Below are 72089 nucleotides of genomic sequence, written 5' to 3'. Positions count from 1 at the left end.
GTGTGGGATTTATTTAAAGTATAAGAACTTACACAGAAAATACTTAACGAAGTTAAATTAGATACTAAGGGCTGGTTTAAATAGTGAGATGAGATGAGATATTTTTAGATTAGTTGAATAAGATATTATTAGAATATTATTTTTAATATTATTATTGTTTTGAAATTTGAAAAAGTTGAATTGTTTATTATATTTTGTATGAGAATTTAGGAAAATTATAATGATGAGATGAGATGAGATGAGGTGAGATGGTTTTTGTATCCAAACGTGCCCTAAGTATTTTACAACTAATTCCCGTAGTATATAATAAGATTTTAAATTCTGTTTTAAATACATTAAATTTGATTTGAGTCTATCTTACTAAACGAGTTTTCGCTGTTTACGTTAATGAATTTGGTATAATTATTTTATGAAGTTGTAAATTGAAAGCGTAGATTGGTTATTATAGATTTTAAATAATATTAGTATCTATTAATTTGGTATATAACAATATAATTATTAAACTTATTTCTATTATATGTATCCAATTAAATGGAGAATTTTAGCACTTTTTCGAATTTTAGTAACATTTAATACTCCATATAGGTGATGGTTGTGGAAAAATTTAGAGGTTAAAAAGTTTATGTAAGTGGGGTTCTTATACTAGACTTTGCATAAAAAGAAATGAATTGAGGTTGATTTCAAAAAAACATGGAAAAACATATATGTTTTGTTATGAAAAAAATTTGAAAAAAGCTCGTATATTTGTTCTGCATTACTCATGAAATCGGTACAAAAGAGAGAATTATTTTTTTCATATCTGGTGTAGATATGAGCAAATTTTTGGCATTCTGTTTCTGAACTGTGCAAAAAAAGCGAATATGAAATTTGAAAATTTGTGTATGACATGTGAAGATTTTTTTTTTTTAAAAATAGTTGGCAACCACTCGTGGCGTGGTCCCGACCAAAGTTTATTAATAAAACCCTTACTTCTGGTGGAGGAATACCGTATTAACATCCCAAACAAATAAAAACCGAAACCAACAAAAAACACCCGAAAACCAAACAAGACCGATCCTAACCAGCCTAATATAGCGACACAATCAGCCTGCCTATTTTTGAAAGGATGGAATGCCCCACCTATCAAACCGAAGAATTCCCTTAAGATAAAAGGGTAAAGAATGACTCTATTCGTAAATCACGTTCTTCCCCATCTCTCCCTCTCTAGCAAGAAAATCCACCGCACTATTTCCTTCCCGATATTGATGAATCAAGTTCACCCATTCTAACTCTACCAGTAGGTACTCCCAAAAATCCCAGAGATACCATAAGGAGCATGCACCTTTCCCAAGCCACTCCACGACAATGCACGAGTCACTTTCAATTATCACATTCGAATATCGAAGCCGTATGACATGTGAAAATGCTCTGGATTTGTTTTGATTATGTGAAGATGATATGATTCTATTTAGTATTCTGTTTTGATATGATATGGCATTTGAAAACCTTTGGCATGACATTCTGATTACGTATCTGATTCTGTTTATGATTCTGATCCGATGATTCTGATTCTGGGATTGTGATAGTACCAACATTTATGTTTTGCAAAAAATCTTCAAGGTGTGAAGAAAACAAAGTGCATTTTGTTGTAATTACCTCGGACGAAATTTGCAGGAGTTTGCCCAATAGATCATCAGAACTGTTAATGCACATGTAGCCCCCAAAATCATGTCTCTCTGGGTCTTGATGAGGAGGATCAGTACCCTATTAACAGATGTACTTGAGAAATTAAAAACACAAATGCATAATCGTGTTTGGATTCTAACTTTGGAGTACTAGAAGTTAAAGTGCATGGGATTAGATGGGAAAAGAAAAGTGAGAAAAAGGTATATAAATTAATAATATGAACGGCACGTCGGAGTTACATATATACCAGTAAAGCAATGTGTAAAGGTTCTATTTGTAATAAACTATAAATGGTGAAGGTGGAAGACAGTGGTAGTGTCAAAATTGAGAATGAAGAGACCAGTAGACCAGATGTTTGATAAAAGGCAACTGAGAATTCAGATTGCCAAAAGGGTGCTTCAAGGGATCCCTTAACCTTTAAAGATGAACAAATCCTCAATTATTTTTAAGAGGATTACATGGTGTGCTTTGGACGTACATAAAAGGGTTGCAGCCACAACAAACTAATTTAATGGCAATGCAACACGTGGAAAGTAAATAACAAAATGCAAACTACAACTGAAAAGAAATAACTATGATAAACGACAAGTAGTTTATATTTAAGTAAGTCCCACGACTGGTAGCTTCCATTCCAAACGGTGCGTTTCTTCCCTTCTTCTTAACAGTGTGCTTGAGTCCCTTCAACGCTATGTTTTGAGTTTCTTGCCTTGATCACTTCAGTTCCTTCCTTCCATCCCGACAGAATACTATAAACCCTTTGTTCCTCCCTTTGAGCCCTCTTTCGCCGTCTTCCTTCACTTCTCTAGAGAGCCTCCTAACAATCCCCTCCCCTTAAAGCACCTTGCCCACAAGGTGTGGGAAAAGGTTGCGTAGCCTCCATAGGGTTTCCAAGTGTTGTTCACTGAGTCTGCCCCCACCCATTTGATGAGGACTTCAGTGATGGCCCGATGACCCTGTTTCTTAAGTCTTTTTCCGACAATAGCCTATGGTTCGGGTAAGATCTCCCCCTCCTCACTCACTGGTGGTAGCCGTGGCAAGGGGTTGATGTTTTCACCTAGTTTACGTTTCAAGCATGAGTCGTGAAAAACTGGGTGGATATTGGAGCTGGGGGCAGATCATGCCTGTACACAACACTCCCTATTCTGTGGTTGATGCGAAAGGGCACATAAAATCTTTGTGAAAGTTTGAGGTTTTTTTGTGCTGCAACAGATTTTTGGTGATAAGGCTGCAATCTGAGGTAAACCCAGTCCCTTCTACGAACTGTCTCTCTTATCTTCTTTTATTAGCATAAATTTTCATTCTTGCTTGTGATGCCTCATGATTTTGTTTAAATAGTACTTTCAATTGTTCTCTGGTTTGCAATAGACTGCCCACTGAGTCATTAGAGGAGGTACTTGGGATATAGGTGGGGAGTTTAGGTGGGTTGTACCCATAGAGGGCTTCGAAAGGAGAAATCTTTATGGAGTTGTGATAGGAAGTGTTGTACCAAAACTCTACCATAGATAGCCACTTGGCCCAAGAGTTAGGTTTAGCCCCTGCATAGCATCTGAGATACCTCTCTAGTGTCTTGCTAAGGGCCTCAATTTGCTCATCTGTTTCTGGATGATAAGTTGAACTGTAGTGTAAAGTCGAGCCTTGGAGCTCAAATAAGGACTTCCAAAAGGAGCTGAGGAAAATAGGATCACGATCTAAAACTATGGTCTTGGGAAGGCCATGAAGTTTGAAGATCTCTTGGAAAGTTTTGAGGGCCACCCCAGCAGCTGTGTAAGGGTGAGACAAAGCTATAAAAAGGCCATACTTGGTCATTCTGTCGACCACTACCAAAATAACAGTAGCCCCATTGGACTTAGGCAACCCTTCTACAAAGTCTAGTGAGATGGCCTTCCAGGCCTGACCAGGAGTAGGAAGTGGCTAAAGAAGGCCTGGATACAACACAATTTCTGTTTTGTTGGTTTGGTAGATGTCACATTCCCTCACTGCCTTTTTGATGTCTTTTTTTCTTGCCCTTCTACCAAAAATCCCTCTTGGCCCTTTGAGAGGTTCTAAGAAAACTTGAGTGCCCAGCTTGAGGATCATCATGCAAAAATTTTAAGACCTTGGTCTTGAAGGCAGATTGAGCATCTGCCACAATGCACCCCTTTTTTAAGAGTAAGCCCTGCTGTAGAGAAAAACCCTTAGGTACTTTTTGGTTAGAATTGAATTTAGTCAACAACCCTTGTAACTCCATTGAATTAGCATAAATGGCCTTCGACTCATCAATCCAAGTAGGAGTAGGAAAGTAATAAAAGCCAAAAAACCCTCAGTGCAGTTGTCAGATTCATGCTTCCTAGACAAAGCATCAACCACTTTGTTTTCTTTCCGCTTTTTGTATTCTATGCTGAAATAATAGCCCATAAGCTTAGTGATCCACTTTTGTTGGGCAACAGTGCCCACTTTCTGCTCCAATAGGAATTTAAGGGCTTGTTGGTCTGTTTTGACCTTAAATACCTGGCCCAACAATTAAGGCCTCCATTACTGAACAACTGTGACAAGGGCCAAAAGCTCATTCTCATAAATTGACAGATTCAATGCCCTGCCCTTCAAAGCCTTACTTAAAAAGGCTATAGGTTGTCCCTGCTGCATGAGGACAACACCCATACCCCCTCGACTTGCATCATACTCCAAAGTGAAGGGTTGAGAGAATTCAGGAAGCTTCAACACTAAGGGTGATGTCACTACAGTTTTGAGCTCCATTAAAGCCTTAGCAGCCTTATCATCCTAAGAGAAAGAATTCTTTTTTAAGAGATTGGTGAGGGAAGCTGCAATTAGACCATAGCCTCTTATGAATTTACGATAGTACCTCGTTAACCCGTGAAAACCCCTTAAGGATTTTATGTTTTTAGGGATTGGCCACTCCAACATAGCTGCTATCTTTTTAGGATTAGCTTTAACTCCAGTACCATTACTATATGGCCCAAGTATTCCACCTGCCTAAGGTGATCAATGTGTTCTTCTATACAGCTGCTGTAAACCAGTATGTCATCGGAAAAGACCAACACAAATCTCTTAAAAAATGGTCTAAAAACTGTTTTCATCAGTCCTTGGAAGGTTGAGGGAGCATTGGTAAGCCTAAAGGGTATTACCCAAAATTCATAGTTGCTTTCATGTGTATGAAAGCCTGTGTTATGAATATCTTCAGGAATCACTCGTATTTGATGATAGCCTGATCTTAGGTCTAGCTTAGAAAAAATGAGGGAACCATGTAGTTCATCAATTACTGGGATTGGAAATCTGTCCTTAACGGTCTCTTGGTTGAGGGCCCTGTAGTCTACACACATGCGTGCCAACTACCATCTTGTTTTCTAACTAACAGAACTGGTGAGGATAAGGGACTGCATCTGGGTCTAATAACCCCAGTTGTAAGAAGTTCATAAACAAATTTCTCTATTTCAGCCTTCTGATAGTGGGGGCTATCTGTAGGGTCTAGTGGAAATTGGATTAGTTCCTTCCTTTAGTACTATTTTATGGTCATGAGACCTAATAGGGGCAGTCCAACAGGTTCTTGGAACACCTTGTGGAACTGTTCCAGCAGTTGGGTAATTGCTGGACAACAAGATTGCTTAGGCCCCTCCCCCTTTGTAGTCATTAATTGCAAGAGAAGCCCCTTCCCTTTATGGAGGGCAGTGACTAAGGATTTGTCACCCTCATTAGTAAGGGTAGACACTCTGAGTTGGACTCCCTTCAATTCAACCTTTTTCCCTTCCCACATGAACTATATGTTCAAGCTTGAAAAATTTCAAGTCATAGGACCCAACTCCCTCGACCTTTGAATACCCAAAACAACATCACAACCAACTAAGGGCAAAACATAGAATGAAGGCCTAAAACAGATGCCTTGCATAGAAGTTAACACATGGCTACAACTACCTTGACTTTGTAAAATTTCACCATTAGCCACTTTAATAGTGAGATGCCCATATTTATCAATAGAGAGGCTATTTTTGGTAAGAATAGAAGGATCCAGGAAGTTATGTGTACTTCCTGAATCTACAAAAGCACCATCATAGTGGAACCAATTTTGCCCTTCAGCCTCATAGTCTTTGGACATGGGGTACCCGTGAGAGCATTTAAAGAAATTTCAGGGTTATTCTCAGGGTTTTGGTTTGAGCCATTTTCTTGTAAATCATGGGAATCATAAAAAACATCATCTCCCTTTTCCATTGTCATCCATACAATGAGTTAAATAAAGTTTAGGAGACTTACAAACATGAGAGGGGTTCCACTTCTCCTCGCAGTGGTAGCACAACCATTTTTTTCTTTTCTCATCCATTTGCATTGAGTAGACTTTCTTAATTGGTATTGCTGGTTTGGTTGCCCTATTGCAGTTGTCACTTGAGTATCCCCCTTGGCCCCCACTAAATGTTGATGTGTTGCCCCTGTCCCCCCATGGTTTTCGTGTTCTTTTGGAACTAATCAAATATTCTTCTTGGATTCTTGCGAGGCCAAATGCTGCATTTAAGTTGATGGGATTTAGCATCCGAAGAGGGAGCATGATTTCATCCTTGAGGCCACTGAGGAAACGGCTTAACTTGTGAGAGTCTAGTAGCCCTTGCAGTTCATTGGACAGAGATTCAAACTACCCTTTATACGGTGCAACAAAAGAAGTTTGCTTCAATCTTGTGATGGCCTCCATCGGGTCATTATAGGTCGTGGGACCAAACCTCATTTGGAGGACCTGAGTGAAGGTTTGCCAGCATGTGAACTATCGTCCTATGTCAGTTGCATCCTGGTACCAAGTGAGAGCTTTTCCATTCATATGGTAAGAGGCCATAAGAAGCCTATAAGCCAGGGGTGTTTGGTGATACTCAAACTAATGGGAGGCCTTGAAGATCCGACCCGTTGGATCCTCCCCATCGAAGTGTGGAAACTCCAGTTTGAAGGTGGAAGATAGTGGTAGTGTAAAAACGGAGAATGAAGAGAATAGTAGACCAGATATTTGATAAAAGGCAATTGAGAACTCAGATTGCCAATAGGGTGATTCGAGGGATCCCTTAACCTCCAAAGATGAACAAATCCTCAATAATTTTTCAGAGGATTTCATAGTGTGCTTTGGACGTACATAAAAGGGTTGTAGCCATAACAAACTAATCTAATGGCAATGTAACACGTGGAAAGTAAATAACAAAATGCAAACTACAACTGAAAAGAAATAACTATGATAAACGACAAGTAGTTTATATTTAACTAAGTCCCACGGCTGGTAGCTTCCATTCCAAATGGTGCGTTTCTTCCCTTCTTCTTAGCAGTGTGCTTAAGTCCCTTCAATGCTGCATTTTGAGTTTCTTGCCTTAATCACTTCAGTTCCTCCCTTCCATCTCGACATAATACTACGAACCCTTGGTTCCTCCCTCTGAGCCCTCTTTCGTTGTCTTCCTTCACTTCTCCAGAGAGCCCCTAACACATTGTCAACCATTTTGGGTTCAATTACATGTGTTACCTTTACCGAAGTAATAATTGTAGACGTGGATGGGGAAGGAATAGGATGGGGAAAATTTCTCAGGATTAGGGTCAACATGGATATCACTAAACCTATCCCTCAAGGAACAATAGTTAATTCTAAAGGCAAACATATTTGAGTGGAATTCAAATATGAAAGGCTGCCTCTATTTTGTTTTACTTGTGGGGTTATCAAACATGGTGGCAGAATTTGTGGAGTGGGGAATTCTAAAATCTACAACTCAGGAACTGAACAATCTCAATATGGCCAATGGTTGAGAGCCACTGCTTTCAATTTACTTGACAATGGAAACAAGAAACAAGGGGGGGGGGGGGGAGAGGAACCAAGTCTCAAACAAGTAATCAAGATCATGGTCCTAGCAAAAGAGAAGCTTTTAATATCCAGGGTACCTTTGTAAACTAGGAAGATGATCCATCAGAAGATAATCAAAGCAGCAGCTTGGTAATAATAAGGTATCTGAAGGAGATTTTGATAAAGGAAAATAAATAGTTGAATGAGATGATCATAGTGAAAAAAAGATTGACAAATCTTCAATAGAGGAAATTCAAAACATTGAGGCTCAGGAAAAGAAGCAGTTCAGATATGGTAATACTAACCTTAGTCTCTCTGAAACTCAGAATGTAAATTCGAGGAAGAGGTATTAGATACATTACCAGTGCAAATTTTGGAGGTAATACAAAAGCTGATGGGATGGAAAAGAAGGGCTAGGAGCTTAAATTCACCAATGACAGTTGACATGGAAGGAGAAATCACCCATAGAGTTGAAACAAGAGGAAGGAAAAAAGACAAAGAATTGATAAGAGGGATAAACAGAAAATATCTAAGAAAAAAAATGAATGATCTTGCAAGGAGCAAAAATCAGGAATCTAAGGTGGACCAAACCTAATGAAATGCATAGCATGGAACTGTCGAGGGCTTGGGAACCCTCGAACAGTTTGGGAGCTTCATTTTTTAGGGAAGCAAAAGTGCCCATAAATTCTTTTCCTCGTGGAAACAAAGTGCTCAAGGGAGAGGATTGAAAAAATTAGAAATGGAATTGGTTATGATAGGAGTTTTACAGTTAATGCAAAAAGGAGTAGTGGAGGGTGGCAATGATGTGGAAATTAGACAGTGAGATAGAAGTTGAAACCTATACCAATTTTCACATCTCTGTTAAAGTGGTTGATGGTATAACTGGGAAGACTTGGACTCTAACATGTTATTATGGCAATCTAGTTACAGCAAAAAGAGAGGGTAGCTGGCAATTGCTCAGAATTTTGCAACCTTCAGATCACAGTCCTTGGTTATGTGTGGGAGATTCAATGAGATACTCCACCAAAATGAAAAATGGGGAGGTTCACAAAAACCTTTTAATTAAATGCAAGGCTTCAGACAAGTTCTACAAGATACTGATTTGAGTGATATGGGATATAGTGGCCTAAAATATACTTGGTCTACTAGAAGAGTAGGTCAAGATTTCACCAAGGAAAGATTAGACAGAGTTTGTGCTAACACAGAATGCATGAATATGTTTCAAGATATTTCAGTCAATGTACTGGCAACATGTTCCTCATATCACAATCCTATCCTAGCTATAATGAGTAATCAACAACAACCTGTAAGAAGAAGAGAAAGATTATTCAGATATGAATATAGTTGGGGCCTAAACAATGAATGTAAAGAACTGATTCTAGCTAAATGGAAGGGTCAGGATAGAAATGATATTTCCATAGCTGGTTCTCTAACAAATTGAAAGTCTCGAAAGCACAGTTACTAAGTTGGAACAAGAAGCAAAAGGAAGAAACAAATGGAGTAATTATAAGAATGATGGAACAAGTATCACAGCTACAAGACAGGAACCAAGGTTCAGATCAGCATCTTATAATCAGCTTCAGAGGCAAATCAATTTTACTATAGAACAAGAGGAAGTGAGGTGGAAGCAAAGATGGCTTAAAGAGGGGGACAAAAATACAAGTTATTTTCACAAATGTGCTAATCAGAGGCGCAAGACAAACACAAGTTATTTTCACAAATGTGTAGTCAGTTCTGGACTCGAACTGGGTATGAGAAAAGTAATCCTAGAAGGGGACTCAAAGATAGTTGTTGATGATCTCAAATTGAACAAGAAGAAAAGGGTCTTACTTTGGGATGATTATTTCTGATATTCAAGACAGAATGAGGAACTTTGAAGCATGCACAGTTTGTCATGTTAACCGAGAATATAATTTTGTAGCTAATGGTCTAGGAAAAAATGCATTACATGTGTTTGACTGTATTGTGGAATTGGAGGAAACTCCAATTTTTTCATAAACCATGTAACATGAAATGGTATCAATGAAGGAAGATGTTTATAAAAAAAAAAAAAAAAAAAAACTAAGACGTACGCTAGAAATTCAGGTTTGGGAAAAAGGAGATAAGTTTGATCGTGTTATTAATAGTGCAATAGTGTGGCCTATTTATAGCAATAATAACGGGAATAACGTCGCAAAAGAAGAGTTTTTGTTTTTGTCTTTTTTTTTTCTCGGGTGAACCATTTCTAAATTGAAAACTTCTACAGATACAAAGAGATTACACAAAGTAAACCTACAAATTGATTTGACTTTATGAAATCCATTAGATCTACTTTATAATAAAGTAATTTTACAATCTAACTTACCACATCAAGCCACATCAAACCACATTAGTTTATGAGTTTATTTTTATGTAATTCTTTTGTGACTAAAGTATTTTCCTTATAAATTTCTAGCTTGAAACATTAATTAAACTCGATCACCCCTGTTTGCGCAGCTTGTCGCTATACTTTGTTCTACACTAGAACTAAATCACGTGAATAGTTGACTTGAATAAGAAAGACTGGACATTTAACTACTTGAATAAAGATTACAACCATGCATTATACTCTGATCTCCTCAACACTCCTGTCTCTTGGAAACACCTCATAGACACTCTAATCTACCATTTGTGCTTTGGGAAATGTTTGTTTTACAATAAATGGCCTTATAGAATAAATTTTATTCACTAATGTGGTTTATCGTAATCCATTAGATTGTAAAGTTTTTTTTGTTGTCAAGTAAGTCTTACACATTACATTAAGCACGTCAGCATGTAAATTTATTTGTGCGTAGACCTAATACTTCTCTTAAACTTTTCTTCACTGAAAAGAGCTCTTCCCTCTCCCCAATAATGTTTATAAGTTTTTTATAGTTTTATTTTTCTCTAGTTTGAACTCATGCTTGATTTGCTACTTCCCATGAAGAAAACGCAGAAACACACCACCCCATGCTTCTCCCTAACCATCAATTTGTCTATATATTGAGAAATCGTTAGAAAAAGTACTGTGCATGAGGCTCATCATGCGCAGTACTCACGACCTTGTGTGAGCTTCACGTGCCATTGCATCTCCACACCTTGCTAGTAACACATGTGGCCCTAGTGATGGCATCATCATATTTGAAAGATTACCTCATATAGTTGTGGTAAAATCCGGTCACATAGTGATGACATTAATGCACTAGCTTCTCTGCTTTACATTCTACAAGTGCACTAGCACGTCCACTCTGAGTCCACAAAAGTGAATAAAGGACAAAATCGTGCAAGACATGCATTGGCTTTTTTTTCCCGAAATAAATCATGACTTCGATCAATGTTTTCCGCAGTGGGTTCCGACGACTTCGATCTGCAGAATTTTAAGAGCTCGATATAATTAATTTATTAGTATTTCTTTTAAAAAAATAATTAGATTGATATGGCCTACCATTACCAGCTCTAAATTAGGAGACAAATCTTTCCAGATTAATGCATGACTCAATTAAATAGATACATTGCATTATATGATCTAGATTAATCCATTACTAATCAAGTGCCTATTTCACTACAAATTAATTATATCCCAAGACATTTTATTCTTGATTTGATTAAAGAAACTGTGACTTAATTCCTGGATTAATGGATTTGTTTGGTCACTACAATATGTATGTCAATACATTTATCTGCTGCTATTTTACTTACTAATGTGTTTTATTCTCTTGTAAATAAATGGATCTGATGTGGCACAATCTGGACCCTTGAAGCAATTAAGGTTGAGTTGCTTAAATCACGTGAGAGATCCATGACTGCATCTGAGGAGTAAAATTGCCGAGCCGCTGGATTGCTCCTCGTGTCTGCATCTGTTGTAACATATATATTCTTTGCTATTCCTTGTAACCCTAATTCGATTCTCATTTGTATATTGACGGCAGCTTAGAGAGAGAGCAGAGAAGGGGGCGATTCTTAGGGTTTTGCTCTTAGAGAAGAAATCAGTGCGATTTCTAGTAGAGAGTGAGAGAGATTTGTAACTCTAAAGTACTGAGGCTTCTCTGTGATATATTGTTTATCAATTTGAGGCCATTCCTGCCGTGGATGTAGACCATTAGGGCCGAACCACGTATATCAGTGTGTTCTTTCCTTTTATTTCCGTTATTTCGTTTATTTTCTTTTACAAGTTATATTTCCTTTTATTTCTTTGATATCTGTTTATGTTCTTGATACGGTTTTGTGCTTCATATTGTTCTATACTGTTCGATATTTGTAATCTGGTCATATCTTGTAATACTGTTATTTTTTTTTTTTTGTGGTTGGTATCAAACTGTGATCCTTGTGATTATGCATTTTCTGTTTGGGTGAAAATCTGAAGGTTTTATAGGAAAGAAACATAAAGGTTTTATCACAAAATATTGTATGTTTTCTTAACAAGAAACATAACTTTTTTATAACAATTGGTATCAAAGCCAGGTTCATGGGGACCATGAGGTTTGATATAGAGAAGTTTACTAGGGATAATGACTTTGGCTTATGGAGAATCAAGATGAGGGCACTGCTAGTCCAACATGGACTGCAGGATGCCCTCCTTGGTGAGAAACATAAGGGCTCTTCCTCGAAAGAGGAAGAAAAATGGGCTGTCCATAAGGACATCCTCCAGAAGGCCCATGGTGCTCTAATCATCTCACTTGGGGATAAAGTCTTGAGAGAGGTGGCTAGTGAGGACACTGCTGTGGGTATATGGCTAAAATTAGAGAACTTGTACATGACTAAATCCCTAGCAAACAGACTACACAAGAAAACCAAGCTGTATACTTTCAAGATGATCTCTGGAACTCTTATAGGGCAGCGCCTTGATGAGTTCAACAAAATTATACTAGACCTAGCTAATATAGACATTAAGGTGGAGGATGAGGATTAGGGCATCCTCTTGATGAGTTCTTTGGACTCATCATACCTAAGCCTAAAAGAAACCATGATGTATGGTAGAGATTCCTTAACACTTGATGAAGTACAATTTGTACTTCATACTAGGGAACTACAAAACATAGGAGATACCAAACAGAATCATGGGGAAGGCTTGACTGTTAGGGGTAGAACAGAAAAGAGAAAAAGAGGGGCAAGAATGAAAACAAGAAATTCAAGTCTAAATCAAAGGAAAAACAGTTTAAATGTTTTCACTGTCACAAGGAAGGGCACTTTAAGAAAGATTGCCCCGATAGGAAAACAAACCTATGGAATAAGACTAAAGATGCAGGGGATGCTTCTGTAGTTTTAGAGGGGTATGAGAGTGCTGAAGTACTTACAGTGAGTGAGGTTGATTAAAAAACAGAGTGGATAATGGACTCTGGTTGCTCTTTTCATATGTGTCCAATTAGAGATTGGTTTGAGACATTCTCTGAGTTAGATGGGGGACATGTAATTCTAGGAAACAATAAGTCCTGCAAAGTCATGGGAATGGGGCCAGTTAGACTTAAAATGCATGATGGGATTGAAAAAGTTTTGAGAGAGGTCAGGTTCATTCCTGAATTAAAGAGAAATTTAATTTCTCTTGGTATGCTTGATTTGGCAGGCTACACCTTTAAATCTGAGGCAGGGGTTCTTAGAGTTACCAAATGCTCCTTAGTTATTATGAAATGGGTAATTAAAAATGGATTGTATACACTACTTGGGAAAACAGTAATTGGGGAAGCATCCCCAACTCAGAACATAGTAGAGAATAAAGTTGTGTTATGGCATAGGAGGCTTGGGCATGTAAGTCAAGGGGGTTTTTTAGAACTACAAAAACAAGGGCTGCTGAGTGACCAAAACCTAGGGAACTTACCATTCTGTGAAGATTATATCTATGGAAAGGCAAAAAGGGATAGTTTTAAGTCAGCAACTCACAACATTAAACAAACCCTAGATTATGTCCATTCTGACCTATGGGGACCACCAAGAATGAATTCACATTGTGGAGGGACTTACTTCCTCTCCTTAGTAGATGATTACTCTAGGAAGGTTTTGATTTACATCCTTAAAAACAACAGTGACACCTTTGAAAAATTCAAGGAGTGGAAGACTCTAGTGGAAAACCAAGTAGGTAGAAAACTCAAGACCCTAAGAACTGACAATGGTCTAGAGTTTCTGTCCAATGAGTTTAACATGTACTGTCAAAAAGAAGGAATTATTAGGCATAAGACAGTGAGGGAAACCCCTCAACAGAATGGATTAGCTGAAAGGATGAATAGGACCATTTTAGAAAGGGTAAGGTGTATGTTGTCAGACTTAGGGCTACCAAAAACCTTCTGGGCAAAAGCAGCTACTACTGCTATTCACCTTATAAATAAATACCCTTCATCTGCTATAGGGTTCAAAACTCCTCATGAGTTATGGTCTGGGGAACCTCCCAGCTATGACTACCTAAGAGTTTTTGGGTGTGTTACATATGCACACTCAAAAACTGAAAAGCTGGAACCTAGGGCACTCAAGTGCATTTTTATAGGGTATCCTGAAGGAGTAAAGGGCTACAAACTTTGGGTAGATGGACCTGGAAGGTATAAGTGCATAGTTAGCAGGGATGTGACCTTTAATGAGTCACAAATGGCTCGGGTATAGGAAGATAAGGTAGACCAATAAATTGATAAGTCCCCAAGGGGATCTCAGATTGAGGTGGAGTAAGTTAATGCCCAATCTGAATCTAAAATTGGGGAAAGTAGTAACCCTGATGAAGAAGACTCAAGGGACACTGATCAAGGTGGAGCTTACTCTTATAAACTAGTTAGAGATAGGCAAAATAGAGTTATCAAACCACCTATAAGGTATGGACAAGCAAATCCTACAATGTTTGCTCTAACAGTAACTGATGAGGTAGTTTACCAGGAACCAAAAACTTATAAAGAGGCTGTAACTAGCAAGGATTCCTCTAAATGGATCATTGCCATGCATGAGGAAATGAAATCTCTTAATAAGAATATGACCTGGGTTTTAGTCCCTAAACCTAAAGGGGTTAAACTTGTTGGATCCAAGTGGATCTATAAGAAAAAGGAAAGCATACCAGGGGTAGAAGGGACTAGGTATAAGGCTAGGCTTGTAGCAAAAGGGTTTACACAGAGAGAAGGAATTGATTTTAAGGAGATCTTCTCCCCTGTGGTTAAACATAGCTCAATTAGGCTACTGCTAGCTTATATTGCCTTTGAGAACTTGCATCTAGAACAATTAGATGTTAAAACTGCTTTTCTGCATGGAGAACTTGAAGAAGAAATTTATCTGTAGCCTCCTGAAGGTTTTACTAATAAAAATAATAATAATCAAGTGTGTCTTCTTAAAAAAATCTTTGTATGGTCTTTAAACAATCACCTAGGCAATGGTATAAAAGATTTGACACACGTATGATTAGCAACAATTTTAAAAGAAGCTACTATGAAAGTTGTGTTTATTACAAGGAAGAAAAAGGAACATTTGTTTATCTTCTATTGTATGTTGATGACATGTTGGGAGCCTGTAAAGACACTGAATTAATTGAACAAGTTAAATGCATGCTGAAATCAGAATTTGAAATGAAGGAACTGGGTCCTGCTAAGAAAATTTTAGGAATGGAAATTGAAAGGAATAGAAGTGCTGGAATGCTATACTTGCCTCAAAGAAATTACATTTCTAAAATTCTCAATAGATTTGGTATGGAACATGTGAAACCTGTAAATACACCCTTAGGACAACATCACAAATTGTCTATAGATCAGGCTCCTAAAACAAACTCTGATATTAGTTTTATGCAACAAATCCCTTATGCTAGCATGGTGGGAAGTATAATGTATGCAATGGTTTATTCTAGACCTGATCTGACTTATGCAGTGAGTGTAGCTAGCAGATTCATGGGGAACACAGGAAAACCCCATTGGTAGGCTATTAAATGGGTATTAAGGTACCTTGCTAGCACTATCAACTTAGGTCTCAGTTTTGGGAACAACGTGGAAAAGGGTTGTGAAATAATTGGTTTTGTAGACTTTGACTTGGAGTGTAGACACTAGGAAGTCATTAACTGGATATGTGTTTACTGCTTTTGGGGAGCTATTAGCTGGAAATCACACATACAATCTTTGGTGGCTTTTTCCACCACAGAAGCTGAATATATAGCATTGACAAAAGCCATTAAAGAGGCCATATGGTTAAAAGGTATTGCAGGTGAGTTAAATATTTTCAATGGTAACATCACAGTACACTGTGACAATCAAAGCGCACTGCATTTAGCTAAAAATCAAGTTTTTCATGAATGGTCTAAACATATTGATGTGAGGCTTCACATTGTTGGGGATGTTATAGAGTCTAAAGTAGTAGGTGTGGAAAGGGTCTCAACTGAGGATAACCCCTCATATATGATGACTAAGTCTGTCCCTTGGTCTAAGTTCAGACACTGTCTGAACTTAATTGGTATGGAGTCTAGAGTCAGTTCCCATTAGGGGAACAATGCAGGAATGTGCCAATGATGAGGATTAAATGAAATTTTGGCAAATAAATGTTTTGCCAAGGTGGAGATTTGTAATATGTATTTCAATACATTTATCTGCTGCTGTTTTACTTACTAATGTGTTTTATTCTCTTGTAAATAAATGGATTTGATGTGGCACAATTTGGACCCTTGAAGCAATTAAGGCTGAGTTGCTTAAATCACGTGGGAGATCCGTGATTGCATCTGAGGAGTAAAATTGTTGAGCCGCTGGATTCTCCACGTGTCTGCATCTGTAACCCTAATTCGATTCTCATTTGTATATTGACGGCATCTTAGAGAGAGAGCAGAGAAGGGGTGGGCGATTCTTAGGGTTTCTAGGGTTTTGCTCTTAGAGAAGAAATCAGTGCGATTTCTGGTAGGGAGTGAGAGCGATTTGTAACTCTAAAGTACTGAGGCTTCTCTATGATATATTGTTCATCAATAAAGATCTCTGAGGCCATTCCTGCTGTAGATGTCGACCATTAGGGTCGAACCACGTATATTGGTGTGTTCTTTCCTTTTATTTCCGTTATTTCGTTTATTTCCTTTTACATGTTATATTTCCTTTTATTTCTTTGATATTTGTTTATGTTCTTGATAAGGTTTTGTGCTTCATATTGTTCTATATTGTTCGATATATGTAATCTGGTCATATCTTGTAATACTGTTATTTCTTGTTGTGGTTGGTATCAAACTGTGATCCTTGTGATTATTCATTTTCTATTTGGGTGAAAATCTGAAGGTTTTATAAGAAAGAAACCGAAAGGTTTTATCAAAAAATATTGTATGTTTTCTTAACAAGAAACATAACTTTTTTATAACAATTGGTATCAGAGCCAGGTTCATGGGGACCAACAATAAAAGAAGAAGAATAAGACCTTTATTAAAAACTTCCCAATCAGAACAGTGGGATATTTTGTTCAAGAGTATACTCCAGTTTGAAGATTTTTATGACCCTAGCCTTGCACATACAAAGAAAAAAATAGAAGTAAAAAAATAGATTACATGTAATGCCCTGGTTCTGGAGGTTCCGTGAGTTAGCTCTTATCACTTAAAATCATCTCTCATGTAACAATTATATAGACTCCATAAACTCGATCAAATATAAATTTATTATTCAAACCAGATATATATGTTCCTCCACAGGGACATCAAATATAGACCTCAACATAATAAAGTAAAATCTCCATAAGGCCTAAGAAATATCCACGTCTCAAATTACCCAAATCATCATAAATTAATAAACCTACTGAATAAGACTCTCCAATAATTATTTGTACCTTTTGGCACTTATTCCTCTACAATCATTTAATCTTGCTCATGCTTCCTACTCTTGATTTTTAGTTGAACAATTAAAATTATCTACAAAATATTGTGGAGATAAGGGGTGAGTTATCAACAACTCAGTTAGCAGAGAACATATACTAGAAAGTAAACATGAACATTTACAGAGTTCATAATGTAGAATAAAACATTTTTGGTTTTAGAATGCAGAATCATAACATGTTATAGAAATATCAGAGTGTGAAAGTTCAGAAATATTCTTATTCAAAAGTCATTTGGCATAGCATAACTAAAACATCACATTAGAATAGAATTCTATGTTTAAACCCCATGGTAGTGTTGTGCAAACTATAGCAACCAACCGAGCATAAACAAAATGTGAAATTTCTCCTTATTATTCTCGAAGGCCTGAGTGTGCTCACAGGAAAGATCACATAGAAAACCACTTTGCTTCCAAAGTGGGTGCACTGGAAACAGAATAGTAGGTATCAACCCGAACAACGGCCACAACTTTACACCCGTGGTAAGGTCAGAATGGAATAGAAACTGATTATCATGCCAAATGTTTTCAGAGATTACACCATATCATATCAGAGTATAGAATATATTCAGAACATAACAAAATCATATCATAGTCATATAATTATGCACAAAATTTCATATTCACTCCTTTTTGCACAGTTCAGAAATAGAATGCCAAAAATAGCTCATGTCTACAACAGTCATGACAAAAAATATTTTCTCTTCTTAAACGGAATTTCATGCGAATGCAGATAAAATGATCGAGGTTGTTTCAAAATTTTCTTTCCATAACAAAACATGCATATTTTTCAAGTTATTGTCCAGAACTTGAAGTCTTCAAGTGGGATAGAAATAAGCAGCAGATCCATTAGAAATGTTTATATGGGCAACAATAAATGTTGTAGGACCTATTACATGTGCCTATTTCTCTTTCACTTGGGGCTCTTAATACCAGATAACAAATTAAGAGAATCTTTTTCCCATCGCACCATGCATTTTTTTACATTTTTTTATGCATTTTTTTTAAAGAGTCGAGGTCACATGTCGAATAGTGACCCATTTCCACTTTTATTATAAAAACCCCCTCACTTATGGCGGAGGAATACCCAAAAAATAAGCACCCTAAGATCTTAAGCCTCAAGCATAAAAAGCCCCAACATCCCAAAAACAGTCCCTCAAAACCAAAATCAAAATCAACATCTAAGAAAAGGAATGCCAAGTTTATCCAAACTAATAATACCCCGGATAGGGCCATGCATGAAAGAATCATCACAAAAATCTGAAATGAGCGCTCGCGTCCCTTGCTTAGCCAGAAAGTTTGCTGCCATGTATGCTTCTCTAAAGATGTGTCAAAAAGGAACATTAAGCTCCCTAACAATAGTTGTAATTTCCTCCCAAAAATTCCAAAGAAGCCAATACTTACACACTCCCAAAGGTAACCACCCAACTATGACCATTGAGTCTGACTCTACCAAAACATCTGTCAACCCTAGTTGCCTACACAACCGAAGCCCATCAAGGAGAGCTCTACACTCCACAATGGTATTAGTACCATGCCCATAATAGTGGGCAAAACCCGCCACTACTCCACCTTGAGAATTATGAATAATACCTCCCCCACCTGAAATACCCAAGTTGCTGCAAGAACCTCCATCAACATTCAACTTTACCCGTCCTCTCTCTGGTGGTCGCCATGCAATTAATTTAACTTTCCTTGTAACAACCGGAATAATTGGACAACCTAAATCCTCCAAAATCACCCGGTCAAGGAAACCTTGTCACCGAAATTTTTTTTGTCTTGCTTGACATTTCACTAATTAAAATTTTAATAGATCGAATAATAGCATCCAAATTAAAATTCATACCTTCTATTCTAGTTGCACATCGAGCTCTCCATAAAGCCCAGGGACTAGCAAGAGGGAGAGCCCCCACAGCCAGCCCACTTGCATAGACATGGAAGCTCGCTGCCACCAGAAACTCATCATGCCCTCCTAGTTTTGAATCTGTGGTACTTAGGGGTGCTACCCACCCCGTACGGGGCGGGGGCACACCTTCCCTGTAGCCCGCCCCAGTGGGCGGGGTGCGGGGCGGATTCCCAATCTGCCCCGCCTCTTTTCACTGAAAAAAAACACTATATTTATTTGATTTAAATATTATTTATAAGTGCAAAAGTAATTAAAAATACAGTTTTAGATCCAAATTATAAATTTAAATTTTGTAAATATGACTATAATTTAAAAACTATGTAATTTTTAAATTTGCTAGTGCATATTTTGTGTAAATTGTAGTGTATTAGTTTTTTAAACTACGTAGTTTTTAAATTTGCCAATGCATATTTTGTGAACAAGTCTAACAAATTGTAATATATATTTATATATACACAATTTGTAAAATATAAATATATATTTATGTTTATATATATATATATAATATATAAATGGGAGTGGGGCCGGGTTGGGCCCTCCCAGCCACCCACCCCCAAGAGGGCCCTAGATGAGGGGCGGGGCAGCGGGGGCTGGGGCGGGGCCCCGCTGCCCACCCCTAGTGGTACTCTCATTCGATATGAAGTCGCAAAAAATTGCCATATTTTTTTAGCTCCTACTCCCCCACATAAAATGTGATTTAGTGTCTCTATTTTTTACTGTTCACAATATTCACACTTAGAAACAATCGGTATGCCAAGCTGCTGAATAAGGCCGTCCACCAGTATAGCCTTCTTCTTAGCCCGCCAAACAAAGAAAGACATTCTTTGGAATCCAATTTTTCGACAACCATTTTTTTCCATGTACATATATCACCATGTTGTCGCACCAGCTGCCAAGCGGACTTGGTACTAAATTTATCGTTTACTATGGGCTGCCATATGCATACATCGATACCTGGTTTCAACTTAATAGCCGCATCAAGTATTTTGACTAGAAATTCTTCCGGAATGAGCTCCCTCAAGACGTCGTCAGCTGGACCTGTGTCCGTAAATACTTTCGCCACCTGCAAGTGTAGACGCCCAACAACAGGTAATTGAGCAATTAGAGGACCCTCTCCTAACCAATTGTCCTGCCAGACATTAACATGGCTTGCCTGAATAATCCACCGAGAATTATGTAAAACCTGGGGCATGAGATCCAAAATTCCTTTCCAAAACCGAGACCCTGTCCGACATTACCTCACAGGAAAAATATGAGAATTTCCAATATATTTAGAAGTAAAAAAATTCGACCACATCGACTTATCATTAATAATCTTCCACACAAATTTCATTAGCAAAGAAGCTTGCACCTCGTGCAAATCCCGAATACCCAGCCCACCCTCTTCCATTGGCATACAAATTTTGCTCCAAGATATCCACTTCCTATTTTTATTCTCCAACGACGAACCCCATAAAAAATTCAAGAAAATTCTCTTTATCTCCGATATCACTCCTTTTGGTAAATTCAAGACGGAAAGCATATGTATAGGCATACTATTCAAAACATGCTTGATTAGAACAATTTTACCTCCAAAAGAGAGAAACTTGCTCTTCCACCCCACCAATTGTTTTTGGATTTTCATCAAGAGCAAATCAAACACTCGGATAGTCATACAACCCATAATCAAAGTTACTCCCAAATACGTACAAGGCCAACTACCTTCCACAAAACTCGAAATTGCCTTCAAATCATTTTTACAGGTAGCCAATACAGAGGAAGAAAAAAACATTGAAGATTACTTGGATTAATCAATTGACCAGACATCAATTCATACCTGTGCAATACTTCCATAAGAGCCCGAATAGACGACTTACCCCCATCAGCAAAAATCAGAATATCATCCGCATAAAACAAATATGAAATCAAGGTACCTCCACCTAGGTGGAACGGCTTGATTCGACCCAGACCAAACTCTTTATGAAGCATTCGAGAGAGAATCTCCTCCGATAAAATAAATAAATAAGGAGAAAGAAGATCACCTTGACAAAGCCCACGCGACAGCTTGAAAAAACCTTTGGCATGCCCATTCAATAAAACTGAGTAAAATGGGAGGAAACAACATTAGAAACAAAAGTGCACCACTTCACTGAAAAGCCCAACCTATGTATAATTTCCAGGAGAAAATTCCAGTTGACTCGATCATGAGCTTTAGCCATATCAATTTTCAACAAAACACTACCCCCTCTCGCCTTCCTATTGATGCCTAGAACCAACTCTTGAGCCAACGAGATATTCTAAAAAATGCTTCTACCTGGAATAAATGCCGCCTGCTCAGGAGAAATAATTTTATCTAGGATTGGTGCCAACCGAAAAATCATAATCTTGGACAAAATTTTATAGACAACGGAACAAAGGCTGATCGGTCAAATTCGGAATCAGAGCCAAATTCGTAGCCCCAAAAAAAGTTGTAAGCGGTTGTCCTACAAAAAAATCTTTAGCCATTTGCAACAAATCATCTTTAACAATATCCCAAGCAAGCATAAAAAACTAGCCGAAAAACCGTCTGGACCCGGGCTACTATCTGCCGGGATAGACCAATGAGCTTGCTTGAGTTCCTATGAGTTCGGTTCACCACACAATGCCTTGTTCTCATCTCTGGACACCACTGGCTGTAACAGCTCCAATTCCTTCATGTATCTCTCAACCGGCGTCCCTGTGAGTAAATTCTGGAAGAACGTAATAGCATCATCGTGAACCTTTTCCGCTGAAGCTAACCTCCTGGCATCCTCCATATGTATTTTCTCTATTTTTTTACTCCTTTTTTCTGAGCCATAAGGTAGCATGGAAGAACCTAAAGTTCTCATCCCTTTCAGCAAGCCATCTGACACGTGACTTCTAGCAGGCCAAGACCTCCTCTCTGTGGACCCCTTGCAAGTGCACTTGTTTATATTTTAACAACTCAGTTCCAGTTTGAGCATCATAAGAATGGGGCAACGTGACTTCCAACCCAGTGATGCATTCTTCCAACTTTTTAAGCTCAATCTCCACTCTGCCAAAAGCCTCTCGGTTCCACGTTCGTAACACACATTTCTGCTTCTTCAATTTTTTGCTAATTCTCACCATGGCACAGCATACAATTTGCTCATCCCAAACCTCCTGCACTGAAGGCAGAAATTCCTCATGAGATCCCTACATACGTAAGAACTTGAATGGGCAAATAGCAGCAACTTTATCTTGACTGAGATGAACCAGCATCGGTGCATGATCCGAAGAAGTCCTCGACAAATACGAAACGTAGTATCTCCAAAAAAATCCTTAAATTGCACATTCACAAGGACACGGTCTAACCGAGCCCAAATGCTTCTACCCCTTGACCTCCCATTACATCACGACAAACAATTACCTTCACACGGAAGGTCCACCAGTGCACACACATGAATACAGTCATTAAAATCCCTCTTCGCCCAAGGAGCCTGCAAAAGCCCTCCCACCTTTTCACTATCATCTCGAATTATATTAAAATCCCCCCAATAAACCAAGGTAGCCCACAAGAATTTTGCGCCTTTAAAAACTCCCATAATTGGACTCTTTTATTCCGAAAGCAGCTCGCATAAACAAAGGTTGCAAACACCCAACAATTCCCATGAACAAACCATCCACTAATAGCTTGATCCGACAATGAAACCAAATTGAACTCCACATCCGTATTCCAGAATAACCAAATTTTTCCGCCTACCTCCTCATTTTTCAAATAGAACGTCATATTCATCCAACGTGCCCATCTACTGCACTTATTAGAAGTTAAAAATGGTTCTAAAATGGCCTCCACAGAAGGATGGCTTTTATTAAAAATGCACCGAAATCTACTCTTCGACGAATGAATCCCCCTAACATTCCACGTAAGAATATACATAAAAAAAATAGAGAAGTTTTTGGAGCGAGTACGACTGTCCATTACCACAATCGATTTTTCTTTTCTTACCCCTTTTACTTTTTTCAAAGGGACATGCATATATGGGTCTGAGTCAAAAGGTTTTGCCACTAACTCATTCAATTCCTCTTCAAACTCACCGTCAGACCCCGCCTTGGACATAAAATCCATATGATGCAAATCTTCCATAGCAAACAGATCACTATCGCCCAACCCGCCTAATTCAAACTCCAAGGCTTCATCCACTAGCCTCAAGGTGCTTCTTGGTGCAGAACTTTCAAAAATTCTTGGCCATCATCCTCATCCTCTGCCGCTGTAATTTCGAACCAGTTATCCCTTGGCTTAGACGGCGTTCCCACCAGCGGTTTAGAAACTTTCAACTCCTCTTCAGTCAAATGAGTACTGCCCATATGCAACGCCTCAGACGTTACGTTCTCTGAAGAAACAACACAGGCCTCATCCAGGAAGTTACCAAATATTACACCCATGGGCGAGACGAACTAGACGTCCTGGGCTACCCCAGTGTTCTCTATGAGTCTCATGCGGATAACCTTTAGAACCACATCCCTTCTCGATCTTGACGTTTCCCCCACCACCATCTCCGTAACAGGTAAGGATTGCACATCGCCACGGTTTCCTACTACTTTCCGCTGAGTTTTTAAGTCATTTTTATTACCTTCAGGTTGCCTCAAACTCTGTTTATTCTTATTCTCAGCCACTGGATGTTCCCGCTTGGAGCACTTTGCCTCAAGGTGCCCATGTTTTTTGCATAGAGCACAAAATGATGGCACCGATTCATATATAATCTCCTGGAAGTGACTCGACGTAACACCTGGGGGACCCAACCAAAACGACTTGCGCAAAGGCTGGGAGACATTGACTTGAACACAGATATGCACAGCCTTCGGACGAGTCACGCACGCCGTTGAATTATCCATTTTCAGGTAACAGCCAATACCATTCCCCATACTATGTAAGATTGATTAATTTGGAGGTAAACTCGGCAATGCAATCCAAATCGGCACCCACGGTGAATCCTCTTCTTCCACAAAATTCAGTGACCAATGAAAAACCCGAAAAGAAACTCCATGAATTTCAGAATTACCTCGTGCCATCACACTAATAAAATCCTTCTCTGCAACCATTCTAACCAACACATTCCGTGGATTACGTAATTGCCCAACCATCGGTATCGATCGCAAACCCCAACATTTTTTATAAAAGCCTGAATATGATCAAGGAAGGACGTCGACGCAGGAATTTCAAAACCACTGAGAACTGGAATGGCTCGGCCGACTGTTGAATCTCTGCCTTTGAAAACAAGAAAAACATATTCCCATCCTGGAACCGTGGCTCCATTGGAGGAAGAGATACGTCCAGACTGCAGCCTCCTCTGATCCGTTTCTAACCCAGTCCCCCTCCCTGCCTCCAGAGGTAGAGAACCGGCGGCTAGCACCATGTAGGTACCCTAGACGACGCCCACAACGTAGAGAGAAAAATCCCTTGGCATCGTACCGTGCATGTAAGCCACTTCCCTAAGCTTTTGAGCTAGAATCTTTTAAGGCATATCATGCATTCAAAGTGATATACAAGGCACTATTAATCTCTCTACCCCTTTTTTTGTCATAGTGGATGCATAACTTATTAAGAATATTAATAAAATGGAAGATGCACAATGAAATTTATATGAATAAGTCATTTGTGATATTGGTACTTTCAATGTTACTCTCAAGCACGGAGAATTAATATTTACATCCTTTGGATATTAATAACTGTTAATTAATTCTTAGGTTGGCAATATTGCTATCATTTGTACTTTGATAGAATCTTAATTTCTAGCTTGGGTATTGTATTTATTTTTCAAAGTGAATCTATTATAAAATATAAGATTATTGTATATTGATATCAATCATGAACAGAGATATTGCAAATGCAGACTTGTTTGGACAATCCATGTTGTAGATCTTTTATACTTCATACAAAGAAACTCAAATGAAAAGTTAGTCGCATGAGATTCAAATGAAGTACTACCTTTAGAAGAAGTGGATTCATACAAATTCCTACAATAAACCTTTGAAGGAACTGACATCCTTACAGATGATGGTCACATATTATATATGTCACAAATTACCTTGACTAAAGTAAGGTTGGGGTAGCTGATCATCATATTGACATGATGCATTACAAATTAATCACCTAAAGAACGCACTATGTGAAGAAGCTACGGACGTACAACTGCAAAAATCCTTGAAACCCTAATTCAATCAAGAAGAAATGGCATGAATTTTGAACGTTGTGTCATATGAAAACTGTCAAAACTATGTGTTAATGCATGAATTTGCACAACAGGCCAAAACGGAGGAAAGATTTATCCTAAATCCGAGGAGAATCCCTCCCTTTATAGAGGTCTTTTTTTTCTTCAGAGTGATTGAGTCCTACTTTTTTTATGAAGTATTTTCCTTGTACGTTTCTTGCCTTATCTCTTCATTGTCTTATCTATGTTTGGTCCTATCTCTGGAATTGATCTTATATCTAGCTTTATCCTTGGTTGTTAATTTATCCCCAACACAATGGTTTCTTCTTTTCTAATTTGTTCCAATGTTTTTTTAGTTTATTTTTTTTATTTAAATTAAGGGCCTATTTCCATTTAAATGGATACACATAAGGTCATATAATTTGTGCTAGGAAATAGTAATTTTCGTAATTGGGAGATAAAAAAGAAAAAGAAAAAAATGAGTCCTTTTCTAGAATATTCTTTTAAGCTACAAAAACTTGAAAACTTTAATATCTATGAAAAAACCTCGAGAATTTCAACAGATCAGGAAGTTATCAAATAAGGATTGTCTAGAGGCTTTGTGGTAGGAGGTAACTGAACGAATCATTTTCTAATTAAAAGATAGTTCCTTAAAAAGGCTTGTAAGTATAGCTGTGGTGCCTCATTACTTAGTAAGGGACCTGGAGAGAATATATGGTGCCAAAGGTGCTAGCTGGTCAGCAACACCCTATATTTAGATTTGGAATAGGGGTTAATTTTCTCAAGGAAGTGCACATGTAAGCAAAATAGACACGACGTATATGTTTATTGTAGTAGAATGAGTATGGTGGAAAATAGCAAAGAGTTGCAGGTCCATGATATATGCCTTGAGGTCCCAGTAATCCCAGTTAATCATGATTCGGGCCATTTAATCTCAGTTAATACTGTGGTCCAGTAGAAGTGTTTGGTTCAACTTGGTCGGGCCATAGATTCTGACAGTGAGGAAGATGACTGTGAGGAAGTGTGGTGTGATGAAGAGATCCAAAATATACGTGAGGAGGCTTTTTTGCTAGAGAAGGAGACTGGGTGGATTGCATTAATCACCCGTTAGAGGGGCAGCGGGATTCTAGTTAGGTGAAGGTGACTCTGGTTATTCCTTTGAGCGGGGTAGGTGAAGTCTCATTATTATGGGGTAAAGAACAAATGTATGAGTCAGACACAGAGCAACGATTGACATCAAAAAAGAAGATTGAGGAAAAAGCACTGTGGAAGTCTCGACGGGTTCATACCCGCTCACATAAGTTGGACCTATGATTGATACAATTTTTTCTGGAATATTAGGGGCTGGGCAGGTCTAGAGGAAGGTTGCAGAAATTAATTTAGAAGGCTCGTGTGGATTTGTTTGCGATTTCAAAGTTGTTCGCAGCTGAGGATCATATGGCTATATTGGGACAATTTTTGGTTATCATCACTTCCTTTCTAATGGAAGTCAGGGTGGTAAATTGTGGCTTGTTTGGAAGGCTATAAATGATTTTGAGGTGATATCAATGACGGAGCAGATGGTGTCAGGTTGGCTTAGCAAGGACGGCCAACGGATTTGGTGTCTTTTGTCTATGCAAAGTGTTCTTATGTGAACGAAGAGAGCTATGGAGAAGCCTGGAAGAGAGTCAAGTTTCCGGTGTTCCTTGGTTGGTTCTAGTGATTTTAATATAATTCGAATGGATGTGGAAAGGATGGTGGAATTCCAAGGCCTCCAGTATCTATGGCGGATTTCAATGATTGTATACATCAATGTGGACTTGTTGATTTACCAGCCACAAGACAACACATTTGTGGTGTAATGGCCACGAAGGGCGTCACGCAGCTGGGCAAAGCTTGATAGAGCCCTTATTAATACTACTTTTTCAAATTTGTTTGGTTTGGCCCAACTCAGCTACTTGAGTCAGAAGTTTTCAGATCATTGTCCGATGGTGGTATATGTGAATAGGTTGTTTTTGTTGTATGGTCCGCCTCCGTTTCGTTTCCAGAACATGTGGTGCTCGCATGATAATTTTTAATGTGTTAAGACGCTTGGTGTGGATTGATTGGGGTTCAGCCTATCAAAGCTTGTTATTCGCCTGAAACGCACCAAGATTGCTTTACGTTCGTGGAATAGAAACATCTTTGGGAAGGTGGGTGCGAATATACTGGCCCTTGAGGAGTGTTGGACATCTTGGACAGTCATTACAATTAAGCCATTCGGTTGAAGATGAAGATGATTTTTGGCTACGAAATTGGAGTTACAGGTGTGGAAAAGAGAGAAGCATCTCGCCTGGACAAATTGCAAAGAAAAAATGGTTAATTGAGGGGGATCAACACTCAAAGTTCTTCCATTCGGTAATAAATCAGAGGAGTAAGAAGGGGCGACTAGATAGAATGGTGCTGACCGATGTAGATTTTGGATGGTGCGAGTTAGTGCATGACATGGCCACTAACATTTTCGAGAATTTTCTTCAGGAGCCATCCAATATTGAGCCTTGTGACTTCTTGACGTTAATCAGCTAGCAAATTTCAGAGGTGGATAATAACCTTTTGTGCGCAGAACCGAAGGAAGAGGAAGTTAAACGAGCGGTTTTCTCAATTCCGAATGAGAGTAGCCTAGGCCCGATGGTTTTGGATCCGAATTTTATATGGCTTGTTGGGACATTGTAAAGGAAGATCTCGTTGATGAGGCGAAAGATTTTTCCAGGGACTCCTTTCTCTAGGTTCTATTCTTCCACCTTTTTGTTTTAATTCTGAAGGTGGATAATCCGAAAAATTCCGTCCTATTAGTTTGTATTGGTGGCTTATAAAATATTCTCGAAGATTATTGTTTTCAGACTCACTGATATTGTTGTGAAGTTGGTCTCACATAAGCAAAGTGCTTTTATTCCAGGCACAGTATTTTTGAAAATATTACATTAGCACAGGAAATGGTCCATTCTTTGCATAAGAAAATGAAGGTGGCAATGTGTTGGTTAAATTGATATGGCTAAGGCCTATGATAGAGTAACTGGAGTTTCCTCTTGGAGGTATTGAATTCTTTTGGTTCTCGGAGCATTTATGCAAGCTTATTAAAAATTGTGTGGAGTCCCCGTGGTTTCGGTGATGATGAATGGAACCTCTTAAGGTTTTTTCAAGGGCTTACGTCAAGGGGATCCCCTCTCTCCTGTTTTATTTATCCTTATGGAGGAGGTATTGACAAGGTTACTTCGAAGGAATTTTGAGAATGCTAGCATTGGAAAATTTTATCACCCTCTTGGGGCTCCCCTAGTGTCCCACTTATTATATGCAGATGACTTCTTATATTTGCAAATGGGGGAAGAGGTCAATAAAAAATTTAATGTTGCACTTGAGAAGTATGAGAAGTGGTCGGGTCAGAAAATTAGCAAGACTAAATCAATGATTTTTTTGTCCAAACACATCTCCCCAGCGCGTAAACGAGGCTTATTGAGAAGTGCAGGCTTCACGAAGGCAAGTTTCCAGTTACATTATTTGGGTGCCCCTTTAGTTTCAGGGAAGTTGACTTCCCGGATGATTGTGCTGCTAGTGGATAAGTTAGAACAAAAATTGCCAGGTGGAAATTTAAATTGCTTTTGCAAGGTGGTTTTGCTTAGACATGTCCTTTCAAGCATGCCCATACACTTGATGTCCGTCATTAATGTTCTGCTGGCATTATTTCTCGTATTAATTCGCTTTTGGCAAATTTTTGGTAGGGTGAGTGGAAGGGAAAAGGAAAGTCCATTGCGGTCTGGGGAGATTATGTAAACCAACTTCGGAAGGGGTTTGGTGTCCAAGATCTCAAAGAAGTTCAAAAATCTCTCCACATGAAACTTGCTTTCAGATTACTCACCTCTAATAATTATGGGCAGATTTTTCAGGGCCAAATATTGTAGGAATATTCATGTGATTGCTCGAAGGAGAGACCGAATGATTTAAGGTTTTGGAGAGCTATGGTGGACATCATTCCGAAAGTCATGGATAATATGAAAGTTATGGTGCGTGGTGGAAACTCCTCATTTTGTTTGATAGGTGGCTTGCTTCTGGCCCGCTGTCGGTGAATATAGAGGTGATAGTAAATAAGAAACTTTGTATTCAGATTGCTGGCAGCACAACAACTGGAACTTGATATATTGCTAGAGTTGGTGGGAGCTGAAAAAACTATGGAAATCCTACATAATATACCGACTGGAAGAAGAGGTGAAGATGTTTGCAGTTCGAAGCCTGCCCCAGATGGAAATTTTTCAACCAAAACAGCATGGGAAGCCATAAGAAGCAGAGGAGAAAATTTGGAGTGGAATGATTGGCTTTGGCATCCTTTAATGCCCAAAAGAATTTCCATTTGTCTATGGAAGGTATGGTTCAAATGTTTGGCTGTAGATGATGGAGTTTAGGGCAAAGGAATTTCGATAGCTTTGGCATGTGATTGCTGTGTGCAGAGGGCCAGGAAAATATTGATCACATTTTTTCATCAGGAGAAGTTGCTGCAGATGTCTGGCATTGGCGGTGTGCTGTTGGGGTTTTTCATTTCACCGAACCAAGCCATGGAAGAATAGACTCATCAGCTGGTTTTCGTTTTCCAGAAATCGACTATCACAAGAATTATAATTGGGTCTTGCCGTGTATTATTACATGGTGCTTATGGAAGAGAAGATGCAAAGGAAGAATGGAGGTATGAACCAGAATGTTTGAACAGGTTTGGAGGCAAATTCGGTACTGGGTTAGTGCTATAGCTGAGAACTCAAGGACCTTACGTAAGTTCACTCCGTCAGATATGGAGTTGGTGCATGAACTTCATCTTTCACACCGTCCTGTGTGTGCAAGGCCAGGAAAGTTAATTTCGTGGTCAAGCCCCCTTCAGGTTGGTTAAATTGAACTGTGATGGTAGCTGTCGGGGGAACCCGGGGAATTTTGGTGGTGGAGGAATTATTCGAGATTGCTGGGGTAATGCGATAGCAGCTTTTTCTAGTCATTTTGGGCACAGTACGAATAATAGTGCGGAATTAAAAGCAATTTTGGAGGACTTTGGTTGTGCAAATGGCTCGATACTCGAATGTGATAAGTGAAAGTGACTCGCGCATTGTCGTGAGTGGCTTGGGAAAGGTGCATGCTCCTTATGGTATCTCTGGGATTTTTGGGAGACCTACTAGTAGAGTTAGAAGGGCGAACTTCAGGTGATTCATCAATTTCGGAAGGAAAGAATGCGGTGATTTCTTGCTAGAGAAAGAGAGATGGGAAGAACATGATTTACGAAGAGAGTCATTTTTTACCCTTTTATCTTAAGGAATTCTTCGGTTGATAGGTGGGCCTTCCATCCTTTCGAAAATAGGTAGGCTGATTGTCTCGTTGTATTAGGTGGGTTGGGATCGGTCTTGTTTGGTTTTCGGTGTTTTTTGTTGGTTTTGTTTTTATTTGTTTGGTATGTTAACACGGTACCTCCACCAGAAGTGAGGTTTTGTTAATAAACTTGGTCTGGGCCACTTTCGCGAGTGGTTGCCGGCTATTTAAAAAAAAGAAAACATTTTCTAAGGTGCTCTCCATTCCACCAAGTTGTATGGGTCCAGCTTGTTGTTTGCTATGACAACAGATGACCCTTCCCAACTAGGCCATTCTGACTTCTCTTAGTACAAGGTTTCGAACTTTGTACTCTCGGTGCTTGACTTTCTTGTTGGGGTATTATCTTAACACGGTGCCAATATCACCAACATTTACTATAAGAAATGATCGTTCGGTGCGAGTGTACCCCCTGTGTTTCCCACCTTCCTCTTCTCCATCTAACCCTACCTGCAGCAGTTCCCATACCAAAAACTGATCGAAGACAACTCTGGCCAACGGATTGGGCAACAAGGTTACTGACTTAGGTTCACTAAACTCGAAAATTGATCTCACCCACCACCACTACAACAAAATTGCTTTTAGTGACGGTTGGAAATTGTGACAGTCTCCAAACTGTCACTAAAAAGCATTTTATGTGATGGTTTTTGGAAACCGTCACTAAAGACAGATGAGTTCTTTTTTTTTTTTTTTTTTTTTTTTTTTTTTTTTTTTTTTTTACGTTCAAACGTATAGCAAATTTACGTTCAAATGTCACATATAAGTTTGAACACTGTGGCTACCTACGTGTGAACGTCAAATGTTTTGGCGCCGACGTCTGAACATTAGGAAGTTACATTCAAACGTTAATTGTAAATTTAAATTAAATATGACTCTACTTTAAAAATGATGTAGTTTTTATAGTGCATAATTTGTGAACAAGTCTAAAAAATTGTAATATATATTTATATACACACAATTTGTAAAATATAATTATATATTTATATGTATAAATATATTTATGTTTATAAATATATTATACATGTCCAATGCTACGTCGATGTGTGCTCATGTCGAGGGCGTTCATCTAATCTGTGACCCGCTCCTCCGGCTAGAGTGCACTCTCCGAGCAAGTAATAGTTAGCTGATGATAACACCGTATGGGAGTTGTCCGTGGAGATGATGCTCGCCTCCTAACGGATCCTCTCAAAGATGCACAGTGGCAAATCAATGGATCTCCACATGCCACTCGTATAAAAAAACTGTGCCCGAATCTGACTAAATGTGTTTTATGTGCCATAAGGTCCATGTTTGTTGCAACTATAAGCTGCAACATGCGAAATAAAGGTAGCATATGTATTTGGTTGAAGCGTTCTTCCTCTTGATTTGCGTGCGTCTCTCCCAGTGAGGATGTACAAATCCTTGCCTCGGTCATCATCCCGAGCTCACAGTCAATACCCTCAGCCTCTGACCGGTCTTCATCTCTGGCATCACGGCCAGTACATCTACATCATGTGTGCCATGGCAGATGTAGATGTGCGAACGATGGCTATGTCACCAATCTGAGAGTCAGCTATAGTCGATGTCTCGAATACTCGACGAATCCTGAGTAGCTCAGCAATCACATCCGGTGAAATCTCAACGACACACCGCTACAATCATGATGTGAGAGGATGCATCATGAGGCATGGAGCACATCCCTATATAGAACTCCCGAACCATTGAGGGTATACCTTCTCCCTCAATGTGCAGATATTTCCCAGCCTCTACTGATGAACACATCTCTGAGGTTCGTTGCTCCCATTTGAGCTCGTTAAGCTCATTATCAGGACCTCTCACTCTACCATAACAGTACGAGACCCGATCAAGCAGTGTCTGAAGTGCTCATTCCCTCCCCGATTCCGGGTATGTAAAGCATGAGCCATATCCTGAAAATAGAAAGGAAAAAAGTTATTAGTACTACTGATCATCTTTTGCATTAATTTTAAACTGCTCTGCATTAACGTTCGAACATAATAAATTACATTCGAACGTATGGTTTTTACATTCGGACAAAAATAAATTACGTTCAAATGTATTTTTTTTTAGTTTGAACGTATTTTTTTAGTTTTGAACGTAAATTATCGCCTTCTGCAATGTGGAAGGCAAAAACAGCGGATAAATTAAAAAGAGTACGTTCAAACGTTAAAATTAAACGTTTGAACGTATCAGTGCGAATGTTTGAATGTAGAAAAGATACATTCAAACGTGGAAGGGCTATACAATTGTAGCGTCATATGTTTGAACGTTTTGTCAAAATGTTCAAACGTTTCGATACAGAATGGCTAAGTTGACTTAGCCATTATCGAAAATCACGTACCACGGGTCTAAGTGGCCAAATGCCACCATAGAAATGAAGTATACTCTCAAGAAACTTTTTACGGTGACCATTGGGCAATGGCAACCCGTGTGGCCGGAAAATGGAGTTGAAAATTCGGCCACCACTAACGGTGAGTTTACACAAAATCCTACTAAATCTTAAAAAAAAACATGTAAGAGGACAAAAGAGGGATGCCTACTTTTTGTGACGGTTGTGGCGGGTTTGATGGCTGAGGATGTAACACCCCGCATTTTAGTGTATTTTTACTAAAGGATTATTTTTATTTATTTAAATTTTATTCTCGTATTTTAAAATTGGTTGGGTTTTTAATGAGTTTATTTCTATGATTTTAATTGGTGGAAATTAATTTTTATGTGCTTTCTTAATATTTATTTATTGTTGTGCATTTAAATTATTTTTCATATTTAATTAATTACCGTGGGATTTAATTATTTCAATTTGACTTTACCATTACGTTTAAATTATTTTATTTAACTTGAGGTTTTGAAATCGTTTCCGTTGGATCATTTTTGTGACCCAAGTTATGAGGATTGGACCTCATTTCTTTTCCCTCTATTTTTTCTTTTCCTTTTCTTTTCTTTTCTTTCTTTTCTTTTTTTTTCTTTTCTTTTTTTCCTCCTTATTTCCCCTCCCCGCGCGCGGACCCAGCTCCCTCTCACTCTCTCTCTCTCGCCGTGCATCCATCTCTCCCCCAGCTCGCCGCCGTGCGCCAGCGGTGGTCGACACCGCCCGGCTCCCCAGCTTCCCCAGCCACCGGCGACGCCACACCTCCGTTTCCAGCTCCATTCGCGCCGCCGTTAGCCACCACGAGCCCATTCAAGCCGCGGCGTCACTTTCGTTCCAGCGCCGCCGTCGCGCCACCTCCGGCCACCATCTTCCTACCACTTCATCCTCGACCTCTTAGCAACCCATTGGACCAAACCCCAGCTCCGATCCGTCACCGGTGAAGCCCCACCAAGTCCATCTCCGATTTGCACATTTTTGGCCTAAAACCACCCCTTGCGCCGCCACCCACGGCAAACCACCACCACCACTAGCTTCACCGACCTCCATAGGCCCTACCCTATCAATCTTGGGTCTTCGTTTGTCCTCGTTGAAAAGTTGGTAATTGTGACCCACGGCCACAGTGTATTTTACACTGTGGTGTTGCTCAAACGTCGCCTTTTTCAACTTCGCGATCCTCGGAAAATTATTATATTGCACTGTAAGTATTTCTCCAAAGAACTTTCGTAATTTAAATGTATTTTTACACTAACCCATTTCACTGTGTTTTTGGCATGCCGGATTGAGTCCGAGGAGTTCGGGGGTCGGATGGATTTGTGATTGGAGTTGTTTAGTTGGATTTGATTGGATTGGTATCTGTTGGTTTGGACATTGTGTTGGTACATGTGCATTTCATTATTTCATGCATGATCATGTTTGTAAAAGAAAACTGGGTTTTCGTGTATTGCATTCATGTTCATGTGCTTTGAAAAGCTATGATTTTATGTGTTAATATTTTTGGTGCGTGTGTATCACGACCCCAAGCCGAGATGGGGCATTAACTCGGTGGAGCTCCTCTGGTTACTCGGGAGCGGAATATACTGAGTAACGTCCCCTGGATTGTCGCCGGGCGACAATGGAATCGGACGAGATGGTCTCGTGCCGACTCCGTGGTCCTTCTGCTGGCGGGGACTAGAGGATGTCTGGCCACGTACGCGCTGGGCGCGGAACTGGACATCGCTCGTTGCGTAGTGTGGGTGCTTGGCCATGTACGCGCTGGGCGCGGAACTGAGCACCGCTGCGAAGCCAGGACGTGCGGATGGTCCATAGGGGAGACCATGGTGCATATGGAAATAATGCATGGTGCATTTGGGATTAATACACTATTTTCTGGGAAAATAGTGCGAGTTGATTTTTGGGTAAAACATTTTCTGGAAAAATGTTTTACGGATAATTTGGACCAAAATGAGATTTTGGTGTGTGTTGGAAAATTTATCATTTTCGGGGAAAATGATGTTTTGTGGAAAAATGCATGTTTTCATGTGCATGTATGTTAGTTGCGTTTAATGCATTTTATATTACGTTGTTGTTTGGGTTATACTTACCTGCGAGACCATTTTGTGGTGTCGCAGATTTTGATGCTGATGAGGAGGAGGAGGGCGAGCCTGAGGAGACGGCTCCGCTTGAGGAGTGATCTGGGATCACTCGTTCGTACATTCAAAACTATTGTAAATTATTTTATGGATGACTGTATAACTGCTATTTAAATCTTTACTGATGTTTGATTGTAAATAAATTCTGGTACTTAGTTGACTATCCGCTGCGTTATTTTATTTGAACACTGTCGCATGTACACACACTGGCACTTCGTTGGGATGTGTGACCGTGTTGTCACCATCCTGGCGTCTCGATCCCTGTGTATTTATATAAGGGGGATTAGGGGCGCCACATGAGGCGACAGTTTGAACGGAGGCGTGACGGTTGTAGAGAGATAATGGTTTACTTCTGAGAATGACGTTTCCCCTTTCAGTTTTCGGCTTAAATACATGAAACGTTTGAACGTCATTCTTAGTCACGTTCGAACGTTTACCGATTTAAATATCAAAAATATATTAATAATACAATACAGTGAATAATATATATATATAATATTTTATATACTATATATACTATATATAATGCTATCTACTATCTATAGTATATTGTTGTTGTTAGTATAGTAATGCTATTAGTATATAACATATAATATTAAACTAATACTATACTAATATATTATATGGTATAATGTTATAATATATAACATAATATATTAAGTATTATATATATTATAGTCTAATATAATAATAACTATATATAATAATTCTAATTCATTAAAATGTCTAGATAATAATTTAAAGCTTGAATTAGAACATTTGATGAATAATATAAAAGATCTTAAGATAACAACAATTAATGAGACAATACTATACATTTTAAAATGTCTAAATATCATATATATGAAAGTAGAGAAGTGGCAATAGAGAAATGGGAAGCTGATTGTAACTTCCTAAGAAATGATTGTCTTTTCGTATAATATATAATGATGTCTAAATATCATATATACTAATACTATACACTAATACAATTAATTATGCTCTTTTTGCCGGATGGTATATCCTAATTCTCAGTTAGCTGTCTATAGTAATGCTATTAGTATATAACATATAATATTAAACTAATACTATACTAATATATTATATGGTATAATGTTATAATATATAATATTATCTTAATGCCATTAGTACTTATTCTAATACTATTAGATATATACTAATACTATACACTAATACTATATATAATGGAAAAACAATTCACAGTATAAGTAAATGATTGTATGCATTTATAATAAGACATACAATTATTCTTATAATTTTTTCATAGACCATATTTTATTGAGTATAAGTTAGAATATTACTAATAATATTAACATATATTAGTATTACATATGGTCGGTTATACCGCCTGTTTTACATGCTTTCATGCATATGGCTGATTATACCGCCTATTATTATTATTATTATTATTATTATTATTATTATTATTATTATTATTATCATCATATAATATTATTAGTAATTATTTATTACCTGGGATTTACGTCTATGGTATCAGAGTCATATAAAATTATTTCTTTATATTATTGTTATATCACATACTATTGTTACATGCCGGCCAACTGGCCAACTAAAAGTAATAAAGAAAAATTTAAAAGTAACAAAGAATATCTCGAACAAGATTATATGAAAGAAGAAAATAAACTAGAGGTTAGTATTTTTCTCATCTTTTCAAAAATAAAAAGAGATTATATTGAAAAAAAATATTATGAGTATCTAGGAAAAATAGATATATATATAACTATTATATTAATTAACAATAACGTTCGAACATAGATTTTTTACGTTTGGACGTGGAATAAATTACGGGTATTTTCCCGCTCGATTTTCTCATATCTGTGATGATCTATTCACGTTTGAAAGTAAAAAATTAACGTTCGAACGTGAATCGAGATATATGATAGAAAATCGATTGACGTTCGAACGTACAATTATAATACATTCGAACACGAGAAGAAAAATGCGGTAAATTTTCCGCTCGCGCAAACAGCCCAGATAGAGAGACGGTGAGAGAGGGTTAGAGTGAGAGAGAGAGTTGAGTGAGAGAAGGTTAATATTTTGGAATTCTAGTTCCATTGATTTTGGTAAAGAAATACTATTTTTCTTTTGTATTTTTTTGAATTTTATGATATTTGTCTTATGTTTTTTTTATATATATATGCTTCTAATAAGTTAGTATTGTGAGTGCTAGGTATATTTCTAAACTTTAGAAATATGTTTATACATTTTGTTGTGATTTTATTCCTACTCTTGAAATATTGTTATTATTGTTTGTAAATTTTGTGAATAGTTTGTGAGTTTATGGTATTCATTGATGAATTAATATGTGTATAAATATTGTTGTGGGAATATTGTGAATATGTTGTGATATGGATTTGAAATATTGGGAGTATTGTTTGTGAATTTTTATTGAATATGTTTATATGGTTAGAAATATATTGTGTTTAGGTTTTGGATTTATGTGAAAATTTTGATATAATATTTTTTGGTGTTTTTTGAATTTGTGGTGCTAGTTATATTTCTAAAGTTTAGCAATATGTTTATGTATGTTGTTGTGATTTTATGCTTACTCTTGAAATATTGTGATTATTGTTTGTGAATAGTTTGTGACTTTATGGTGTTCATTGATGAATTAATATGGGTAGAAATATTGTTGTTGTTGTTGTTGTGATATGGATTTGAAATATTGTGATTATTATTTGTGAATTTTTATTGAGTATGTTTATATGGTTAGAAATACATTGTGTTTAGTTTGTGGATTTATGTGAATTTTTTTATATAATATTTTTTGGTGTTTTTGGAATTTGTTCTTTAACAAGAAAATTATAAGTTTAGATCTTAATTTAAGTAAAGATTAAAAACATTTAATATACATTTAATATGAGAATTAATATTTAACATTTAATAAGTATATATAACATATTTATACTAATTTAGTTAGAATATGATTATTATTCAAATTATAAGTATAATATAAAACTTAATTTAAAAAAAAAAAGAAAAAAAGTATATAACTTAACTATATATAAAGTATAATATACATATAATAACTATAATTAATAATTACTTATTAAATATTCTTATCATTGTGAGGTTCCAAATCATTATATTATTAAATATATATATATATATATATATATAAAGAAAGAAAGTAAAACACTCTTCAATAAAAAAGTCTTGAACCTACCAAATAAATAGAGTTGGAATAAATAAATATACTTATTTAAAATAAACTAGACATTAAATAAATAAGGATCAAATAAATGCTTATATAGAAATTATACACTTATTGTCTATATAAATAAATAACTCATTTAATTAAGTATAACAATTGAAATTATAATTTAGAAAAGATAATAACTAAAATTATATAATAACCTTTAAAATTATATATAACAATTATAATAGCAATTATATAATAACAACGAGGGAGAATGATCTTGAAGAAATGTCTGTCAAATTGCTTGACTGTCGTAGTCTCTCCGGCCTTGACAACTCCGGCCTTGAGAATTGTCATGGTCGGAGACTCTATGACAATTAAGCAATTAGACTAAAATTTAGACACTTTTTCAATATTATTCTCGCTCGTTATCTACTCATGATAGGAAACTTGTGAACATATTCTTCTATTTCTCTCTAGTTTAACAATATAACATGCAATACTATTTGTTTGACATTGTTAATTCAAACAACTTATGGATATTGTTTGTACTGTTTTTTGATGGATATGGTGTGACATTGCATAAATAACCTTAGACCCATTTGGAAATTAGTGTACATTTATGTGTCCATTAATTCCTGAATTTTCCAGTGTGGATAGTTTGGGATTATATTATCTGTATTGCACATTTTTGTTACTCCTACTTTCCATGTTTAATATGAAGTTTCGGTGTCTTCCTCTACTGTTCTTCGGGTATACCATTCGTAGGGTCACAATCCCTCTATTTGAACATGTATACTTGGAGAACTATGAAGAGGTGCTGCTGAAATTTCTACTAACGTGGAAAGTAGTAGAGTGACGAGATTTGTGCAATATGGATAATATAATCTCGAATGAAATAGGACCAACTACCTTACCAAAAAACCAATGAGAATTGGAGCATGACATGCATGTGAATTTTCTATGTATGTGTTCTTAATAGATAGATGTTTTTAGAAATGGACAAAAATTGGATGCATATGGGTGATAGACTTGGAAAGGTTTACGTACCCTATGCGCGTGGAGTAAGAACCTTCATTGATTTTGCACGGGCCTCTGCTGATAGTCGTGGTTATATTAAGTGTCTATGTCGAGGGAGTAAAAATTTGTGTGCGATAGGGTTTGATGGGGTTGAAAGTTATATATTTGTGAACGGTATGGATCTGGGGTATACCCGATGGGTACTGCATGGTGAGCCGTATGAACAGTCAGCAGATGTATTGGTCGATCATCCAAATTATTTGTGGCACATGGATGATGATTATGAGCAGGATGACATGGAGGAGATGTTGGGTGACATTGGAGAAGAGATGTTTATGGATGAGGTTGACGACAATGCCTCAAGTGGCGGAGGGACTGATTGTGAAAATTTAGCTTCAATATGGGAAGATGCAAAGCGCGAGTTTAATCCAGGCTTTACAAAACATTCCAAGATGTCGATTATTGTGCGGTTGCTTCACATTGGGTCATTGTGTGGGATGTTGACGAAAGTAATAAACATGGTATTGGACTTATTTAACGAGGTGCTTCCCGAAGGGTCTGCATTGCTGAAGAACTTTTATGAAGCGAAATAGTTGAGAAAGGGATTAGAATTTGAGTACAAGTCCATACATGCATGCAAGAATGATTGTGTTTTGTTCTGGAAAGAAAATGAGGAGAAACAACCATGTCCTATATGTGGAGAGTCGAGGTGGAAGGGTAAGGTGTTGCGGTGTTTTCCCTTGAAACCTAGGTTGCAAAGACTATATATGTGTAAGAAAACAACTCACGATATGAGGTGGCACGATGAGAAAAGAGTCAAGGATGACGCATATATGAAGCACCCAACTGACTCACTTGCTTGGCAGTCTTTCGATAATCAATACCTGGAGTTTGGGATAGAAGCTCAGTGTGCTTGGGACTCATAACTGAAGGATTCAACCATTTTGGGAATATGAGTACAAGCTATCGCACTTGGCCTGTAGTGTTGATTTCGTACAATCTTCCACCATGGAGGTGCATGAAGGCATCCAACTTTTTGTTAACTTTACTTATCCCCGGCCCGAGATCACCTGGGAATGACATTGACGTATTCATGCAGCCGTTGATTGAAGAGCTGAAAGAGTTATGGGAAACAGGCGTTAGAACTTATGATGCATCCACGTTGACATCTTTCCAGCTGGAGTACGAAAGGGAAGTTAGCGTGTCCGACGTGTAATAAAGAAACTGTTAGTGAGTGGTTAAAATTTTCTCAGAAGTTGTGTTTCATGAGTCATTGACGTTATCTTTTTTTGATAACAGGAACTGCTTTCATTAATTAGAGAACTATTACAACACAGAATCAGACCAAACAACTTGTTCAATACAACCGGGATAAAATCTTTACATAAGTTGCTTAATCTGTTGCGCCAGATTGCCGTGGAAGTATCTAGATAAGGAATCACTTTGCACTTCATTCACATTAGTAAGGAGTCACTTCCTATAACCAAATGCGAGATACCGAGGGGAATGCAAAACTAGAGGCCTCTCAAAATTGCTAGCAATTCTATTTCGATAGAATCACTTTTCCCCCTACTTATTCTTGCTTTGCACCAAGGGGTTGATTTCTCTCCTTATGAAAGCTGAGAGATCTAAACTTATTGAAGGTATTTGCATTAGTAGAGGAGGTCCAAGACTAAATCACCTTCTCTTTGTGGACGATAGTGTGCTGTTTTGTAAGGCAAATATGGCTACTAATGTTCCAATTCAGGTCCTGCTGGAAACTTATGAGAAGGCCTCGGGTCAAGAAATAAACAAAGAAAAAACTGCTATGGTGTTTAGCAAGAATGTTCTCGATCAACAACAACAAGAGATCCTGAGGTTTTGGGGGGTCAACCGACATCATCAATATGAGAGGTATCTGGGTCTTCCTCCTGTGGTCGGTAAAGGAGAAAAAAAGACTTTCTCAGATCTTAAACACAAGGTTTGGTCCAAACTTCAAGCATGGAAGGAAAAGGTGTTGTCTCAAGGTGGTAAAGAAATCCTGATCAAAGCCGTGGCCTTGTCTATCCCTTCTTACACTATGAGCTGTTTTTAGCTTCCTTCTACTCTTTGCTCAGGACTTGAAAGTATGATGGCCAGCTTTTGGTAGGGGAAAAAAAAGAATGAGAAGAAAATTAGATGGATCAGCTGGAAGAAAATGTGCAAGACTAAAGGAAATGGTGGGGTTGGTTTCAAAAACTTGCAGATTTTTAACATGTCCCTTATTGCAAAGCAGGGTTGGAGAATCATGACGGAAGAAAAGTCTTTGCTGCACCAGATTTTTAAAGCTAAATACTTTCCAAAACTTAGATTCCAAGACGCCACACTTGGAGCAAATCTTTCTTATGTTTGGAGAGGCATTTGGGAGGCAAAAGAAAACTTGATGAAAGGGTGTAGATGGAGAGTTGGTGATGGGAAATCAATCAATGTATGGTCTGACTACTGGCTGCCACAACACAAACTTCTCCCTCAACCTGCCAGCTTCGAAGTTATACACCAAAATGCTACTGTTGATACTCTGATTGATAGAGAGACTAAGTGGTGGGATGTCACAAAAATCCAAAGCCATCTCCCAGCCCAGCAAGCTGCAATTATTTTGAAGATTCTGTTAAGTACTGAACCTTGTCCTGACCGTTTAATCTGGGAGCACGAAAAGAACGGGAACTACAGTGTAAAAAGTGGCTACCGTTTGTTATATTCTCTTGGGACAGAGGATCATAGAGAGGAATGCTCTAATGCTCAAATACACAGAAACTTTTGGAAAAAACTATGGAAAATGAATGTGCCTAACCAAGTAAAAATTTTTGGATGGAGGGCATGTAGAAATGGGTTACCTACTCTGTTGAATCTTCAAACTAGGAAAGTGCTCGTAGAACCCACTTGTAGATGGTGTAAGGAAGCTGAAGAAGATACCACTCATGTACTTTTAAGCTGTCCAACAGTGAGAGATGCGTGGTCCTCCCTATTTACTCAACTTTCAATGGAAGTAAATACTAGCTGGTTTCAGTTTGCACTGAATGTACAGCAAAAAGGCAGTAATGCAGACCTAGAAAAGGTGTTTTTAGTAGCATGGGGAATGTGGTACCGGAGAAATCAGTTAATCCATGAAGAAGTGGTCATATTCGCCTTGCAAGCTGCAGAAATGGCCCTGTCCTCCAACAATACTCACTTGCAGGCTCTTGCTTCTCAAGGCCCTAGGAATGCTTGTCGGTGGGAGGCCCCTGATCCTGGAATTCTGAAGCTAAATGTGGATGGAGCGGTGTTTGCAAATCAAAGAAGTGCAGGTGTGGGTTTTATTCTCAGAAACTCAAAGGGCCGCAGGCCTCGGGAAGGGAAGATTGGGCCTTTAGGTTCCCCATTGAGTAAAAATGAGAAGGAGTACAAAGCATTACCAACTTTACCCATGTGTCATTAAACCCCATCTTAAGCATAACCTTTTCAAGAAACTTCCACTCTACACGGTCGTACGCTTTGCTCATATCAAGTTTTAGCAACATGAATCGTTTCTTACCTTTCCTTTTCTGCTTTAGGAAGTGGACCATTTCGTATGCTACCAGCACATTGTCTGTAATTAGCCTGCCTGGGACAAAAGCGGTCTGAGTTGAGGAGATCACATCCGCTAAAATGATTTTCAGCTATTAGCAATGACCTTGGAGATAATCTTGTAAAAGACATTGCATAGACTAATTGGTCTATAATCTGCCACCTCCACTGGTTTCTTCGTTTTTGGAATCAAGATAATGAATGTGTGGTTAAGTCCTGCTGGGAAAATTCCAGAATTGAGTGCTTTCAAAACAGCATCAATCACCTCTCTTCCAATAACAGTCCAAACTTTTTTGGTAGAAGATGGGAGCCATGCCATCGGGTCCAGGGGCTGAAAGGGGGTTCATTTGTTTCAATGCTTGTGTTACTTCTGCTTCTGTGTAGTTTTTTGTAAGGGACGAGTTCATCACATCCAAAACTCTCCCAACAAGGTCATCTAAGAAGTCAGTTTGATTTTGTTGGCCATCGGAATAAAACAACTGCTGGAAATAATTTGTGATTACTTGATCTTGTAAACTCCCAGTCTGCCACACACCTGCTGCATCTATTACTCCTTTAATAACATTTTTCAGCCTTCTTTGGGAAGAATTGTTGTGGAAATAACGGGTGTTTATCTCCTGCCTGGAACCACATAGCTTTGGCTCTTTGTTTCCACAATAGTTTATCTCTTTCTAACCACTTCTGAAGCTCGATTCTAGCATCTTTAAGAGACTCACTCCTTTGACAGCAAGGGTCTGATTGTAACAACATTCTTAACCTCAAACAAGCCTGTTCAATATTCCTCCTCACATTCTCAAAACAAGTTCTGTTCCAGACTCGAAGGTTTTCTCCACATCGCTTTATCTTTTCCATGATGGAAGCCAAATCCCTTTGCCCCATTGCTCTCAACCATGCTAACTCAATGACCTTTTTACAATCTGGTTCTTCTGCCCATATGGCCTCAAACTTGAAAGTTCTTTGCTTACACATGTGTTTTCTGTCATCTTGGGTCGTGAGGATGATATGAACTTGGTCAGAATAAGGTGCAAATCCATGAATAACTTCAGCAAACAGCTTATGAGATTTCCATTGCATATTAGCTAAAAAGCGATCTAATCTCTCGCAAATGCTATGCTGCTGACCCCTACCATTCCACCAAGTGAATTGGTTACCCTTGAAGCCCAAGTCCATCATTTCACATTCATCTAGAAGCTGTCGAAAGTCCCTCATTTGACGTTCTGGCCTGATTCTGCCACCACTTTTCTCAAGATTACTAAGGATCTCGTTAAAATCTCCCATCATTAACCACCCTCGTTCACTAGTAACTGCGAAAGATTTTAGCAAATTCCAAGTTTCTAGCCTCCTTGAGGCTTCTAGATGGCCATATATCCCAGTCAAGTACCACGAGCTACTTTCACGATCATCCCCCTCCAAATTGGTAACTAATGCATGAATGTGGTATTTCGAATAACTAAGGATTTCTAACTGGGAATTATTGTTCCAATACAACGCCAAACCCCCACTTCTCCCCTCACTGCTTACTGCCAAGCAGTTAGAAAAACCAATGCTAAATTTGAGTTTCTCCATGACTTTGCCTTGTAACCGTGTTTCTTGCAAGAATAAAATATCGGGTCCTTCTCTTCGGATTAAATCACGAAGTACTCAAATTCCTAGCGGCTTCCCAAGCCCTCGGGAATTCCAACTTAAGAGTATCATTGCTTTTGGCAGGGCTGCTTAGCAGCCACTGCCGATTTCAAGGTGTCTCGAAGGCCTTTGCCTCCCTTGTTACAACCTGCCTTGGGACTATGCTGAACCATTTTACATTTTTTTGCTAACTTCGTTTCTGATGGATCATCATACACCTTCTCCCAACTACGCTTTTTAATCACAAGTTCATTTTGAGAAAGACTAATGGTACTTGGGCCTCGTGCTTTCTCTCTCCATGTTCTGCCTTTTGAGGGGCTCGTGGGCTTTGTTGGAATGAGGGATTGGGATGCCAGGTCGATTAAGCTCCTTTCTTGATCTGTATCGGGTATGTTTGGTCCACCTAGGCCCAACCCAAAAGTATTAGCTTCCCCGATTTCCTCTGTTGACTTCTCAATACTAGTTCCCGCCATTTTCTTTTGGGATTCAAGAGCTAGCTCGCCGCCCCTATAAGAGGCTTCGTTTTCCACCTCTGCAATTGAATTGACAGCCCCGAACTCCTGTTGAGTAGCCCTTTCTACGAGTTCTATGAAGAAAGTCGGATTAGAACTAGGTCCTGGGCTAGCTCCTGAAAGGCTTCCCTTTTCATGACAGAAAGTTGGTTCCCAATGCTTTCCCACACCACCCGTTGACTCTAGTATCCTCTTTTGTACAGTTGATAGGCCAACAGCTACGTTAGAGTCATGAGAGTCTGCTGGAGTCCATACCCTGTCAATGTTGTCCTTTGTTCCCAACCCCATACTCAGTCTGACATTAGCGACCTGACACAGAACTGGGGACTCATGATTTGTGACAGTTTGAACAGTAGTCTCGTTTGCCGTGGGCAACTCCGGTACCGCCACTATTGGATTGCCATCCTCCACTTGCATCGGCTTCAAGCCTTGGTCTCTGCTAAGCCAAGAATCCTTGTGGGATGAACTCTCTTCAGCAAGGACTCGACGTTTCTTACTTCCTGGATCAGCGCGCAACCAAGGCCCGTATTGGGGCATTAACTCCCTTGTTTGCATGTTACATTTCTCAGACCTGTGCAGGATTCTCCCACATTGAAATAAAAAACGTGGGAGTTTTTCGTATTGTGCTGGGATCCAATAGTTAGTTCCTTGCAAAGTAATAGTTCTGGCACGAGCAAGTGGTTTGTAGAGATCAAGTTTTACTTTTACTCTCAGGTAACTCCCCCATCCTACATTATCCTCGTCTACATCCACATCCTGTACAACACCCAGCGTGCTTCCCAGTTTTAAGTCGCATTCCCGATTCATTTCCACTAGAGGTAAATTCTGAAATTGGACCCAAAAGGTTGCCGTCTCAAACTTCAGCATGCTTGGTTGAGTGAAACCTTGGAATAGGTCAATAGCCAAGAGACAGCCATCAAACAACCATGGTCTTCCTCCAAGGATTCTGTTTTTGTCAGCATGAGTCTCAAAGGAGAGGATAACAACATTCGAAGTTACCTCCTTAAATTTGGCAGGTTTACTCAAACCTCCAAATTTCTGCCATCATCTCCTCTACCACCTTACTGCCAATATGCCTCTCCGAACAAAACTTCCCTACTAGGCATCTCTCTCCTTTCCTTTGGACTTCTGAGAAGGACACTTCTTCTAATACTATTTCGTCCCCCTCTTCTTCATTTAGAAGAAGGTTTCCCCACATCTCTTGCATGTTCTCCATCACGCTGGCCTATGGAAGAAAACGACTCAGTATCTTTCTTCTGCAGACGTTACCAACCCCAGACGTCGAAGAAAATCTACCGCCAGCTCTGTTTCTCCTATAAGAGAAAAAACGAGCGGGGACCGTGGCATGTGATTATTCGTCATTGACTTTATCTACCAACAAATTATGCATGGAGAAGAGAATGTGCTAAGTTTGATGGGAGAGTAGAGGATAGAATTGCACCAAATGAGTTTTCTGGGGAAGAGATAGTGGAACAACTGGTACATGTTAGAGCGAACAATTTTGGCAAAGGTCGGGAAAGAACAAGAGAAAACGAGGCGCAACAGAATTGAATTGGACAAAGCGTAGTATTTTTTTTTTTATTTGTCGTATTGGTCTTCCTACATGTTGCGACATAGTTTGGATGTAATGCACATAGAGAAGAATATCTATGATAATATACTGGGTATATTGATGAGCATTAACAAAAAGATGAAGGACACGATCAAGACGAGGAAAGATCTTGAGAGAATAAGAATTAAACATAATCTACATTTGCAGGTGGAAGGCAATATGGTGGTCATACTGCATGCATGTTTTACGATAACGAGGGAGGAGAGGATGGACTTCTGCAAATGGTTGCAAGGTGTGAAGTTGCCAGATGATTATGCTTCAAATATTTGTAGATGCGTGAGCCCTGATGACTGAAAAATCAGTGGATTGAAATGTCATGATTGTCACATATTTTTGCAGAAGTTATTACCTGTGGGAATACGTGAGAAGCTGACATCTAATGTACGTGTTGCCATATCTGAACTCTGTATGTTTTTTAAGGATTTGTGCGCTCAGGTAGTAAATGGAGATGTGTTGCGAAAATTAGAAGAAGACATTGCTACCATACTATGTAAATTCGAGTATATCTTTCCACCATTATTTTTTGATGTCATGGTCCATTTAGCAATACATTTACCGCGAGAGGTATTGCTGGGTGGACTGGTGCAGTTCCGTTGGATGTATCCAGTTGAAAGATATTTGAGTCGACTGAAGCGCACTGTTGGGAATAAAGCCATAGCTGAGGGTTCAATAGCAGGTGCCTATATACACGATGAATGGTTAACATTTTACTATCTATATCTTCGTAGTGTTGAGACACGATTTAATCGTCAAAAGCGAAATGCTGATCTTGTTACTCCTCCTCCTCGTGAGCTATCAGTGTTTTTCCAGAATGTACGACCCTTAGGTGCACAAACGGGTTACGGTTTAATTGATGGAGAGTTGGGTAAAGTTCGGTGATATGTGCTAAATAATTGTTGGGGGATTGATAACTATCTCATGTATGTCTTTCCATGCTTCGAATAATTCTACTTTTCTTGAAGTTTAACTATAACTGTTGTGCTCAAAATATACTTCTTTTGCAGTTATATATAACAGTGAGCACATGCACAAACTTAGGACGAAAAGCGTAGAGAATATAGAGGCAAGACATGAGGAAGAATTTCCTGGATAGTTTGAAGAATGTATATGAACTAAAATTATATATATGTTACATTTTGAAACTTTTAACTCTGGGTAAGTTTTACTAAATATAATACTGTTTCAATTGTTAGATTTTGGAACAACGTACTCGTGATCCCATATCAATTTCTCCTGAATTGTATGCATTGGCCTATGGTCCCTCAAATAGAACACTTCGATACATTGCATGCACGGTTCGAGGTTATAGATTTCATACTCTGGACTATGAACGTAATAGAAAGACTCAAAACTCTAGTGTGTTGGTCGAGGGGAGTCTTGAAACAAATGACATTGACTATTATGGTGTTATACGTGATATTATCGGATTGAAATATCTGGATGGGTCTGTAACATATGTCTTTAAATGTGATTGGTGGGATCTAGGTGATGGTTGGGTTTCGATACCTAGGGATAATCACTTTACGAGTGTCAATATTGCATCTAAATGGTACGAAGATGATCCATTCGTATTGGCTTGTCAAGCTACCCAAGTCTATTACTTGATTGATCTAATGAAAAGTGTTGATGAAGATAGTGGAGAGATAACTCGGTGAGTCGTACAAAAATTTGTCCCTCGATAGCACTCCAAGAATAGTGGAGATGAAAATAGCACTCCGATTGTAGAGGCATACCAGGAAGATAGAGAGGGTAATTAACTTATTTGTTGACCTCGGTGCACTCGAGTTGCTCCCCTTGTGTAGAGATGATGTCCCACCCGTCCATCTCGACACGTCCGTATTAAATGATCATTTAATTCAAGTAAGTGAGGAGGAAGAAGAAGAAGAAGAGTCAAAAGATGAAGACGAATCAGAATCCGGGTAGGAGGTGGATAAGGAGGATGAAGAAGAGGTGCATGATGATGATGATGATGTTATTGAGCGAGATTCTGAAACAAGCATGGAAAATACATCCGAAGATGAAGAATAAAAGTACTAAATATTTTATTCATATAGGTGACTATAAAATATTATACTTTTCATAATTTCTTCTAATTAATTTTTCTTTATATAATTAATTATTTTCAAGGATGCCGCCAAAAAGACAACGAAGAAATGTGCCTCTGCCAAGTCCAAATCCAGAACCCATTGAGGACTCCCCACTCGAGGAATCCGCTCCTGAAGATCAAGTTAGCATGCAAGAGAACAATAGCCAGTCGACACCTATCAGTAAGGAAATATTGTCATTGACAATTAATTTTATAATTAATAATTTTGTCTTAATAACTATATAACTATAATTATATTATTATCATGTAGTTGAGGCATCTGCACGTCGCGGTCGTGGTTATACATGTGGCATCTATCTTGAGAAAAATAGATGGCACGGAAAACTCAAGACCACCATTCCTGATAATTCCACTAAAGGAGTGGATGATAATGCAGCAGTGCTATCCTCCTATATTGGCATAGTAGTTCGAGCTTATGCTCCATTTTATGTGCGCTCAAGGCGAGATGTTCCGACTGAGATTAAGGAGCACATTTGAAGTCGTGTGCTGGTGAGTTTACTTTGAGAGTACATTTTTTTCACCTAGATTAGTATATCATATTTTTGACCTGATTCACTTGTTAGGATGAATTCGACCTCGACTTTGGCCGTAGAGAGGATTTGAGAACCATGAATGAGTTGATGGCTACACTATTCTGACATCACAATGGACGATGTCATGACCACTTTAAGAAGTTTGAGATGTTGGAAGAGGCTGCACAGTCCTCTTTCCAGCAAATGAAGTTAGATGATTGGTGAAAGTGTTATAATCTTTTCACATCTCCAGATTTTCAAGTATTTTACATTTATATCTTTTAATTATTTACATTCATATTCGTTCTATATATTATATGTATACATATTACAATTAACATTCTTAATATATTTTGTATCACTTGAGTTCTACAAATGCACAGAATAGATCCGCTTTGTCTATCCACCATCGTGCCAGTTCAAGGTCATTCCACCGTCTTGCTGAAAAATAGTAATTAAAAAATTATAGAATTAATTTATTTTTCTGATATTCTTTTATTTAAGTACTAACATTATCTTTTTAAAATTGCTCATGTCGCTTTGTTGGAAACGTGATGATCCTAAAAACTTTTCTCTCATTCATGTCTGAGCTGCTGCTCACACTAATGAGTGTAATGAGTGGATGGATCATGTTGCTGCAGAAAATTATGTAAGCAGTGTTAATTTTGTTAAATAAATTATGCAACATGTGAATATTTTTTTTTTTCCATTTCATTTAATACATTACTTATTAACGATCATTACCTTTCAAATTGCAGGAAAAAATGATGGAGATACAGTCGGCTTCTGGGGAATCCTCTCCTGGTGACATAGACATATTCACGTAAGTGCTCGGGCTGCAGTCTAGTATGGCAAGAGCTTTGGGACGATCTATCAAGCATAGATATTCATCTTCCTCAACCTCATCGACTTCACAAATTAAAAATCTTGCCAAAGATTTAGAAGTTGCACGGCGTGAGAATGAGTATATGAGGTCGAGACAACAAGAATTAGAGTCTCTCTTAGAACGACAGTCTCATTTAGAGACATGTTTGCAGGACCAACAGAGAGACTATGAGGAAAGAATACACATTCGAACCAACGTTCGAATGTGAATACATAAAATTATATAGTAACATTCGAACGTAGGCCTTAACGTTCGAACGTACTCACCCTCGAACGAACAAAACGTTCGAATGATTAAACGATTAACGTTCGAACAAACCTCCGAGCGTACCACTTGTATTCGAATGCTTCTTCGTTAACATTCGAAATAATGTCTGAACGTTAAACCCATTACGTTTGAACATTGGTCCGTTAACGTTCGAACAGAAATTCGGATGTTGATTGTAATTAACGTTTAGACTCATTAACGTTAGAAAGTAAATATGATACGTTGAACTACAATCAACGAACGTCAACTTCTGTCATTCGAATGCCAATCGGTCGGGTTGCCGTTCGAACGTTCAATTGGACGTCCAAACGTTACTTTTTGTGACTTATCTAACCGTCACATAAAAAAGAAACGTTGGAACGTTAAACCAAACGGTTCAACAGTAAACCGTCACCAATTGTTTTTTGTGACGCACATTAGGTGACGGTCGTGGTGATGGTTTGAACCGTCACCAAATATCTTTAGTGACGTTTTGGTAATTTTTTGTGACGGTTTCCTCTGTCACAAAAGACAAATTGTGGTGTAATGCACCATTACATTCGACCCAATTCCAATCATGTAAGCTTTAGGGTTTGTTTTGATTAAATCCATTGGAAAAGGCATTTGAATCTTCTCTAAACATTTATTCTTGCAGATAATTCTTTTAAGTTATTGAAATACCACTCGCTGAACATCCGAGAGCTTCCGAGCACAAGGAAAATGTCAATTTCGGGTTCAATCAACAATCGGGGAAGAACAATATAGAGATGAGTGCAGGTATTTCTATTCGTTGTCAAAAATCGCCCAGCCAATATTACTATTAGGTTGGTAAAAATACTAATTCATCAACCATATGCATACTTACAATCGTATAAATCCCTTTGCCTTTTGTTTGGTGTTCCTTGATGTGGCTATTCTACAAGTTCTAGGGAAATTTCTTTTTGTTTTTTTTGCCCAGAAATTTCATTGGCCATAGGAAATGGACATTACAAAAGTTGGTCAACCCAGATCTATGAGAAATTACATCTGTTAGTGGCTCCAACCATAAACGAACATGGTCCACATTCCAAGTATATTTTAGTAATCTATGTACTTGTATCGTTGCCCCTTACCGATTTTGTTTTGAGAGCCTTGCAATTCATGGACCTCTTCATCAGTTATTTCATTTCCTTTATAAGATTTCCTAGTAAAGACCATAAATCTTCTACATGGATGTATTTGTTTAACAATTAATAACGAATCACTCCCCATTATTACATCATAAATCCCATATGCAGACATAAAAATTGACCTCAATCTCCTCTGGGCCCAATACTTCCTTTGCCTTTTTATTTGCAGCCATGAGCACGCTTCCCTGTCCTTCTATGTATATCACACCAACACCTGCTCTTTTTTTATCACTACACATGGCGCCATCAACATTTAGCTTCAAAACTTCCTTTTTGGCAAGATACTCCCAAAAACATTCACCCAATTGATAATGCAAGTTAAAAAGAAAAAAAGAGACAATTGCATATCTGTAAAGGAAGGCTAAGAATGTAAATGACACATCTTGAAATATTTTTTCTTGCATATGAGATATATCTTGAACGTGAGAGAAATTGATAAATCTATCTTGAAAAGGTGGTGGGAAATATGTCAAATACACTCCACAAAGGTGGTATAGTACTTTGCTTGTGTTGAGAATGAGGAAATCACTTGAAAGGCTGTTAATTCTTGTACAGAAATTAATTCAATCCTTACCCTTAATTGTATATATAATTTAGTTGGCGATATGTATTCCATTTAATTAGGACCTTTAATCTTTAGAGGGAATAAGAATTAGGCCCTAAGACTAATAGGCTAGGGGTGCTACCCGCATGGTGCGGGGAGGGGGCACCCCCTCCCCGCCCCCCGCCCCGCACCATGCGGGTGGGGGGTTTCATACCCCGCCCCGCCCCCCGTTCAACCCATTGTCTAAAATGTTTTTTAAAATTTTTTTAGTCTAATTAACTTGAAGGACAAGGCAATCCATTAACTTGAAGTTGAATTCAAGTTTTTAACAAATTGTATATATCTCTATACAATATATTTATATAAATTATATTTATATAAATATTAAAAATAATAATTTTTTATATTGAAAATTCAGAGGTGCAGAGCTGGGGACGGGGGCGGGGCCCCACTGGGGTCAATCCGCCCCCTGCCCCCGCATAGGGTGTTTCATGCGGGGCCCCACTGCCCACCCTTATAATAGGCTATTAAGTCCATGGAGGTTTTAGAAATAGCCATTTGGTTGAGTAAGATGTTTTAGTGCATGGGCTAGCTGAATTAGGCAGCACGTGTCGAAGGAATTATGAATGGGATGCCCATCTACCATGTGAATGGGATATTAATATTTTTAAGGTTCATATGTACGGGAAGCCTACTTGAGATTTAACCAAAGATTTTAAAAATGCTATGGCCCCAATTTTATTCTAATGGAATATAGGTTTTTTGACAAAAATTACATTTAACGGGCCAATATTTTGGAAACCTCATTTTTTATTCATGGGATAATTCCATATTAGCCCACGAGCTATACTTTTTGGTTAGCTAGGAGTTTAATTAGGTTCGAGAGTCAAAAATTTTATTTTAAGGCCTGTCAGGGTTTAGTAGATGATTTTGGGCTTAATAAATGAGTTAAGGTTCATTTAGTAATTTATAGACCAAGTGGGCCCTTTTAATTTACCAGTGGCCAAGAATTTATTCTAAAAGCTCAAGCCTAGTTACTCAACATCTCAGGCACATTTCCCCCACCCCATTCCTTCACTAGGGTTTCAACTACCTATATATATATATATATATATATATATATATATATATATATATATATAGATCCCTCCCATCCTCCCATGCACGTAGAAACTCCCCACCAAATCTAGGGTTGCCGCTCTACATCTCTCCCATATCACCTATCTGCCTCCCTTGCTACATGTCACAGAAGAATTTCCCAAGCCGCTAGCCTAGAGCAACTACAAGGAACGTCAGCCACTCTACTTGTGTCGCCAACCACCACCCTCAATCTGCATGTCCCACCCTGTGTCTCCACATCCAAGAAATGCCCAAGAGCAAGCTAGCCACTGTCGCCTAGTACGCTCAACCACAGTGAAGCCAACTCTCACCCTTAACCTAGGACTGCTACCTCCTACAATTGTTGCCCAAACACAGCGTCCTGCCATCTTGTCAAGACCCCATCAAAAACCGTCCTAGGACATGGTCCTAGGCATGCATGGGCTAGCCAAGGCCACCAAGGGCCAATGCCGTGGGCCCCCATGGATTCCACACCACTATCATTTGTTTATTGATTGATTTATTTATTTTATTTATTTTTATTTATCAAGGGATCTATTAGGGTTTCCACTTTGTATTCTCTATAAATAAGACCCTTAGACATCTAGTTTACATCCTTTGAACCTTTGGCAAATTCCCTAAGTGGGTAGACTTGTTCTTGAGATCACCCTTTCGGTGCTAGGCACTTGGGCTACTTGGGTGCAATTCGTGAATCCCTAGTAGAGAATCATCACCTTGCAATTCGTGAATGTGTGATTCACTTATCCTGTTCTTGCAAATTGGTGCAATTCGTGAATCCAAGTTGTGTTATCTTTGTTATTTTCAAGTTTATCAATAAAGAGGTTATTTCATCTATGTGCAATTCGTGAATCATAGTTGAATTGGCTATCTTTTGTTCCATTCCATTATCTTCATTGTTCTTATTTTCCATCTTGTTCATCTACACTTTCTTGCATATCTAAATATCCATATAAACCAACAAGAGTCTTCATATTCCTTTATTGAGTCCATTCATCTTTTGATCATACTCTTCCATCTTGTTCATCCATATTGTTCTTCCATATTGTCATCCATTTTGTTCAACCATATATTTCCATTGCCCCATTCAATCCATCCATACACTATAATTCGACCACTATATTGTTTACCCTAGTTGTCCATATCCCATATTTACCCTTCATCCATCATTGCCATTAGCCCTAGCCGAAACCCACTAAGCCTCCATCTTGCCATACAAAAATCTTGCCTTATTTGGTAACCCTAGCCTTCCATAAGGATTTCCTAAACTCTAGGAATCCTAACCATAGCCACCCTTCATCCAATCCATAAATCCTAGCCAAAACACTTGTCTTCCATAAACCCTAGCCATCCCTCAAGAGTCCCACTTGGCAACTTCCTTAATTTTAGGAAAGTTGACTCATCCCAATCACATCCCTAAAATCTCCCCATCCCTCTAATCACTCAATCAATCCTTCCAATCACTCATCAAATTCCTTAAGTCTCTCAACTCCTTCCATAGACCTAGTCAACCAAAGACTCCATCCTCTTGCCATATTCAAATCCAAATCATATCTCCCTTATCTTATCCTAGCCAATACCTTAATTCTAGAAACTTCCCTAGAATCACTCCATCCCTCCAATCACTCCAACAATTCCTTAAATCTCTCAACTTCATTAAAATACCAAGTCAACCAAAGACTCCATCCTCTTACCATATTCAAATTCCATCTACCATATCCAAATCCCCTCTTGCCATATTCAAACACTATCTTCCATCCCCTACTCCCTAAACTCTAGGAACAATCTTAGACTCATTCAAACACCATCCCTCTTCATCCACTTACCTTATCCAAAACCTATTTTCCTCATCTTATCTTTAATCAATCCCTAGAGTCAAGGAGCAACCATAGACTCATTCAACCATCAAACCCTAGCCACCAAACCCTAGCCTCATTCTTCCACATCATTCCCAAACCCTAGCAACACATCTTAGACTCCAACCCTAGTCCAACTCTTCCAATCTCGAAATCCTCCTTAGCCACCACACAAAACCCTAGCTACACTTCATCAAACCAACCCTAATCATCATCCAATTGGCCCCAACATCAAGGGCAACCTTCCATCCATTCCACATTGCATCAAACACTCATATTCATCCATTAGATCACCCAGACTCATCATCATCATCATTCTATCACTTAAACAATAAACCTTCATCAACCTAGGAACCCATTATTACAACCATACACAGCCATTATTGTCCAAAGACCAAGCAAGTTGGAAATGTCACTCGGTCATCATTCACACCAAGGCAAGCTCGTGGTCCTTAGTGTTAGGGACAAGACCGGGGTCCCTAACACATCTGCCCTTGTCGCGTGGAACAACAACAAGCCGTTGCATAGTGAGAAGACCCAACTGCCGCAGTCCATCCTCCACAGTAGAACCATCCACACTGTGAGCCCTTCCTCCACATAAAACCGAGGTCACAGCTCGACCACGACCCACCTAGTTGCACTAGCCAGTCACTGCCCTGCACCACCACTACCCAACCTCTGTAAACCACCATAAAAGCCTTTGTTTCACCACATGAAAATAGAGCAAATACCCCCTACCGCTATTTCTACGTTAGCTGCCTAACTGCCACGAAGGTGCGCCGTTCAGCCATTACCACCCACTACCCGACTGGTCACCTGTTGTGTCATTGGCTCTCTGTGGGTTTTCACCTCTATTTACCGTCGACCACCACAGGGAAGGGCCCCGTAAGCCAGAGACTACCTGTCATCACCCCTCTTGTTTTCTCTCTCTCTGTCTCTCTCTGTCTTAGTGCTCTGCCGCCATGCTCCACCGTCAACCTCATCCCAGCCATCATTTTGCCGCTCTCTCTCTCTCTCTCTCTCTCTCTCTCTCTGTCTCTCTCTCTCTCTTCTCTCTCTCTCAATAAAATTTTTCTTCCTCCCGACATTGAGCCTCTTGCTCTTTCGGTTTGTCTGTGGTGAAACCAGCAACTTTTTTTTAAGGTAGGCCAAATTTTCTAGAAGTAGAAATAAAACTCTAAAAATACAACATCTTAATATATTTTTTAGATTTTTGATGCTAATGTTTCATGAAATAATATTCATCTATTATTATTTTTGTAATGAAATATTTAGAATTTTTTTGCTTCATAGAAGCTATCAAGTGATTTTTTCGAATGTCATCTTTCATTCTAGTATGTAAACTAGTTTATTAAGTTTCATGTAAACTCTAGATATTTTCGTTTCACATTAAGCATATAATACTATAATAGAAACCTTAAATAAGTTTTTTCTTGCTTTATGAAGTTTAGAGGACAATACTTCTCAACTATTTTCCATATAGAACAAACCTTAAATGATTTTTCCTAAATTTTTACTTCAGATTCCATATTCAAAAGCCGAATATTTAAGAACAAAAAATTTTGGGATCCATATTAATAAATTTATTATTTCTTGGAAACTTAGTTTTAATTTAATTTTTGTGAGACCACATCCTTGAAAATAAATAATATATAGATATTATACAAAATTCTGGGACTATAGAGAAAAAATTGGAGTGACATTTCTAAGTATATTGAAATTTTATAAAATTTTACAGATGATTTGAGAATTATAATTTTTTTTAGTGGGCCATTTTCTATATTGATAAAATTATGATTAAAAACTAGGGTATATTTTGATTTTTAAAAAATTTTCGGGGGGCCATGAGATAAACGTAGGTCCGCCACTGCGGTTTCTTTTTTTTTTTTTTTCCCTCCAAAAACGGGTATATGTCTTTGTAAAATAGCTTTCAAGCTTTAAGCTCGGATAGACATCATCTCCCTAATATTTACGAAGATTGCCCTCAAGCCCTTTTGTGATGTGATTTTCTGTAAAGCACTAAAGAATTCTTTTAAATGATTTTACGTTATTTTCCTTAATAGGTAAGTCTTGGCAGAAAACGTATTTGACTTGGGCTAGGTTTGACTTTTAAAATTGGACATGTATTTTAAGTTGGGCTTGATGTTAAATAGACTTGTGATTTGAGTTGGAGTTATGTTAAGTGAATATTAAGTGGAGATGTATTTTACATGGGCTTAGTTTTAATTGACTAAATATGTTAGACATAAACTTTATTTTATAGAAATAATTAAGAGTTTAATGTATTAGTCAGAGAAATTAAGTGGATATCAATGAATTTCAGAAGTAATGATATTTTAGAGTTACGAGAATTTTAGATTTTTAAGAAAAATAGGTTATTTTATTATTTCAGGCTTAAATATCAGAATACTTGTTTAATTTGAGATTTAAGTATGTTACGTGTCTATTTTATAGGTGATGATTGATATTCGTTTGACACTATTGGGAAAAAATTCAAAGAAGATAAAAAGTTCAGGTAAGTGAGAATCCTATGCTAGATTTTGCAAAAAACGATTGGAATGAGATTGATTTTATGAAAAATATGCATTTTTTTTTTTATGAAAATAAAACTTGAAAACAACTTCGATCATTTAACTACATTACTGATGAATTCTGTGCATGATTGGTGTAGGCATAAGCTATTTTTGGCATTATTTCTAAACTGTGCAAAAAGAGTGAATATGAAAATTTGTGCATAATTATATGGCGACGATATGAATCTATTGTGTTTGGAATATTTTTTGTACTTTGTTATGATATGATGTGATCTCTGAAAACATTTGGCATGACATTTTGTTTCTATTCTGTTCTAACCTTACCATGGGTGTAAAATTGTGGCTTGTGTTCACTTTGGTACCAACTTTTCTGCTTCTAGTGCAGCCAATTTGGAAGCAAAGTGGTTTTCTGCGTGGTCTTTTATGTGTGCACATTTAGAGTTTGAATAATAAGGAGAAGATTTCACATTTTGTTTCTGCTCGGTTGGCCATCAGGATTTGTACAACCTACCACGGGGGTTAAACATTGAATTCTGTTATTTTATGATGCCCAGTTACGCTATGCCAAAGGATTTTTGAATATGAATGTTTTGATCTGTCGCTTTGATATTTTGATAACATGTTCTGGTTCTACATTTTGAAAATAAAAATATTTTGTTCCACATTCTAAACTCTGTATATGCTCATGTTTACATAGTAATATATGTTCTTTGTTTATTGAGTTGTTGATAATTCACCCCACTTTCAGATCTTTTGAATCTTTCAACTGAGGATCAAGAATAGGAAGTATGGGTAAGGCTATGTGAGCATAGTGGATTTAGTACAAAGAGGGTACTTGGATTACTAGAGTTGTATTTCGTAGATTTTTTTTTTTTTTTTGTTCTATTGACTTTGGTTTATTGGGATGTTTTGAGACTTTTTGGATAGTAAGTTGAGATGAGATGAGTTGAAATGAAACTTGAAGGTTGAATAAAATATTATTAGAATATTATTTTTGTTTTGATATTTAAAAAAGTTGAATTGTTTATTTTATTTTCTTTGAAAATTTTAGAAACTTGTAATGATTAGATGAGATGAGATGATTTTGGTATCCAAACTACCCTTTGTGGTGTCTTAGATTTATTATATTGGGATATTTGATTTGAAACATTAAGTTTTATGTTTTGTAGAGAATTTGGAATATATATATGATATTGTTGAGAGATGATTTTAGGCGACAAAAACTAACTCCCTGGACTTCTGGGATTGGGATATTACAAGATGGTGCAAATTAGACTAGAAGTTGACTTTTGATGGATTGATATGTCACATGGGTTGGATGGTTCCCTCTAATTCTTTTTTCACAAATAATAGTGAGTAGAATGTCTTATTGGGGATTAAAAAGACTTGCATGCCAATGATCATCAATAGAAATGATTGGTAAGACTAGTATGAGGTATTAATCTGTTTTCTTGAAAGACTTTTAAGATAGTAGTCATGAGAAATATTATAGATTGATTTGATAACTTTGGTATTTTCTCTTAGACATTGTAACACCCAGGCCCAAGATATGGCCCAGGCCTGCAGAGAAGCCCACCCGCCTGTAAAATAGCGTCATTTTGGTGAGTGACTTTCTCTTCTCTTTTACCTCTCCTTCTTTCGACAGTTTTCTTCTCCTCATGTTTCTCTCTATCCCGTTGCTTCTCTCCCCATTTTACTCCCCCCACTCTCCTCACTCTCACAAATTCTCTCAACCTCAATATATTTTCTTTGGTGTCCCTTTCTCTCGCCACTCTCTCTTATATTTTTCTCTCTGTGTGTTGTACCATTCATCACCGCCATATGCCAAACAAATCCTTCTCAGTTTCTTCCCCCATAGTTAACGGCTGGAACAAAAACACCCCAGTTGTTATGTGGGCGGCTAGGGTTCTGAAGGAATAGGGAAGTGTCTTAAGGGAGGCAAGGTCTTTATTATAATTTCCTTTACTAAGTCTGGGTATTTTAATCTATTTAATATTTGTTGCTTTCTGTTGGGTTAGAGTCATGGGCTGTAGCCTTGACTGAGTCCAGTTTTTGTTTTACGTGGTCAGTTAATAGAACGTGGGTCTTTTGGGCTGAGCCAACGTGTAGGAAGTGGGTTGTTTTATTTGTATTCCTATTTAATTTGTTGTAAGTCTGCGGAATGAGGTAAGGAAGAATATTCTTTTCAGTCTCAAACTTTGAGTAAGGAGGCCCTTGGCACCTCGAATAGCCAAAAGATATTTACAGAATTAAATTTAATTAGTTATCAAGAATCATAGCAGTGGTCTCAGAGCTGCGTTCTTGCGACATGGCGGAAGTTACTCGGCAAGCCTAGTTAGCTGAAGCAGTGGTGTTATTGAAAGGGGAGAATATGCACTTGAGGGAAGAACAAGAAAGGCAAAAAGGCATGTTGGAAGCAGTGCCACAGTAAATTAATCATTTGGCTTCTAGCTATGAACAATTTGCAGTAATGGCTAGAAATCATAATTCGGGTTGAGAGAAATGGGGGGATACAAGCCAGATCACTTAGGTTGGATTTTCCTAAGTTTGATGGGGTAGAGCCAATGAAATGGATTCTTCAGGCTCAACAGTTTTTTGCATATTATAACACACCTAATGATCAAAGGCTATAAATAGCCTTCTTTCACATGGAGGGTAAGACCCTCTCTTGGTATTTCTGGCTCATGGACTCAAGCCCAGTTCATACTTGGGATGAGTTTGTATCAGCCTTGAAGGTAAGGTTTGGGCCCTCAGCTTGTGAGGATCCAATTGGAGAATTTACTAAGTTAAGGCATACCAATTACGATAGAGGACTATCAGACTAAATTTGAAGCAATGTTTAATCAAATAAGGGGAATAACAAAGGAATTTCGTATTAGTACCTTCTTGAGTGGACTGAGAGATGATATGAGAATCATAGTTACTATGTTTAAACCTTCCATATTGTTTGTTGCTTTTGGTTAGTGCTGCGGAGGACCCAAGGTGTTTTTCCCAGATCCCATAACCAAAACACTCTTAACCCTAGCGTTCCACTAAAACTACCTGCACCCAACCTAATCCTGAGACTACTAGCCCCACCAAACAGACCAAACCCGAGACCCATTAAGCCTAATTTTCTCAGAAAACCCAACCTACCAATCAAAATAATCACTCCCACTCAAATGCAAGAAAGAAGGGAAATGGGGATATGCTATTACTATGATGAGAAATTCCACCGTGGGCATAGATGCAATAAACCCTAGATTTTTCTATTAGAAGGTATGGGAGTTGAAGAAGAGGAGGAAGAAGAAGAAGAAGTGGAAAGGAATAGGGGTCCTTAGCTGTTGTGCAAACAGGAGAAACAGTGGGGAATGAAGTAGGAGAGTTGTTAGGGATTTCAGTCCATGCTATAACTGGATCTTTAGCCGAAAAGACTATGAGATTACATGGAGAAATTAATCAACAAAAGGTGCTGGTTTTGATTGATACAGGGAGTACTCATAGTTTTGTTGATCCATATGTAGAAAGGAAGGCTAAACTGTCAATGGTAGATAGTCATTTAATAGTGAAAGCAGCAAAATGAGCCACTACTCCTTGCAATGGTCATTATAAGCCAGTCCCAATTTTGTTGCAAGAATTTAAATTCTTAACTAATCTTTATTTATTAACACTTGGTGGATGTGATGTGGTATTTGGTGTTGATTGGCTAAGAAGTTTGGGTTCAGTTTTGTGGAATTTTTATGATTTAACCATGCAGTTCCATTTGGGTGATATTTTAGTCAAGTTACAGGGAATTCAAATACCCACTAGAAGCATTATAGAAGACAATCAGATTAAAACACTGAAGGGTTCTACTAAAGGTTTGTGGTTGCAGGTGCTGAAAGGTATTAAGGAAAGTGGACGAAATGAGGACTTGCCTGAAATTAAGCAAGTATTGTAGAAATTTCAAGGAGTTTTTGTTGAACCTTCTGGTTTACCCTTGCCCAGGAGCTTTGATCACATAATACAGTTGCAAGATGGGGCTAAACCCACTTGTGTGCGGCCCTATAGGTATCCTTATTATTAGAAAGAAGAAATAAAGAAGTTGGTGGCTGAATTGTTAAGGAATGACAGCATAATGAGTAGCCAGAGTACTTACTCTTCTCCAGTCCAACTAGTAAGAAAAGCGGATCGAAGTTGGAGAATGTGCGTAGACTATTGTGCAGTCAACAATGATACCATAAAAGATAAGTACCTAATTCCTAATATTGATGAATTACTAGTTGAGTTGATTTACGTTCAGGGTACCACCAAATCAGAATGAATCCTGATGATGTCCCCAAGACCGCCTTAAGGACCCATGAGGGTCATTTTGAATTTTTGGTAATGCATTTTGGGCTTACAAATGCTCTCTTGACATTTCAAGGGGTTATGAATGAAGTTTTCAGGCCTTATTTAAGGAAATTTAGGCTGGTTTTCTTCGATGATATCCTAGTTTACAACAAATCCTTGCAGGAGCATCTACAACATCTTACTATGGTGCTGGAAATCTTACAGTCTAAAATATTTTTTGCAAAAAAATCTAAGTGTATTTTTGGTAGCAAGAAGGTGGAGTGTTTGGGACACTTGATCTCTAAAGATGGAGCAAAGGCAAACCCTCAGAAACTTAGTGCTATGCAAAATTGGCCTATTCCAAAGACTCTCAAAGCCTTAAGAGGGTTTTTAGGCCACACTGGGTATTATTGGAAGTTTGTTAAAGGATATAGAGCCATAGCAACCCTCCTCACTACTCTCTTGAAGAAAAATTCCTTTGTTTGGAATGGAGAAGCACAAGAAGCCCTTGACAAACTCAAGGAAGCTATGGTGAGTCCTCCTGTTCGTATGTTTGGGGCATGGGATGAGACATAAAATTCTCAACTAATTTCATTTTATCTTATCTCATCTTATTCTCAAAGATGTTTCAAATACAAAATTTTCAAATTAATCATTACAACTTTTTAAAACTAATTATTACAACTTTTTCAAAATTTCAAATAAAAAAGAAAAAACAATTCTAACTTTTTCAAATCTCAAACAAAAATAATATTATAAAACTATATTATAACAATATTTTAAGTTTATAATATTTTTTATTCAACTTTCTCTCTCTCATTTCCCAAAACCTAAAAAATACTAAACTCAAACTATCACACTACTATTTACAAACTATCTTACTACTATTCACAAAATTTTAATCTCATCTCACTCCCCAAACCTGATTGTGGAATGTGATGTGATGCCTCAGGGGAGGCTTTGGGAGCTGTCTTAATGCAAGAAGGGCAACCAATGGCATATTTCAGCTAAGCTCTCAAAGGGAAGAATTTGAGTCTATCTACTTATGAAAATGAACTATTGGCTTTGGTGATGGCAGTAAGGAAGTAGAGGCATTATATATTGGGGCAATCATTCAAAGTACGTACTGACCAGTAGTCATTAAAATACCTTTTGGAACAGAGAGTGGGAGCACCAGCACAGCAAAAGTGGATCTCTAAATTATTGGGGTATGACTTCTCAGTGGAATATAAGAGTGGCAAAACTAATATGGTGGCTAATGCTCTCTCTCGGGTCCAGTTCCATGACAAAATAGATTCAATTCTCACCACTAAGCAAATCCAAAACCCATCCACCATAACCCTATCTACCACAAAACCAATCACCACAAATCCATCCAACACAAACCAAACCACAAACACATCCGAAATCAAAAACCCATCCACCATTACCCTATCTACCACAAAACCAATGACCACAAATCCATCCAACACAAACCAAACCACAAACACATCTGAAATCCTAAACCCATCCACCATTACTCTATCTACCACAAAACCATTCACCACAAATCCATCCAACACAAACCAAACCACAAACACAGCAACCAAAAAATCCTCCATGCAACAACAAGCAGTCAGTATAGTGCAGTCACAATGGGTAGAAGAATTGAGGAAAGCTTACTAGCAAGACCCCCAGTTGTAGCAGCTATTAAACCTCTACCATCAGAGAGTTTTGGACCAATCTCATTACGAAGTTTGAAATGGGCTCCTCTTTTATAAAGGGAGGCTCTATCTTGGGTCTTTGGTGCCATTTCAGCAACAAGTCCTTCATCAATTTCATAGTAGCCCATTAGGGGGTCACACAAGGGTGCATAAAACACAAGCAATAAAAAATGAGTTTTTATGGCCTAGATTAACAAGTGATGTTAGGGCCTTTGTCTGAGAATGCGATGTATGCCAAAGGAACAAGATTGAAGCCATCCATCCTGTGGGGTTGCTTCAACCTTTGCCAATTCCTTTAAAAACTTAGGAAGATATTAGCATGGATTTCATTAAAGGTTTACCCCCTCAGGTGAGAAAACAATGATAATTGTGGTGATCGACGGGCTATGTAAGTATGCACATTTCATGGCTATTAACCACCCTTATACAACCTTGACTATAGTAGGGATATTTTTGGATAATGTGTTTAAGCTGCATGGGTTGCCCCTTACCACCATCAGTGACAGAGATCCAGTATTTACAAGTCAGTTTTGGAAGGAGTTACTCAGGCTCAATGGTATTGAGCTATTGTTGAGTTCAGCCTATCACCCTGAGACTGATGGGCAAAAAGAGGCCATGAACAAGACACTTGTGTGTTATTTAAGGTGCTTCTCTAGTGACAGGCCCAAAGATTAGTTACAATGTTTACCTTTGGCTGAGTTCTCATACAATACCTCAACTCATTCCACAACAAAGTTCTCACCGTATGAAGCTGTGTATGGACAGCCACCCCCACGTTTATTACCATATGAAGCAGGAGCCATAAAGATCGAAGCTGTTGAGGAAGAGCTACAGACTAGAGACTACATAGCTGCTCTGGTTAAAGAAAATCTGCAAGAAGCACAAACTAAAATAAAATACTTTGCAGATCTCAAGAGAACAGATAAAGAATATAAAGTAGATGAATGGGTTTACCTCAGATTGCACTAATATCATCAAACGTTGGTATCCATGAGAAGGAATCTCAAGATCTCATTCAGATACTATGGGCCCTTCAAGATTATAAGGCTTATTGAGAAGGTCACATACGAGCTTGAGTTGCCATCGGACTCCCTGATTTACCCAGTATTTCATACTTCATGTTTAAAGAGAAAGCTTGGAGCTGCTGTTCAACCCCTGCAAACCCTTCCGATCGTGACATCCGACGGAGCTTTGGCAATAGAACCAGAGAAAATACTGCAGAGAAGGCTACTTAAAAAGGGTCAAAGGGCCGGAGTTGAAGTGCTAGTGCTGTAACACCCCGTATTTTAGTGTATTTTTACTGACGGAATTATTTTTATGGATTCAAAATTTTATTCTCTTATTTTAAAATTATTGGATTTTTAATTGGGTTATTTTTATGATTTTTAGTTTACGAAAATTATTTTCGAAGTGCTTTCTTTAAATTAATTATTGTTATGTGTTTAAATTTCTTCTTGAATTAAATTAACTTATTATTGGGTTTAATTATTTAATTTCATGTTAATCACTGTGTTTGAAATATTTTATTTCACTAGTTGTTTTAAAATCGTTTCCGTTGGATCATTTTCGTGACCCAAGTTATGAGGATTGGACCTCATTTCTTTTCCCTCTATTTTTCTTTTCCTTTTCTTTTTCTTTTCTTCTTTTCTTCTTTTTCTTTTCTTTTCTTTTTCTCCTCCTGGTTTTCCTTCTCACGCGCGAGTTCTTCTCTCTCTCTCGCCGTGCGTTCGTTTCTCCTCCAGCCCGCCGCAGTGCGCCGGCGGTGGTCGACACCGTCCGGCTCCTCCGCTCCCCCTGCCGCCGGCGATCACCCCCCTCCATTTCCAGCTCCTCCATCGCTGCCGTTAGCCACCACGAACCTCTCCAAGCTGCGGCGTTCTTTGTGCTCGCGCGCCGCCGTCATGCCACCTCCGGCCACCATCTCTTCACTACATCATCCTCGACCTCCTAGCAACCCAATGGACCCAACCCCACCTCCGATCCGTCACCGGTGAAGCACATCTAACTCCATTTTCGTTTTGGGTATTTTTGGCCTAAAAACACCCCTTGCGCGGCCACCCACGGCCAACCACCACCACCACTAGCTTCACCGACCTCCCTAGGCCCTACCCTATCAATCTTGAGTCTTCGTTTGCACCCGTTGAAAAGTTGGTTATTGTGACCCACGGCCACAGTGTATTTTACACTGTGGTGTTGCTCAGACGTCGCCTTTTTCAACTTCGTGATCCTTCGAAAATTGCTATATAGCGCTGTAAGTATTTCTCCAAAGAACTTTCGTAATTTAAATGTATTTTTGCACTAACCCATTTCACTGTATTTATTTGGCATGCAGGACTGAGTCCAAGGCGTTCGGGGGTCGGATGGATTTGTGATTGGAGTTGTTTGGTTGGTTTGGTTTAATTGGTTTGGTTGTTGATGAGTTGTTTTGATTGGATTTGTTGGGACTGGTTCTGGATGGATGTTGGATCAGTGTTGGTGCATGTTCATATCATTATTTCATGCATGATCATGTTTGTAAAGAAAACTGGGTTTTCGTGCATTGCATTGATGCTCATGTGTGATTTAAAAAGCTATGATTTTACGTGATAATATTTTTGGGTGCGTGTGTATCACGACCCCGAGCCGAGATGGGGCATTAACTCGTTGGCGCTCCTCTGGTTACTCGGGAGCAGAATATACTGAGTAACGTCCCCTGGGTTATCGCCGGGCGACAATGGGATCGGACGAGATGGTCTCGTGCCGACTCCGTGGTCCTTCTGCTGGCGGGGACTAGAGGATGTCTGGCCACGTACGCACTGGGCGCGGAACTGGGCATCGCTCGTTGCGTAGTGTGGGTGCTTGGCCATGTACGCGCCGGGCGCAGAACTGAGCACCGCTACGAAGCCAGGACGTGCGGATGGTCCATAGGGGAGGCCATGGTGCATATGGAAATTAATGCATGGTGCATATGGAATTAATGCACTATTTTCTGGGAAAATAGTGCGAGTTGGATTTCTGGGTAAATCATTTTCTGGGAAAATGTTTTACGGATATTTTGGGCCAAAATGGAATTTTGGCGTGTGTTGAAATAATTATTTTCGGGGAAAATAATGTGTTGAGTAAAATGCATATTTTCCATGTGCATGCATGTTAGTTGCATTTAATGCATTTTATATTACGTTGTTATTTTGGGTCATACTTACCTGCGATACCATTTTGTGGTAACGCAGATTTTGATGCAGATGAGGAGGAGGAGGGCAAGCCTGAGGAGACGGCTCCGCCCGACGAGTGATCTGGGATCACTCGCTTAACTACTTTATTTTAATACATTGTTTATTTGAAACTATTGTATTATATTTTTATGGATGACTGTATAACTGCTATTTAAATTTTTACTGATGTTTTGATTGCAAATAAATTCTGGTACTTAGTTGACTATCCGCTGCGTTATTTCTTTTGTACACCGTTGCATGTACACACACTGGCACTTCGTTGGGATGCGTGACCGTGTTGTCACCATCCTGGCGTCTCGATCCCTGTGTATTTATATAAGGGGGATTGAGGGCGCCACAAGTGCAATGGAAGGGTATGGGCAAGGAGGATGCGATATGGGAAGACCTTGAGGTTCTACAGAGGCGATTTTCCAACCTTGAGGACACGGTTTCCTAAGGAGGGGAGCATGTTTTGTGGGCGGCTACGGTTCCGAATGAATAGGGAAGTGTGTTAAGGGAGACAGAGTCTTTATTCTAATTTCCTTTACTAAGTCTGGGTATTTTAGTCTATTTAATTTTTGTTGATTTATGTTGGGTTAGAGTCGTGGACTGTAGCCTTGGCTAAGTCCAGTTTCTGTTTTACGTGGTCAGTTAATAGAACGTGGGTCATGCTTTTGGCCTGAGCCAATGTGTAGGAAGTGGGTTGTTTTGTTTGTAGTCCTATTCAATATTTTGTAAGTCTGTCGAATGAGGAAAGGAAAATTCTTTTTTTCAGTCTCAAACTCTGAGTAAGGAGGCCCTTGGCACCTCAAATAGCCAAAGATATTTAGAGAGTTAAATTTCATTAGTTATCAAGAATCATAACAGTTGTGCCCCACATCCCATTGTCCGGAGCAAAACCACCATGGAAAAGCGCCACTGTAATCCATTGCCTTGCACCACCCTCTATAAACCAAAAAGAATTATCTATTTTTAATCCTCAAAATAGAGCACAACCAAAGGAAGCAAAAGACCCCACGTTGAACTGTTTTGCAACCGCACACTACTGTCAAGCCTTAGCTTCACCACAAGCATCCAAGCAGACGACCACCGCCTCAAGCCTCCCACACCAATAATCTTCCAACACCTGCACCACCACCACACAAGCCTCTCCCACATCCCTCAGTTCCAGCCACCGCTTCACACCGAGAACTCCACACCACCACCACCCCGCACCATGAACCCCAAGCCACCATCGCACGTCAAAGAGGCCCCTATTTCCTCTCGCCAAAACAGAGCAGTTCCCCCATCGGGAGCACTCTCTACCATCTTTTCGCCACCCTTAAGCCACCGCTCTCTCTCTCTCAGTGCTCTGCCGTAGGACCGGCTCTTCCATAAGGCCACTTAGGCAATTGCCTAAGGCCCCTAATGGAAGAAGGCCCCAAAAAAAAAAAATATAAAGTAGAATTTTAAAAAAATATATATATATCCAATAAAAAATTTTAATTAACTCAATGAGAATGAGAATATAAACAAGATCAAATAAATATTATATCATTATTAGTTTTTAAAAGTATCACATATAATAATTATTTTAACTATTCTCCTTCTAAGAACGTACTTCTCTTTTTTCATTATTAGTTTAATATATAATTAATGTGAAAATTATAAATAGAAAATTTTAATTTTCCAATGTTCATAAAAAGTTTTTGTATAATCCTTTGAAGAGGCAAGGGCCTACTTATTTTCAAATGTGTAAGTTGTTTATAGAATTTTATTGACAATAAAAATTATAATTGTGTCTAAGAGTCTAAAGTACTTGTAAAACTAGATTTGATAAAATTCTCTCTAAATAAAAAATTTCCTAATAAATATTAAGTCAGTTATTAATTGAAAATGTAGTTTAAAATCTTAATCAATAATTTTACTTTACAAAATGATAGGAATTATTTTTTTAAAAAAATATAATATAAATTTATTTAATTCTACCTTTAAAAAAAAAGCCTCATTCAAAATTTTAGCCTTAGGCCCCAGAATATATTGAGCCGGCCCTGCTCTGCCGTCGTGCCCACCACCTTCGACCTCAACCCAGCCACCAGTTCGCCATTCTCCGTCTCTCCCTCGTATGGAACCCTCCTCTTTGTTACACAATTTGGTCTGGAAGGGTGATTTTCAAACTCCTTTTATTTTCAGCCTTCCCAAAAAGTCCAAGCATCTTTATGTTTAAATCCCAAAACGCCCTTATCATTTGTCTGGTTTGATGTTAGGCCTGATTTTTATATTAAACTTACTTTGGGTGGGATTTATTTTAAGTATAAGAACTTATAGAGAAAATACTTAATGAAGTTAAATTAGATCACTAAGTATTTTACAACTAATTTCCGTAGTATATAATAAGATTTTAAATTTTGTTTTAAATACTTTAAATTTGATTTGAGTCTATCTTACTAAACGAGTTTTTGCTGTTTACATTAATTGAATTTTGTATAATTATGTTATTAAGTTGTAAATTGAAAGCCTAGATTGGTTACTATACAATTTAAAAAATATTAGTATCTATTAATTTAGGTATATAACAAAATAATTATTAAAGTTATTTCCATACTATGTATCCAATTAAATGGAGAATTTTAGCACCTCTTTTTAGAATTTTAGTAATGTTTAATACCTTGTATAGGTGACGATTGTGGAAAAATTCAGCGGTTAAAAAGTCCAAGTAAGCAGGGTTCCTATACTAGATTTTGCATAAAAAGAAATAACTGAGGTTGATTTTGGAAAAACATACATGTTTTCTTATGAAAAAAAAATTGAAACAAGCTCATATATTTGTTTTGCATTACTTATGAAATTGGTATGAAAGAGAAAATTATTTTTGGCATGTTTGATGTAGATATGAGCAAATTTTTGGCATTTTGTTTCTAAACTGTGCAAAAAGAATGAATATGAAATCTGAAAATTTGTGCATATCATGGGAAGATGCTCTAGATTTGTTTTGACTATGTGAAGATCATATGACTCTGTTCAGTACTTTATTTTGATACAATGTGGCATCTGAAAATATTTTGGCATGACATTCTAATTCTGTATCTGATTCTATTTATGATTCCGATTCGATGATTCTGATTCTAAGATTGTGATGGGACCAACATTTTATGTTTTGCTTTGATATATGGCCTAGCCACAGGTAAAATAGTGGCCTTTGGCCAAGCCACGGGTATTAGTAGTGGCCTCTGGCCCTACAACAGGTTATAGTAGTGACCTCTGTTTTAGTGCACAACATTTTGATGACAGAGTGATTAATGTTCTGCTTAACAATCCGCAGATTGCACAATCCTACCATGGGGTTTAAATGTGGCACTATATGATTAAATGAAATAAAAAATAAGAAAATTTCAGATTTAAAGGTTAAGAAAAGATTAAAACGAAATTAAGTTTCAAAGCATGACTTAAAGAGCACTAATCTTATGTATGTTGATTAATGGTCTTAGCCAACTTTCAAATGTTAATTTGGATACTTAGGATATGATATGGGCTTAAGAAAACTCATGGTATGGTGTATTGGGCTTTCAACTTGAATAATAAAATAAACCCAAACATGGCTTTGGGCCTTGTGGGCTTAAAAGGGCCAAATGTGTGGGTTGATGACTTGTGGGCTTTCGGGCTTGAATGAGAGGGGGCTTTATTTTCAGATTTCGAGAGTTAAAAAGAGACCTCAAGATCCACTAAGGTGGGCTTAAAACGGCTTGATTTGGCCTAATTGGGCCATAGATCAATCCTACACCAAGTTTGGCCCAAAGGCCTTGAGCCTTCCTTATGCTTGGGCCAAATCTAGCTACTAAGTCTTGAATCCCTAAGGGCTTGGTTGTTTCTAAGGCTTGGATAAACAGTAATTAACATTTAAGTTAGTAAAGTGTATCATCGATATTTAACAGTAATTATATAAAATTGTTATTTCGGGACAAACTAAATTATTAAAATCACCCATCTAAACATCTCACTTGAGCTCTATCGGACTCAAGTGAATGATAAAAATTAAGATAAAAATAGCCATGTAAGATTTTTTGAAACAAATGATAAAAATTAAGTCAACAAAGATAAACTTTTTTGTTGAATCTAAGATTGAATATTGTAAAATCTCTATAATATAGATAAAAATAGTTATGTGAGATTTGTTGCATTCACTCCTAATTGTTAACTCGATGGTAGTATAAATGTATTTACTAACAAAACTAATCCAAACAAGCTAGTTAGTGGAAGACTTGGAAGGAAAAGTGTAAATAAATAGGAAAAATAAGGTTATAAATTTACTAAATAGCTTATAAAAAGAGACCAATATATTTTCTTCCCTTTTATGAGATGTAAAAAAAATGAGAATGTGAGATTTTATTAATAACAAAAAATAGGTGTAACTATGAAAAAACTAAAAAAAATCTAGACAACTAAGTACTAAATGAGATTTTTGAAAATATTTTCGGGGGATAAATTATCTTTACATTAGGATATCTTTAAAAAAACAATATACTAAGCATGTTTTTGGAAATATTTGCGGGGTCATTCCCCCCCAACCACCATAGGTCCACAACTCGTTGAACTCATAACTATCATAAATATGGCATCTGTTTTGATATGATGTGCTGATATGATAGGGTATATTTATAATGCTCAGTTATGTTATGCCAAAGGATTTCTGAATATGAATGTTTTCAACTGTTGGTATGATATTTTCATAACGTGTATTGATTCTTTATCCTAAAACTAAAAATGTTTTGTTCTGCATTCTGAATTTTGTAAATGATCATGTTGACATACTAGTATATATTCTCGAGTAATACTAGATACAAGCTCCAAATAGATAAGTCACATACAAGCCTTTTGTAAAACAATGGGTCCCACTAATAAAGAATAATTTTTTTTACACTTTTTTAAGGTGGAGTCCACTTTTTTACAAAGGTTTGTATGAGATTTGTTTATTTGGGACTTGTACAAATCATTTCTCTATATTCTCTGCTTACTGAGTTGTTGATAAATCACTTATTATCACCTTAACATTTTCACAAGATGTAAATATTTCAGCTGAGGATCTATAATAAGGGGACAAGATTTTTGAGTGTAGGGGATAAGTACAAATATTAGTGGAGACTATTATTTAATAGATTTGATTTATTCTATGGATTTGGTTTATTCGGATTTTGATACTTCTATTAAGACTTGTTGAATCATTTCATCGATGACATTGTGAAGGAATATATATGTATATTTGGTCGAAATAGATGAATTTATGTTCATGAAATCTTTGAAAATTATCTCCGACCCCATCCGG

The 72089-nt window shown here is 38.0% G+C and overlaps 2 protein-coding genes across 2 annotated transcripts; one reads left to right on the top strand and one right to left on the bottom strand.

Moving 5' to 3' along the window:
• The first annotated feature begins 41051 nt into the window (after nucleotides 1-41051).
• Nucleotides 41052-41402, top strand: LOC121253512. Its single transcript, XM_041153517.1, has one exon. The coding sequence runs from the start codon at nucleotides 41052-41054 to the stop codon at nucleotides 41400-41402; it is 351 nt and encodes a 116-aa protein (XP_041009451.1).
• A 2042-nt stretch (nucleotides 41403-43444) lies between these two features.
• Nucleotides 43445-44455, bottom strand: LOC121253511. The gene has a single exon (XM_041153516.1). It carries the CDS (start codon nucleotides 44453-44455, stop codon nucleotides 43445-43447), a length of 1011 nt encoding a protein of 336 aa, XP_041009450.1.
• Nucleotides 44456-72089: the final 27634 nt, after the last annotated feature.

Source organism: Juglans microcarpa x Juglans regia, chromosome 2S (genome assembly GCF_004785595.1).
Source record: "Juglans microcarpa x Juglans regia isolate MS1-56 chromosome 2S, Jm3101_v1.0, whole genome shotgun sequence".
NCBI lineage: Eukaryota > Viridiplantae > Streptophyta > Magnoliopsida > Fagales > Juglandaceae > Juglans > Juglans microcarpa x Juglans regia.
Note: the sequence above shows the minus strand (reverse complement) of the source record. Positions and strands in the feature narration are given on the sequence as shown.

What these genes read in the sequence shown, in the direction of transcription:
- LOC121253511 (XM_041153516.1), bottom strand. Translation starts at nt 44,455, where the DNA reads ATGGAGAAACTCAAATTTAGCATTGGTTTTTCTAACTGCTTGGCAGTA.
- LOC121253512 (XM_041153517.1), top strand. Translation starts at nt 41,052, where the DNA reads ATGGCTACTAATGTTCCAATTCAGGTCCTGCTGGAAACTTATGAGAAG.